A 72,089-nucleotide genomic window follows, 5' to 3' on the forward strand; every position below is an offset into this window, starting at 1 on the left:
GGGTTTGGGGGCTATATCTATGGGGTTTGGGGCTATATCTATGGGGTTTTGGGCCATATCTATGGGGTTTGGGGCTATATCTGTGGGGTTTTGGGCTATATCTATGGGGTTTGGGGCCATATCTATGGGGTTTGGGGCTATATCTGTGGGGTTTTGGGCTATATCTATGGGGTTTTGGGCCATATCTATGGGGTTTGGGGCTATATCTATGGGGTTTGGGGCTATATCTATGGGGTTTTGGGCTATATGGGGTTTTGGGTCACATCTATGGGGTTTTGGGGCTGTATCTATGGTTTTGGGGCTATATCTATGGGGTTTTGGGCCATATCTATGGGGTTTGGTGCCATATCTATGGGGTTTGGGGCTATATCTATGGGGTTTGGGGCTACATCTATGGGGTTTTGGGCTATATGGGGTTTTGGGTCACATCTATGGGGTTTTGGGGCTGTATCTATGGTTTTGGGGCTATATCTATGGTATTTGGTGCCATATCTATGGGGTTTGGGGCTATATCTATGGGGTTTGGGGCTATATCTATGGGGTTTGGGGCTACATCTATGGGGTTTTGGGCTATATGGGGTTTTGGTGCCATATCTATGGGGTTTGGGGCTATATCTATGGGGTTTGGGGCTATATCTATGGGGTTTGGGGCTATATCTATGGGGTTTTGGGCTATATGGGGTTTTGGGTCACATCTATGGGGGTTTGGGCTAGATCTATGGGGTCTTGGGTCACATCTATGGGGTTTTGGGGCTACATCTATGGGGTGTAGGACCATATCTATGGGTCTAGGTCACCATCTATGGGGTGTAGGACCACATCTATGGGTCTAGGTCACTATCTATGGGGTTTTGGGGCTGTATCTATGGTTTTTGGAGCTATATCTATGGGGTTTGGGGCTACATCTATGGGGTTTTGGGCTATATGGGGTCTTGGTGCCATATCTATGGGGTTTGGGGCTGTATCTATGAGGTTTGGGGCTATATCTATGGGGTTTTGGGCTATACGGGGTTTTGGGTCACATCTATGGGGTTTGGGGCTATATCTATATGGGGTTTGGGGCTCTATCTATGGGGTTTGGGGCTACATCTATATGGGGTTTGGGGCTATATCTATACGGGGTTTGGGGCTATATCTATGGGGTTTAGGGCTATATGGGGTTTTGGTGCCATATCTATGGGGTTTGGGGCTATATCTGTGGGGTTTGGGGCTATATCTATGGGGTTTTGGGCTATATGGGGTTTTGGTGCCATATCTATGGGGTTTTGGGCTATATCTATGGGGTTTGGGGCTATATCTGTGGGGTGTAGGACCACATCTATGGGTCTATGTGCCTATCTATGGCCTTTGCTGCCCCATCTCTGGCCTTTGCCGCCCCACCTCGGGTGTTTTCCCTGTCTCTCTGACCTTTGCGCCTCACCTATGGGTCCAGCCCCCCCCCACACTTATGGGTCTGCCCCCCACATCCCGCAGGCGGCTGCTGCGCTCGGCGGGCGGTTGGACGGCGCTGCTGCTGCTGGCGCTGGCCGTGGCCGCGCTGCCCCTCTGCCGCCCCACAGCGGGCGCCGTGGGCCGCGCGGCGGCGCGCTGGGCCGTGGGGGCCGCGCTGGGCACAGGCGCCCCCTGCTGGCTCGGCGACGCCTTGGACGCCGCGACGGGGCGGTGTTGGGCGCGGGGGGTCATCCATGGGGGGACCCTGCTCCTGCCCTACAGCGACCCCCAGAGCTGCCGCAGCCACGGGCACCGCTGGGAAGGGTTCGGGGTGTCCCCCCAAGCTTTCGCCTTGGTTCATTGCGGGTTGGGTTTGGCCGAAGAGGTGGGAGCTTTGGGGGTGCTGCTGTATGGGGCGGGGGGGAAAGGGAAGGGGAGGTGGGGGGGGAGGTGGGGCGGGGGGCGGGGGGAGCGGCAAGGGATGGGTTATGGCCGTGGGGAACGCTATGGGGTGGAGTGGAAGGGTGATGGAATGGGTTCTATCCATGGGGAACGCTATGGGGCAGAGTGGAAGGGTGATGGGATGGGTTATGGCCGTGGGGAACGCCATGGGGCAGAGTGGAAGGGTCATGGAATGGGTTCTATCCATGGGGAACGCTATGGGGCAGAGTGGAAGGGTGATGGGATGGGTTCTAGCCATGGGGAACATCAAGGGGTTGAGTGGAAGGGTCAATGGGAGCGTCAAGGGATGGGTTCTATCCATGGGGAACGCCATGGGGCAGAGTGGCAGGGTCATGGGGAACGTCAAGGGATGGGTTATGTCCATGGGGAACGCTATGGGGCTGAGTGGAAGGGTCATGGGATGGGTTCTAGCCATGGGGAACATCAAGGGGTTGAGTGGAAGGGTCAATGGGAGCGTCAAGGGATGGGTTCTATCCATGGGGAACGCCATGGGGCAGAGTGGCAGGGTCATGGGGAACGTCAAGGGATGGGTTATGTCCATGGGGAACGCTATGGGGCTGAGTGGAAGGGTGGTGGGATGGGTTATAGCCATGGGGAACATCAAGGGGTTGAGTGGAAGGGTCATGGGATGGGTTATATCCATGGGGAACATCAAGGGGTGGGTTATATCCATGGGGAAGGTCAACCTATGGGGTGGAGGGGCCGTGGGGAGCCCCATGGGGTGTGGGAGCCCCATGGGATGGGCTATGGAGGACCCCAAGGGCAGGGGGGCCCCAACGGGACCTGGAGCTTCTGGAGCTGGTTGCGGGCTCTGCCGTGGGTCGGCTGGGTCTTTGGGATGGGGGGCCCGTCCCCTATGGGGCCACCGTCACCTATAGGGCCACCACCATCATCTATGAGGTGCCCATCACCTATAGGGCCACCATTGTCATCTATGGGCCCACCATCCCCTATGAGGTCCCCATCGCCCATGAGGTCCCCATCCCCATCTATGAGGTCCCCATCCCCATCTATGAGGTCCCCATCCCCTAGGAGGTCCCCATCGCCCATAGCCCCATCACTTATGGGGCCCCCATCCCCTATGGCCCCCCCCCCTCCATCTATGGGGCCACCCTGGCAAGAAGAACCCATAGAAGAGCCCAAACGTCCCGGCACGGCCTTGTCCCTCCTCTTCCTCCTCAACGTGGCCTTGATCCCCCTCTGGCACTTCCTATTGGCCGTCACCTTGACCTACCGCCACGATTGGCCGAGGAACGCGGCCGGCGCCGCCATTGGCTGGGCCTCGTGGGCCATCACCTATCGCTGCTGGTACCGCTACCCGTGGTCACCCGGACCTCCTGGTTTGGGTCTTCCAGCACCTTAAAGGGTGGCCATTGAGGTCCAGGAGGTCCATAAGGACCTCCATGGGCCATAAGAACCTCCATTGCCCGTAAGAAAGGTCCAGAGGGAGCTCAAGTGTCCATAAGAACCTCCAGTGCCCATAAGAACCTCCAGTGCCCATAAGAACCTCATGTATCTTGAAGGACCTCAAGTCCTGAAGGTCCATAGGTCCATGATAGGGGTTAGAGAGATGAGTTATGGGGTCTTGGAGGTCCCAAAGGTCCATAACGTCCATAAGAACCTCAATGGTCCCTAAGAACCTCATGTATCTTGAGGGACCAAATGATCCTCAAGGTCCATAGGTCCATGATATGGGGTTCTGAAGGGGAATTATGGGCACTTGGAGGTCCTAAAGGTCCATAATGTCCATAAGAACCTCAATGGTCCCTAAGAACCTCATGTATCTTGAAGGACCTCAAGTGCTGAAGGTCCATAGGTCCGTGATGGGGGGTTATAGAGATGAGTTATGGGGTCTTGGAGGTCCATAGGTCCATGATATGGGGTTCTAGAGGGGACCTACGGGCACTTGGAGGTCCTATAGGTCCATAATGTCTATAAGAACCTCAATGGTCCTTAAGAACCTCATGTATCTTGAAGGACCCAATGGTCCTCAAGGTCCATAGGTCCATGATATGGGGCTCTAGAGGGGAATGACGGGGTTTGGGGGTGACCTTGAGGTCCATAAGAAGCCCCTTTAGATCCTTCATGTCCAAAATGACCCATTTTTGGGCCCAAATTGACCCAAACCGGGGCTTTTCCCACCCATTTGGGGGCCTTTCCTAAGGCAATTGAGGTCCTGACCAATCAGAGAGCGCCATGGAGGGAGGCTGAGCGGTGGCCAATCAGGTGCGAGGAGCAGACGATCCACCAGGGGGCAGCATCGCGCCCGTAATGGGGCGAAAAAGGGGGATTTTGGCTTAAAACCAGCCCCAAAATGGTGGTTTTTGGTAAAAAGAGGCGATTTTGGGGGGTTTTGACCCAAAAACGAGTGTTTTTTGGTGTCGAATGGGCGAAAATGGCGATTTTTGGCAGAAAAAGGGGTTTTTTTGGCCCTAAAATGAAGACTTTTGGGTGAAAAAGCGATGATTTGGGGGGCAGAAAAATGAGGGTTTTGGAAGCCGAAAATGAAGATTTTTTGGGAGGGTCTAAAAGTGAAGATTTTGGGGTCTGAAAGTGAAGATTTTTTGGGGTGAAACATGAAGATTTCTGGAGCCCCCAAAATGAAGGTTTTTGGAGCAGAGGAACGAAGATTTTCGGGTCAAAAAGTGAAGATTTTGGGGGGGGAGAAATGAAGGTTTTTGGAAGCCGAAAATGAAGCTTTTGGGGTTAAAAAGTGGCGATTTGGGGACAAAAAGCATCAAGATTTGTGCATTTTGGTCGGATTTCACCAAAAAAGGCAGGTTTGGGGTCATTTTGCGCCGAATTTCATGGTTTGGGGTTAAACCCCCCTCCCGATTCTCCCTTTTTTGGGGTGAAAAAGTGGTATTTGGGGTCAATTCAATGTAGAAATGATGGTTTTTTGCAGAAAGGGGCTGGTTTGGGAGGAAAAAGAGGGAGTTTGGGGGTTAAAATGGTGAAAAAATGGCTTTTTTCCCCTTAAAATATGTTGTTTTGGTGTAAAATGGAGGTTTTTTTGTCATAAAATGCCTGTTTTTGCTGTAAAATGTGTGGGTTTGCCCTAAAATGTGTGTTTTTTGCTCTAAAATGTGTATTTTTGCCCTAAAATGTGTATTTTTGCCGTAAAATGTGTGGTTTTGCTGTAAAACGTGGGGGGTTTTTCCCTAAAATGTCTAGTTTTGCCCTAAAATGTGTATTTTTGCCCTAAAATGTGTGGTTTTGCTGTAAAACGTGGGGGGTTTTGCCCTAAAATGTCTGGTTTTGCCCTGAAATGTGTATTTTTGCCCTGAATTGTGTGGTTTTGCCCTAAAATGTGTGGGTTTTGCTCAAAAATGTGTATTTCTGCTGCAAAACTTGTGGGTTTTGGTGATAAAATGTGTGGTTTGCCAATAAAACGCTGCTTTTTGCACCAAAAATGCTGGTTTTTGACATCAAATCCAGGGGAAGGGGGGTAAAATTGGGGGGTTTTGCCTTAAAATGAAGGGGTTTGCCTTAAAATGAGTCTTTTTCCCCTTAAAATGAGTCTTTTTCCTCAAACCAAGTGTTTTTACCTTAAAATGGGGGAGTTTTGCCTTAAAATTTGGTGAGTTTTATCTTAAAATTAGGGGGTTTGCCTCAAAATTGGGGTATTTTTGCCTTAAAATGAGGGGGGTTTGCCTTAAAATGAGCCTTTTTGGCTATAAAATTAGGGGGTTTTAGCCTTAAATGAGACTTTTTTAAGCTTTAAATGACTTTTTTCCCCTAAAATAAGGGGGGTGTGTGTGTGTTCTGCCCCAAAATGAGGTTTTTTGCCTTAAAATGAGGGGGGTTTGCCTTAAAATGAGGGGGTTTTGCCGTAAAATAAAGGGGGTTTTGCCTTAAAATGAGGTTTTTGGACCCAAATGGACGCATTTTTCTCCCTTTATTTTATTCCTAGAACCCAAAAGCTTTTTAATCATCAATTCTGGGTTATTTTACCTTAAAACGATGATTCCCCCCCCCCCCCCGAACCCGCCTTTTGGCCATGTCTATTCTTTGCCATCCGAAACGTTTCATTTCCTCTCAAAACAAGTTGTTTTTTACCACGAAATGGGTGTTTTTCCCCCAAAAGACGCCTCTTTTCCCATAGACTGCACTTTTTGGGGCCATAAAAGGGCTTTTGGGGCCAAAAAGGGGGGAAACGGTCAAAACTCGGCGGTCGAAAGCGAGACTCAGTCGTTACTGAGGGTGGAACGGGGCAGAAAAGGGGCTTTTGGGGGCTATTTTGGGCAGAGGCGGTTGCACAGATGCAAATAATGGTCAAATGTGGTGGTTTTGACCCAAATCTGCGGGGGGGGTTGGGGCAGAAAAGGGAGATTTCAACACTAGCCTTCCCCGCCTTCGCCTCTTGGGTAGACCTGGTGGCTGCCCTCTACCTGGGTAGACCTGATAGACCTCTCTACTAACGGCGTTTTATGGGTAGACCTGATGGCCATTATTGGTACTTACTATGGGTAGACCTGATAGCCGCTACTATGGATAATGGTCTATGGGTAGACCTGGTGTCCGCCCCCCCTTGGGTAGACCTGATGGCCATCCCCTACCCCTGCCTAGCTGCTAGTGGCCCCCCATCCGTATCTCCTCACCCCAAGGTGGACCTGGGAGGACACAGGGGTGGAGGACAGGGACAGGAACCACCTCCTTGAGCCTCCAGTTCCTCTCCATGGCCATGTCCACCCATGGGGTGTCCTCTCCGTGGCCATGTCCATCCATGGGGTGTCCTCTCCATGCTTATGTCCACCCATTGTCCATCCCTCCCCTCCCACCCACCCTATTGGGTCTCCTGGTGGCTTCAGCTCCAGCAGCCAATGGGAGACCTCCCCTTAGACCATGTGGTTCATGACGTTCTTGTAGTGGGGGACGGGGTTTGGCTTGAGGTGCAGGAGGGTGGCCAGGACCCACTTGACCTGTGGATGGGGAACAGCTCAGGGGGGTTCGGTCCCACCAGCAACCATCAACAACCGTCAACCAATGGCCACCCAATGACCCACCAATGACCAACCATCAGCCAATGGCCACCCAATGACCAACCAATGATCAACCAATGATCAACCAATGACCATCCTACCACCCAATGACCACCCAATGACCACCCAATGAACACCCAATGACCACCCAATGACCATCCAATGACCACTCAGTGACCACCCAATGAACACCCAATGACCACCCAATGACCACCCAATGACCACCCAATGAACACCCAGTGACCACCCAATGACCACCCAATGACCACCCAATGGCCACCCAATGACCACCCAATGACCACCCAGCCCCTCCAACCCCTCCCACCACCTATGGGTCCTATCTTCGCCCCCACCCATAGGACCTCTGTATCTCCTTCAATATCACCTATGGCACCTTCACCACCACCTATGGGTCCTCCAAACCTCCTCCACCACCCATAGCTCCTCCACCTCTCCCCCTTCCCCCCCACCCACGGGCCCCATAGGAAGCCCCATAGGAAGCCCCATAGGAAGCCCCATAGGCCACCCCACCTTGCAGAGGGTGACGGTGGCGCTGTAGCAGACGCTGAGGAGGAAGAGGGTGATGAAGACGGCGACGGTGTCCCAGGGCCCATTGGCCACGTCGGGGTCACCATGGCAAAGGTCCTCGGGGAGGAGCATGTCTGGAGGTGGGGACAGGGGGGGACAAGGGCTCCATGATGGTCCGTGATGGGCCATCAGCTCCATCCATCCACCTCCATCCATCTGCATCCACCTCCATCCATCTCCATCCATGACCATCTCCATCCACCTCCATCCATCACCATCTCCATCCATCTCCATCCATCTCCATCCACCTCCATCCATGACCATCTACATCCACCTCCATCCATCTCCATCCACCTCCATCCATCTCCATCCATTAACCATGCAAATTCCCCTAAATTTCCTCAATTTCCCCCATTTTTCCTCAAATTTCCTCAATTTTCTCCCAATTTTCCCAAATTACTCTCAAATTTCCTCAGTTTTTCCCCGATTTCCCCCAATTTTCCTAAATTTTCCTCAAATTTCCTCAATTTCCCCCATTTTTCCTCAAATTTCCTCAGTTTTTCCCTGATATTCCCCTATTTTCCCAAATTCCCCTCATATTTCCTGTTTTTCCTCGATTTCCCCCATTTTTCCTCAAATTTCCTCAATTTTCTCCCAGTTTTCCCAAATTCCCCTCAAATTTCCTCAGTTTCCCCCAATTTGCCCCAATTTTCCCACATTTGCCTCAAATTTCCCCACTTTTTCCTTTATTTCCCCAAATTTCCATCAAATTTCCTCGGTTTTCCCCAAATTTCCCCAAATTTGCCTCAAATTTCCTCAGTTTTTCCCCTGATCTCCCAAACTTGCCTCAAATTTCCTCCATTTCCCCAATTTTTCTCCATTCCCCCAAATTTCTTCTGTTTCCACCCAAATTTGCCTCAATTTGCCTCAAATTCCCTCAATTTCCCCCCGATTTCCCCAAATTTCACCCGTTTTCCCCCAAATTCCCTTCCTTCGCCCCTCGTTTCACCCGATTTTCCACGGTTTCCCCAAATTTCTTCTGTTTCCTCCCGATTTGCCCCATTTTTGCACCATTTCCCCCAGTTTTCTCCTGAATTCCCCAATTTCCCCCCAATTCCTTCCATTTCCCCCCCCAATTTCCCCAAGTTTTCCTCGATTTTCCTCAAATTTCCTCAATTTCCCCCCAATTTTCCCAATTTCCCCCCAAATTCTCCTGGTTTTGCCCCAGTTTTTGCAAATTTCCCCCAAATTTCCTCAGTTTCCCCCCAACTTCCCCCAAATTTCCTCATTTTCCCCCCAATTTTCCCCAAATTTCCATGATTTTTCCCTCATTTCCCCAAATTTGCTTGGAAAATCCACCATCCATCATCCATCTCCGTCCACCACCCATGTCCATCCATGTCCACCCATGTCCACCCATCTCCATCCATCTCCCACAGGTTCTTCTCCCACCTCTTGCCCCCATGGATGGGAGGAATGTCCAGTTCCTCTTGTCCATCCATCATCCACCATCATCCATCATCCATCTCCATCCATCTCCATCCATCACCATCTTCATCCATCCTTCCCCATCCATCTCCATCATCATCCATCCCTCTCCATCCATCTCCATCCATCATCATCCATCCATCATCTCCATCCATCTCCATCATCATCCATCCACCTCCATCCATCTCCATCCATCATCATCCATCCATCATCTCCATCTATCTCCATCATCATCCATCCCTCTCCATCCATCTCCATCCATCACCATCTTCATCCATCCTTCTCCATCCATCTCCATCATCATCCATCCATCTCCATCCATCTCCATCCATCATCATCCATCTTCATCCATCACCATCTCCATCCATCCATCATCTCCATCCATCTCCACCATCATCCGTCTATCTCCATCCATCTCCGCCATCATCCATCCATCTCCATCCATCACCATCATCATCCATCCATCTCCATCCATCTCCATCCATCATCATCCATCTTCATCCATCACCATCTCCATCCATCCATCATCTCCATCCATCTCCACCATCATCCGTCTATCTCCATCCATCATCATCATCCATTATCCATCTCCATCCAATCACCATCATCATCCATCCATCATCTCCGTCCATCTCCATCCATCATCATCATCCATTATCCATCTCCATCCAATCACCATCATCATCCATCCATCATCTCCATCCATCTCCATTCATCATCATCCATCTCCACCCATCACCATCCATCTCCATCCACCACCATCATCATCCGTCCATCATCTCCATCACCATCCATCCATCATCTCCATCCATCTCCATCATCATCCATCCATCTCCATCCATCTCCATCATCATCCATCTTCATCCATCACCATCATCATCCATCCATCATCTCCACCATCATCCATCCATCACCTCCACCCACCTCCACCCGCCATCCCCACCGTCCCCCCACAGAACCAGGCACCGCTTGAACCATCTTCTCCTTTATTCCCATCCCACCCCGGCGCCCGAGCGCGCGGGAACCCCACCGAGATGCCGCCACCTCTCACTTCCTTTTACCGGGGCTCTTATTGATGCTGCGCTGGATGAACCTCATGGGCAGCCCCTCGTGGACCACCATGCACACGTAGGTTGTCCCCTTGTTCCAGTCCTCCCTCTTCACCACCAGGCGGCTGTAGAGGAAGTAGGAGGCATCTCCCGCCTTCTCCTTCATGGGAGGGGTGGTCTCGTAGGCTGAGTCCTCCAACGAGTCCTGGTTCTTCTGCCACTCCACCGAGATGGACTCGGGGTAGAAGCCTCGCACCAAGCAGGTCAAGCTCAAGGTGGCATGGGACCCGCTCAGCTCCTCCGGTGGGGGTGGTAAGAGGTAGACGCTGGGGGTCAAGCGCTTGCCTATAGGGGACACCATGGGGGTGAAGCTTATGGAGATGCTACCACCCAAAACGCCCTGACGGCAGGTCAGAGACCCCAAAAGCACCGTGGAATGAAGCCCGTGGAGATGCCACCAGCCCATGAGCACCGCAAAGCAAACCCTGCAGAGATGCCGCCACCTCCAAAACCGGCAGGAACTGAAGCCTATGGAGATGCCACCACCCAAACTAACCCGCTCGGAGGTCAGAGACCCCCAAAACCACCGTGGAATGAAGCCCATGGAGATGCCACCAGCCCCATAGCAATGTGAATGAAGCTCATAATGATGCCACCAGGCCCATAGCAGTGATGGGTGAAGCCCCATGGAGGTGCCACCAGCACCAAAACCAACAGGACTTGAACCCCATGGAGATACCACCACCCAAACCAACCCTGTTTGAGGTCAGGGTCTCAAAACCGCTTGAATCGAGGCCATAGACCCCCATAACCACCATGAACGGAACCCCACTGAGATGCCACCACCACCCATATCAATGATAGGGGAACCCCATTGAGATGCCACCACCCAAACCAACCCCATTCGATGTCAGAGACCCCACAACCACCACGAATTGAACCCTCTGGAGATACCACCACCTCCAAACCCACCGTTATCTAAACCCCACTGAGATGCCACCACCCAAACCAACCCAATTCGATGTCAGAGACCCCACAACCACCACGAATTGAACCCTGTGGAGATACCACCACCTCCAGACCCACCGTTATCTAAACCCCACTGAGATGCCACCACCCAAACCAACCCAATTCGATGTCAGAGACCCCACAACCACCACGAATTGAACCCTGTGGAGATACCACCACCTCCAGACCCACCGTTATCTAAACCCCACTGAGATGCCACCACCCAAACCAACCCAATTCGATGTCAGAGACCCCATAACCACCACGAATTGAACCCTGTGGAGATGCCACCACCCTATAAACCCACCCTATAGGTCCCTACCTGGCTTCTTGGAGATGCTGCGGCTGATGGGAGAGGGCAGGTCTCTGTGGTAGACCCGGCAGGTGAAGGTCTCCCCATTGTCCCAATCGCGGGTGGACACCAGCACCTCTCTGGTGGCCGTGAAGGTGCCATTGAACTGGGCTTTGACTTGGAGGAGGTCGGGGCGAAGGGCCCCCCCTTGGCTCCGGCTCCAGCTGAGCTCCAGCCCATCGTCACTGGGCAAACTGGTGACCATGCAGCGGAGTTTGGGGTTCTGCGACACGTAAAGGTCCAATGGGGACGGGGGGAGGACGAAGACTTGGATGGAGCTGGAGTCCGGATGGACGCCTGTTGGGGGGGGGGCGGAGAACGGGAGAGGAACCTTATGGAGATGCCACCAGCCAAAGGGACTTCAATGGGACCCTATGGAGATGCCACCAGCCTCATATCGGTGAGAGGGGAACCCCATAGAGATGCCACCAGGAGTGAAGGGATGAGAGAGGAACCCCATGGAGATGCCACCAGCCAAAGGGACTTCAATGGGACCCTATGGAGATGCCACCACCCAATTCAATTCAATAAGAACCCCCTAGAGACCAAGACCCAAGCTCAATGGAACCCCATGGAGATGCCACCACCCAATTCAATGAGAGAACAACCCCCTAGAGACCAAAATCCAAGCTCAATGGAACCCTATGGAGATGCCACCACCCAACTCAACGAGACAACAACCCCATAGAGACCAAGAACCAAGCTCAATGGAACCCCATGGAGATGCCACCACCCAATTCAATTCAATAAGAACCCCCTAGAGACCAAGAACCAAGCTCAATGGAACCCCATGGAGATGCCACCACCCAACTCAACGAGAGAACAACCCCTTAGAGACCAAGACCCAAGCTCAATGGAACCCCACGGAGATGCCACCACCCAGCCCCATGCCCCAACTCACTGATGCACTTGTGGCCGGTGATCTCCACATCGGTACCCGAGGCTCGGTGGGTGACACCACACGCGAAGGTCTTCTCCTGCCACTCGGCCAAGGTGAGGTTGAGGCGGGCGCTGGCCATGAAGGTGCCCTTGGCGGTGGGGCCCTCGATGAGGACGTCGCTTGGGTCCAAGGGCTCGTTGTCCACCAGCCAGCGGAGGCTGAGGGCGCGCGGGGAGAAGCCGGTGGCCAAGCAGAGGAGGTGGATGGAGGACATGGAGCAGGAATGGAGGAGCTCGACGTGGGGCGGGTGGGAGCGCGCCGGGGCGGGCGCTGCGGCAGGGACCCGCGCGGGGACGCGGCAGGAGGGAGAGGTGGGAGAGGAAGAGAAGGGGGAGAGGGAGGAGGAGGAGATGGGGGAGAAGAAGGAGATGGAGGAGAAGATGGAGGAGAAGATGCAGGAGGAAGAACAGAAGAAGGAGAAGAGGAGGAGATAGAGATGGAGGAGGAGAAGGAGAAGAAGGAGATGGAGAAGAGAAGGAGATGGAGGAGAAAGAGAAGAGAAGGAGATGGAGGAGAAGGAGATGGAGGAGAAGGAGAAGAGAAGGAGATGGAGGAGAAGGAGATGGAGGAGAAGGAGATGGAGGAGAAGGAGAAGAGAAGGAGATGGAGGAGGAGATGGAGGAGAAGGAGAAGAGAAGGAGATGGAGGAGAAGGAGATGGAGGAGAAGGAGATGGAGGAGAAGGAGAAGAGAAGGAGATGGAGGAGAAGAAGATGGAGGAGAAGGAGATGGAGGAGAAGGAGATGGAGGAGAAGGAGAAGAGAAGGAGATGGAGGAGGAGATGGAGGAGAAGGAGAAGAGAAGGAGATGGAGGAGGAGATGGAGGAGAAGGAGAAGAGAAGGAGATGGAGGAGAAGGAGATGGAGGAGAAGGAGATGGAGGAGAAGGAGAAGAGAAGGAGATGGAGGAGAAGAAGATGGAGGAGAAGGAGATGGAGGAGAAGGAGATGGAGGAGAAGGAGATGGAGGAGAAGGAGAAGAGAAGGAGATGGAGGAGGAGATGGAGGAGAAGGAGAAGAGAAGGAGATGGAGGAGGAGATGGAGGAGAAGGAGAAGAGAAGGAGATGGAGGAGAAGGAGATGGAGGAGAAGGAGATGGAGGAGAAGGAGAAGAGAAGGAGATGGAGGAGAAGAAGATGGAGGAGAAGGAGATGGAGGAGAAGGAGATGGAGGAGAAGGAGATGGAGGAGAAGGAGAAGAGAAGGAGATGGAGGAGGAGATGGAGGAGAAGGAGAAGAGAAGGAGATGGAGGAGAAGGAGATGGAGGAGAAGGAGATGGAGGAGGAGAAGGAGAAGAGAAGGAGATGGAGGAGAAGATGCAGGAGAAGATGGAGGAGGAAGAAGAGAAGGAGGAGGAGATGGAGATGGAGGGGGACAAGGACAAGAAGGAAAAGGAGAAGATGATGGAGGAGAAGGAGAAGGAGAAGAGAAGGAGAAGATGGAGGAGAAGATGAAGGAGATGGAGAAGAGAAGGAGATGGAGATGGAGGAGGACAAGGACAAGAAGGAGAAGGAGAAGATGGAGAAGATGAAGGAGAAGATAAAGGAGGAAGAGAAGAAGGAGGAGAAGAGGAGGAGATGGAGATGGAGGAGGAGAAGGAGAAGGAGGTGGAGAAGGAGAAGAGAAGGAGATGAAGGAGGACAAGGACAAGAAGAAGAAGGAGGAGAAGATGGAGGAGAAGATGAAGGAGGAAGAAGAGATGGAGAAGGAGAAGGAGATGGAGGAGGACAAGGACAAGGACAAGGACAAGGACAAGAAGGAGGAGATGGAGGAGAAGGTAGAGGAGGAAGAAGAGTTTAAACCCGGTTTATCCCACTTTAAACCACTTTTCCCCCCTTTAACCCATCCCAACCCGTTCCCAATCCCAGTTTACCCCATTTAACACCCGTTTAACCCCAATTTACCCCATTTAAACCCAGTTTAACCCCCGTTTACCCCATTTAAACCCAGTTTAACCCATTTAAACCCAGTTTACCCCCATTTAAGCCCGTTTAAACCCAGTTTAACCCCAATTTACCCCATTTAACCCCATTTTAACCCCATTTAACTCCATTTAAATCCAGTTTAATCCCATTTAACCCCAGTTTTACCCCAATTTACCCCATTTAAACCCAATTTAACCTCCAATTTACCCCATTTAATCCCAGTTTAACCCCATTTAAACCCAGTTTAACCCCATTTAACCCCATTTAACCCCATTTAACCCCCATTTAACCCCAATTTTACCCCATTTAACCCCATTTAACCCCATTTAACCCCAATTTTACCCCATTCAACCCCATTCACCCCCAGTTTTACCCCCATTTAAACCCCATTTAAACCCCATTTAACCCCATTTAACCCCATTTAAACCCAATTTACCCCATTTAACCCCAGTTCTACCCCATTTACCCCCAGTTTTACCCCCATTTAACCCCATTTAACCCGTTTTACCCCATTTAACCCCATTTAAACCCCAATTTACCCCATTTAACCCCAGTTTTACCCCATTCACCCCCACTTTTACCCCCATTTACCCCCAGTTTTACCCCATTTAACCCCATTTAACCCCAGTTTAACCCCATTTAACCCCAATTTTACCCATTTAAACCCAATTTACCCCATTTAACCCAATTTACCCCATTCACCCCCAGTTTTACCCCATTTAACCCCAGTTTAACCCCATTTAACCCCAGTTTTATCCCATTTAAACCCCATTTAACCCCATCTAACCCCAATTTTACCCCATTTAACCCCATTTAAACCCCATTTACCCCCTTTAACCCCAATTTACCCCATCCACCCCCACTTTTACCCCCCATTTCCCCCCATTTCGCTCACCAGAGACTCTGACGCTGCGGCTGAAGCCGGTGGCCGGGTGCCGCACGGCGCAGGTGGCCTCCCGCAGCCCCGCGGGGAACCCTACGGCGCTGCCCAGCGTGAGGAGCCCCCTCCTGCCCCGGGCCGCGGGGTAGGTGCGGGGCGGGACGGACGGAGAGGACCCCCCCGTGGTCCACGACACGGAGACGGGCTCTGGGATGTACCCGGCCACCAGGCAGCCCGCCATGGCCGGCGTGCTGCAGGACGCCAGCGGGAACACCCTCGGGGAGGTGGCTGGGGCTGCAGGGGGAGACAAGGGGGAACCATCAGGGGACATAAGGGACCATGAGGGCATCGTAAGGGACCATGAGGGCATCATAAGGGACCATGAGGAACCAGAAGAACATCATAAGGGACCATGAGAACATCATAAGGGACCATGAGAACACCATAAGGGACCATAAGAACATCATAAGGGACCATGAGGGCATCATAAGGGACCATAAGGGCATCATAAGGGACCATGAGAACATCATAAGGGACCATAAGAACATCATAATGGACCATGAGGGCATCATAAGGGACCATGAGGGCATCATAAGGGACCATGAGGGCATCATAAGGGGCCATGAGGGACCATAGGAACATCATAAGGGACCATGAGGGACCATAAGGGCATCATAAGGGACCATGAGAACATCATAAGGGACCATGAGGGCATCATAAGGGACCATAAGGGCATCATAAGGGACCATGAGAACATCATAAGGGACCATGAGAACATCATAAGGGACCATAAGGGCATCATAAGGGACCATAAGGGCATCATAAGGGACCATAAGAACATCATAAGGGACCATAAGGGCATCATAAGGGACCATAAGAACATCATAAAGGACCATGAGGAACCAGAAGAACATCATAAGGGACCATGAGAACACCATAAGGGACCATAAGAACATCATAAGGGACCATGAGGGCATCATAAGGGACCATAAGGGCATCATAAGGGACCATAAGGGCATCATAAGGGACCATAAGAACATCATAAGGGACCATAAGGGCATCATAAGGGACCATAAGAACATCATAAAGGACCATGAGGAACCAGAAGAACATCATAAGGGACCATGAGAACACCATAAGGGACCATAAGACCATCATAAGGGACCATTGGGAACCAGAAGAACATCATAAGGGACCATAAGAACATCATAAGGGACCATGAGGGACCATAAGGACATCATAAGGGACCATGAGGAACCAGAAGAACATCATAAGGGACCATAAGGACATCATAAGGGACCATAAGGACATCATAAGGGACCATGAGGGACCAGAAGGGCATCATAAGGGACCATGAGAACATCATAAGGGACCATAAGAACATCATAAGGGACCATGAGGGACCATAAGGACATCATAAGGGACCATGAGGAACCAGAAGGGCATCATAAGGGACCATAAGAACATCATAAGGGACCATGAGAACATCATAAGGGACCATATGGGACCATAAGAGCACCATAAGGGGACCTCAAGGGGACCTTCAGGGGACCTCAGGGTCTTCATAGGCACCATAAAGGACCACAAGGAACCCTCAGAGGACCTTAAGAGCATCATAATGGGACCTCAAGGGCTCCATGGGCGCCTTAAGAGCACCCATAGGCACCCTAATGGGACCTCAGGGTCTCTGTGGGCACCTTAAGAGCACCCATAGGCACCCTAATGGGACCTCAAGGGCTCCATGGGCGCCTTAAGAGCACCCATAGGCACCCTAATGGGACCTCAAGGGCTCCATGGCCACCTTAAGAGCACCCATAGGCACCCTAATGGGACCTCAAGGGCTCCGTGGGCACCTTAAGAGCACCCATAGGCACCCCAAAGGGACTCAGAGGCACCCTAATGGCACCCATAGGGACCCTAATGGGACCTCAAGGGCTCCATAGGCACCTTAACAGCACCCATAGACACCCTAAGAGCACCCCGAGGGACGCCAAAGGGACCCATAGGCACCCTAAGAGCACCCCGAGGGACGCCAAAGGGACCCATAGGCACCCTAAGGGCACCCATGGGGACCCCAATGGGACCGATAGACACCCCAAAGGGACCCATAGGCACCCCAAAGGGACCCATAGACACCCTAAGAGCACCCATAGGCACCCCAAAGGGACCCATAGACACCCTAAGAGCACCCATAGGCACCCCAAAGGAACCCATAGACACCCTAAGAGCACCCATAGGGACCCCAAAAGGACCCATAGGCACCCTAAGGGCACCCATGGGCACCCTGAGGGGCCCCCCTGCCCCATAGGGACCCCCTGCTCTATAGGGACCCCATAGGACAGCTCAGCTGCCCCCCTGCCCTATAGAGACCCCTGCCCCATAGGGACCCCATACAGGAACCCCCATAGTGCAGCTCAGCTGGACCCAGCCCCATAGGGACCCCCTGCCCTATAGGGACCCCATAGGACAGCTCAGCTGCCCCCTATAGCCCTCCCCTGCCCCATAAGGCCCCCCTGTTCTATAGGTACCCCTGCCCCATAGGGACCCCATATAGGGACCCCAATAGCGCAGTTCAGCTGGACCCAGCCCCATAGAGACCCTGCCCTATAGGATCCTCTACCCCATAGGGACCCCCTGCTCCATAGGGACCCCACACTACAGCTCAGCTGCCCCACAGAATCCCCTGCCCTATAGGTCCCCCTGCCCCATAGGATCCCCTGCACTATAGGGACCCTAATAGTATAGCTCAGCTGGACCCAGCCCCATAGAATCCCCTGCCCTGTAGGTCCCCCTGCCCTATAGGTCCCCCTGCCCCATAGAATCCCCTGCCCCGTAGGTCCCCCTGCCCTATAGGTCCCCCTGCCCCATGGGAGCCCCTACACTATAGGGACACCAACAGTATAGCTCAGCTAGACCCAGCCCCATAGAATCCCCTGCCCCATAGAATCCCATGCCCCATAGGGACCCCTGCCCCATAGGATCCCCTACACTATAGGGACCCTAATAGTATAGCTCAGCTGGACCCAGCCCCATAGAATCCCCTGCCCTATAGGTCCCCCTGCCCTATAGGTCCCCCTGCCCCATAGGAGCCCCTGCACTATAGGGACCCTAACAGTATAGCTCAGCTGGACCCCGCCCCATAGAATCCCCTGCCCTATAGGTCCCCCTGTCCATAGAATCCCCTGCCCCATAGGTCCCCCTGCCCCATAGAATTCCCTGCCCCATAGGTCCTCCTGCCCCATAGGAGCCCCTGCACTATAGGGACCCTAACAGTATAGCTCAGCTGGACCCCGCCCCATAGAATCCCCTGCCCTATAGGTCCCCCTGCCCTATAGGTCCCCCTGCCCCATAGGAGCCCCTGCACTATAGGGACCCTAACAGTATAGCTCAGCTGGACCCCGCCCCATAGAATCCCCTGCCCTATAGGTCCCCCTGTCCATAGAATCCCCTGCCCTATAGGTCCCCCTGCCCCATAGGAGCCCCTGCACTATAGGGACCCTAATAGTACAGCTCAGCTGGACCCAGCCCCATAGAATCCCCCTGCCCCATAGGGACCCCTGCCCCATAGGAGCCCCTGCACTGTAGGGACCCCAACAGTATAGCTCAGCTGGACCCTGCCGCATAGAATCCCCTGCCCTATAGGTCCCCCTGCCCCATAGAATCCCCTGCCCCATAGGTCCCCCTGCACTATAGGGACCCTAATAGTATAGCTCAGCTGGACCCTGCCCCATAGAATCCCGTGCCCTATAGGTCACCCTGCCCCATAGGAGCCCCTACACTATAGGGACCCTAATAGTACAGCTCAGCTGGACCCAGCCCCATAGAATCCGCTGTCCCATAGAATCCCCTGCCCTATAGGTCCCCCTGCCCCATAGAATCCCCTACCCCATAGGGACCCCTGCCCCATAGGATCCCCTGCACTATAGGGACCCTAATAGTACAGCTCCGCTGGACCCAGCCCCATAGAATCCCCTGCCCCATAGGTCCCCCTGCCCCATAGGAGCCCCTGCACTATAGGGACCCTAATAGTACAGCTCAGCTGGACCCAGCCCCATAGAATCCCCTGCCCCATAGGAGCCCCTGCACTATAGGGACCCTAATAGTACAGCTCAGCTGGACCCAGCCCCATAGAATCCCCTGCCCTATAGGGACCCCTGCCCCATAGGTCCCCCTGCACTATAGGGACCCTAATAGTACAGCTCAGCTGGACCCAGCCCCATAGAATCCCCTACCCCATAGAATCCCCTGCCCTATAGGTCCCCCTGCCCCATAGAATCCCCTGCCCCGTAGGTCCCCCTGCCCTATAGGTCCCCCTACCCCATAGAATCCCCTGCCCCATGGGAACCCCTATACTATAGGGACCCCAATAGTATAGCTCAGCTGAACCCAGCCCCATAGAATCCCCTGCCCCATAGGCACCCATGCCCTATAGGTCCCCCTGCCCCATAGGAGCCCCTACACTATAGGGACCCCAATAGTATAGCTCAGCTGGACCCCGCCCCATAGAATCCCCTCCCCTATAGGTCCCCCCGCCCCATAGAATCCCGTGCCCCATAGGGACCCCCTGCCCTATAGGATCCCCTACCCCATAGGAACCCCACAGAGCAGCTCAGCTCCCCCTGCCCTATAGCGACCCTTGCCCCATAGGGACCCCTGCCCTATAGGAACACCATTCTACAGCTCAGCTGCCCCTGCCCCATAGCAACCCCCTGCCCCACAGAGACTCTCTGTCCCATAGAGACCCCATAGTCCACCTCCACTCCGTAGTCCCCCCAGCCCCATAGAGCCCCATAGAGACCCCACAGAGCCCCACAGAGCCCCACAGAGACACATACAGACACTTAGAACCCTATAGAGACCCATAGAGAACCCATAGAGCCCCATAGGGACCCCCAGCCCCATAGAGCCCATAGGGAAAGCCTTACCCGCATGGCGGCAGCTCTGCCCCACACACGCTGCAATGGGGCCCTTCCCCCACCCCCCCCACTTCCTGCTTCCTGCCTGGCACCTGCTGTGGGGCAGCCCCATAGCGCCCCATAGAGACCTCTAGGGACCCACAGAGACCACAACAGGGTCAATAATCAATGGGATTGGTAATTATTAGGACTAATAACTGAGGGAATCGATGATTAATAGGGCTAATAGCCATTAGAATCGATGATTAATAGGGCTAATAAGCATTAGAACCGATTATTAATAGGACCGATCATTAATATGGACAATAATCGATGGAATTGATAATTATTAGGACTAATAACTGATGGAATCGATGATTAATAGGGCTAATAACCAATAGAATGGATGATTAATAGGGCTAATAACCATTAGAATTTATAATCAATAGGACTGATAACCAATAAGATCAGTAATCCAGGGGATTGATCATCAATATGGTCAATAATCAATGGAACTGATAATTATTAGGACTAATAACTGACAGAAATGATTATTAATAGGGCTAATAACCAATGGAATTGATTGTTAATAGCACTAATAGCTATTAGAATCAATAATTAAAAGGACTGATCATCAATAGGATCAATTATCAATGGAATTGATGATTGTTAGGACTAATAACTGGCAGAATCAACGATTAATAGGGCTAATAACCAACAGAATCGATCATTAATAGCACTAATAACAACCAGATCAATGACTAATAGCACTAATAACCAATAGGATCTATGATTCATAACCAATAGGCTCAATAATCAATGGCCTTGATAGTTATTAGGACTAATAACTGACAGAATCAGCGATTAATAGGGCTAATAACTGATAGAATCGACCATTAATAGCACTAATAACCAATAGGGTCAATGATTCATAACCAATAGGCTCAAGAATCAATGTCCTTGATAGTTATTAGGACTAATAACTGACAGAATCAACAATTAATAAGGCTAATAACCCATAGAATCGACCATTAATAGCACTAATAACCAATCAGATCAATGACTAATAGCACTAATAACCAATAGAATCGATGATTCATAATCAATAGAGTCAATAATCAATGGCCTCGATAGTTATTAGGACTAATAACTGACAGAATCAGCGATTAATAGGGCTAATAACCCATAGAATCGACCATTAATAGCACTAATAACCAATCGGATCAATGACTAATAACCGATAGGGAGCAGGCCCAGTTTAAGCCCAATTCAAGCCCAGTTTAAGCCCAGTTTAACCCCAATTCAAACCCAGTTTAACCCCAATTCAACCCCAATTTAAGCCCAGTTTAACCCAAATTCAACCCCAATTCAAGCCCAGTTTAACCCCAATTCAACCCCAGTTTAAGCCCAGTTCAACCCCAATTCCAGCCCAGTTTTACCCCAATTCCAGCCCAGTTCAACCCCAATTCAAGCCCAGTTTAAGCCCAGTTCAACCCCAATTCAAGCCCAGTTCAACCCCAATTCAAGCCCAGTTTTACCCCAATTCAACCCCAATTCAACCCCAATTCCAGCCCAGTTCAACCCCAATTCAAGCCCAGTTTAAGCCCAGTTCAACCCCAATTCAAGCCCAGTTCAACCCCAATTCAAGCCCAGTTTAACCCCAATTCAACCCCAATTCAACCCCAATTCAACCCCAATTCCAGCCCAGTTCAACCCCAATTCAAGCCCAGTTTAAGCCCAGTTTAAGCCCAGTTAAACCCCAGTTTTAACCCAATTCAAGCCCAGTTTAACCCCAATTCAACCCCAATTCAATCCCAATTCAAACCCAATTTAAGCCCAATTCAAGCCCAGTTTAACCCCAGTTTAACCCCAATTCAAACCCAGTTTAACCCCAATTCAAGCCCAGTTTAAGCCCAGTTTAACCCCAATTCAAGCCCAGTTTAACCCCAATTCAAACCCAGTTTAAGCCCAGTTCAACCCCAATTCAACCCCAATTCAAGCCCAGTTTAAGCCCAATTCAACCCCAATTCAAGCCCAGTTTTACCCCAGTTTAACCCCAGTTTAAGCCCAGTTTAAGCCCAGTTTAAGCCCAATTCAACCCCAATTCAACCCCAGTTTAACCCCAGTTTAAGCCCAGTTTAAGCCCAGTTTAAGCCCAGTTTAAGCCCAATTCCACCCTCTCACCGTTGCACCTTCCACCTCCTGCCGCCACCACTTGTGGTGCCCCCATTGACCCCTCTGGGGGGACACCACCAAAGAGGAGGAGCTGATGGTGGGAACCAGCTCGAGGAGGAACTTCCCATCCCATTGACCTTCTCCTTTGGGTCATGGACCTTCTGGTTCCTCTTTGTGGCCACCTTCAAACCCACTTCTCCTTTAGGTCCTTCTGCTTCCTCCTCCATTGACCTTCTCCTTTAGGTCCTTCTGCTTCCTCCTCCATTGACCTTCTCCTTTAGGTCCTTCTGCTTCCTCCTCCATTGACCTTCTCCTTTAGGTCCTTCTGCTTCCTCCTCCATTGACCTTCTCCTTTAGGTCCTTCTGCTTCCTCCTCCATTGACCTTCTCCTTTAGGTCCTTCTGCTTCCATCCTCCATTGACCTTCCCCTTTAGGTCCTTCTGCTTCCTCCTCCATTGACCTTCCCCTTTAGGTCCTTCTGCTTCCTCCTCCATTGACCTTCTCCTTTAGGTCCTTCTGCTTCCATCCTCCATTGACCTTCTCCTTTAGGTCCTTCTGCTTCCACCCTCCATTGACCTTCTCCTTTAGGTCCTTCTGCTTCCATCCACCATTGACCTTCTCCTTTAGGTCCTTCTGCTTCCATCCACCATTGACCTTCTCCTTTAGGTCCTTCTGCTTCCACCCTCCATTGACCTTCCCCTTTAGGTCCTTCTGCTTCCTCCTCCATTGACCTTCTCCTTTAGGTCCTTCTGCTTCCTCCTCCATTGACCTTCTCCTTTAGGTCCTTCTGCTTCCTCCTCCATTGACCTTCTCCTTTAGGTCCTTCTGCTTCCTCCTCCATTGACCTTCTCCTTTAGGTCCTTCTGCTTCCACCCTCCATTGACCTTCTCCTTTAGGTCCTTCTGCTTCCATCCTCCATTGACCTTCCCCTTTAGGACCTGGGGTTCCTCAATGGTGTCTTCTCCTCCATTGCAGAATCAGCCGCCGCTCCCAATGTCTACCCATTGGTGCCCTGTGACTGCACGGAGCCCGTCTCCATTGGCTGCTTGGCCAAGGACTTCTTCCCAACGCCCATCTCCATCACTTGGGTCTCCGAAGTGGATGGAGACAACGAGACCTTCCCCATCCAACTGATCGGGAGCTCCTACAGCGTCAGCTCCCAGTTGACCATCTCGAGCAGCGTGAAGGGGGAGACCTTCCAGTGCCAGGTGGACCATAGCATCACCCAAAGCAGCACCACGGAGACCTTCGTAGGTGGGTTGGTGGCATCTAACATGGGTTGGTGGGCACCTAACATGGGTTGGTGGGCACCTAACATGGGTTGGTGGGCATCTAACATGGGTTGGTGGGCACCTAACATGGGTTGGTGGGCATCTACTATGGGTTGATGGACATCTAGATGGGTTCTCCTTGGCCTAAACCTTGGTTCCGGCCTCATACAATGGCTTGGTGGACATCTAGATGGGTTGGAGATGGTCTAAACCTTGCTCCAAGCCTTCCATGATGGGTTGATGGACATCTACTATGGGTTGATGGACACCAAGATGGGTTCTCCTTGGTCTAAGCCTTGGTCCCAGCCTTATACAATGGCTTGGTGGACATCTGGGTGGGTTGATGGACATCTGCTATGGGTTGATGGACACCCCCTATGGGTCAATGGACATCTTCTATGGGTTGATGGACATCTACTATGGGTTAATGGACACCATTATGGGTCGATGGACACCCCCTATAGGTTGATGGACATCTCCTATGGGTCGATGGACACCTACTATGGGTTGATGGATACCTACTATGGGTCAATGGACACCATTATGGGTTGATGGACATCTACTATGGGTTGATGGACACCATTATGGGTTGATGGACACCATTATGGGTTGATGGACACCTACTATGGGTCAATGGACACCCACTATGGGTTGATGGACACCTACTATGGGTCAATGGACACCTACTATGGGTCAATGGACACCATTATGGGTTGATGGACACCTACTATGGGTCAATGGACACCTACTATGGGTTGATGGACACCTACTATGGGTCAATGGACACCTACTATGGGTCAATGGACACCCACTATGGGTTGATGGACACCTACTATGGGTTGATGGACATCTCCTATGGGTCAATGAACACCCCCTATAGGTTGATGGACATCTCCTATGGGTTGATGGACACCCACTATAGGTTGATGGACACCTACTTTGGGTTGATGGACATCTCCTACGGGTCAATGAACACCCCCTATAGGTTGATGGACATCTCCTATGGGTCAATGAACACCCACTATAGGTCAATGGACACGTACTATGGGTCAATGGACACCCACTATGGCTTCTCCTCTCTCCAAGCCCCCCATAACCTCCTTGTCCCCCTTTAGGTGACGACCTCTGTTCCGCCTCCCAGTTGTCCATCAGGCTCTTCGCCGACCCCAACCAGAAGGGCTCGGAGAAGGAGGTCCTCTTGTTGTGCCTGGTGGAGGGCAAGGGGGCAGAAGAAGCCAAGGTGGAGTGGCTGGAGAGCCACGAGGCGCTGGAGGCGGAGCAGGAGGACGTCGCGTGCGAGCAGTGCGGCGGGGACGTGGCCACCAGCGTGAGGAGCACGGTCAATGTCAGCAGGGACAAGTGGGACGCGGGCACCGAGTTCTCCTGCCGAGTGTCCCACTCGTCGCTGGAGACCCCGGAGGTCCTCAACATCAGCACCTTCTGCTTGGGTAGGTGGGGGGGGGAGGAGATGGTGGAGATGATGGAGATGATGGAGGTGGATGGAGATGGATGATGGATGGAGATGGATGGAGATGGATGGAGGTGGATGGAGATGATGGAGGTGGATGGAGGTGGATGGGGATGGATGATGGATGGAGATGGATGGAGGTGGATGGAGATGGATGGAGATGATGGAGGTGGATGGAGGTGGATGGGGATGGATGATGGATGGAGATGATGGATGGTGGATGGAGATGATGGATGGAGATGATGGAGGTGGATGGAGATGGATGGGGATGATGGAGATGATGGAGGTGGATGATGGATGGAGATGGATGATGATGGATGGAGATGGATGGAGATGGATGATGATGGATGGAGATGGATGGAGATGGATGGAGATGGATGGAGATGGATGGAGATGGATGGAGGTGGATGGAGATGATGGAGGTGGATGGAGGTGGATGGGGATGGATGATGGATGGAGATGGATGGAGGTGGATGGAGGTGGATGATGGATGGAGATGATGGAGGTGGATGGAGGATGGAGATGGATGGAGGTGGATGGAGGTGGATGGAGATGGATGATAGATGGAGATGATGGAGATGATGGAGGTGGATGGAGGTGGATGAAGGTGGATGAAGGTGGATGGAGATGGATGGAAGTGGGTGATGGGGTGAAAAGGGGTGGAATTAGGGGCAAAGGAATGAGATTTGGGGGGAAATTGGTGGAATTCGGGGAAATGGGGGGAAAAAGGAAATTTGAGGCAAATTGAGGTAAATTTGGGGAAATTCGAGGGGAAATGAGGAAATCTGAGGCAAATTTGGGGAAAATCGGGGCAAATCTGAGGAAATTTGAGGAAAATCCATGGAATTTGAGGGAATTTGAGGCAAATCCGTGGAATTTGAGGGAGTTTGAGGCAAATTTGGGGAAATCGGGGGGAAACTGAGGAAATGTGAGGAAAATTTGTGGAAATTGGGTGGAAAGTGATGAAATTTGAGGCAGATTGAGAAAAATTTGGGGGAAAATGGGTGGAAACTGAGGAAATTTGAGGCAAATCTGTGGGAATTTGGGGAAATCTGATGAAATTCGAGGCAAATCTGCGGGAATTTGGGGAAATCTGATGAAATCCGAGGCAAATCCGTGGGAATCTGGGGAAATCTGATGAGATTCGAGGCAAATCCGTGGGGATTTGGGGAAATCTGATGAGATTGGAGGCAAATCCGTGGGGATTTGGGGAAATCTGATGAAATTTGAGGCAAATTTGGGGGAAATCTGATGAAATTCGAGGCAAATCTGTGGGAATTTGGGGAAATCTGATGAGATTCGAGGCAAATCCGTGGGGATTTGGGGAAATCTGATGAAATTCGAGGCAAATCCGTGGGAATCTGGGGAAATCTGATGAGATTGGAGGCAAATCCGTGGGGATTTGGGGAAATCTGATGAAATTTGAGGCAAATTTGGGGGAAATCTGATGAAATTCGAGGCAAATCCGTGGTAATTTGGGGGAAATCTGATGAGATTCGAGGGAAACTCGTGGAAATCGGGGGGAAATTTGACGGCATTCGGGTGGACGCGGGTGGACGGAGCCACCTCCACCCCTCCGTAACCCCATTGAGAAGCTCTTGGTGCCCCCTTTGGGCCTCGGCGCCCACCCTGAGCTCCTCCAAACCCCCTTTAGATGTGAAGCCCGAGGTGGAAGTCGTCATCTTGCCGCCAGCCCTTGAGGACCTGTACCTGAAGCAGAACTCCACCATCACGTGCGTGGTCCTCAACCTCAAATCCACCGAGGACGTGGCGTTCTCCTGGAGCAGGGACAAAGGGAGCCCATTGGACGTCACCACGGGGGAGGTGGAGAAGTTGCCCAATGGGCTCAATGGGCTCAGCAGCTCCTTGAAGATCTGCGCCGAGGAATGGAACTCGGGGGAGACGTTCTCCTGCAGCGTCAACGTCCCGGAGCTCCAGGAACCCATCACCAGGTCCATCAAGAAGGACACAGGTAGGACATGGAGCTCCGGAGCCACCCGCTATGGATGGGGATGGGTGGGGGGGGATGGTGGTGGCCACCAATGGGAGGTGGGTTGGGGCAGGGGGATGGCGGTGGTTGGACAAGGTGGGTCTATGGGAAGGGTCCAAGCCCATTGGAAGGGTCTAAACCCATTGGGACATCCAATGGGGAGGGTCTACTGGGAGATGATGGTCAACTGGTGGGGTCAAAATCCATTGGAGAGGTCTAAAGGCCATTGGAAAGGTCTAAGCCCATTGGAAGAGGTTGGTCTAATGGGAGATGATGGTCAACTGGAAGAGTCCAAGCCCATTGGAAGGGTCTAAACCCATTGGGACATCCAATGGGGTTGGTCTACTGGGAGATGATGGTCAACTGGAAGGGTCTAAGTCAATTGGAAGAGGTTGTTCTGGTGGAAGATGATGGTCAACTAAGCCCATAGGAAGGGTCTAAGTCAACTGGAAGGGTCTAAACCCATTGGGACATCCAATGGGGAGGGTCTACTGGGAGATGATGGTCAACTGGTGGGGTCTAAGTCCATTGGAGGGGTCTAAAGGCCATTGGAAAGGTCTAAGCCCATTGGAAGAGGTCGATCTAGAGGAAGATCTTGGTCTATGGGAAGGGTCTAAGTCAACTGGAAGGGTCTAAACCCATTGGGACACCCAATGGGGATGGTCTACTGGGAGATGATGGTCAACTGGTGGGGTCTAAGTCCATTGGAGGGGTCTAAAGGCCATTGGAAAGGTCTAAGCCCATTGGAAGAGGTTGATCTAGAGGAAGATCTTGGTCTATGGGAAGGGTCTAAGTCAACTGGAAGGGTCTAAGTCCATTGGAAGAGGTTGGTCTGGTGGAAGATGATGGTCAACTAAGCCCATAGGAAAGGTCTAAGCCCATTGCAAAGGTCTAAGCCCATTGGAAGAGGTCAATCCAGAGGAAGATCTTGGTCTATTGGAGGGGTCTAAGTCAACTGGAAGGGTCTAAACCCATTGGGACACCCAATGGGGATGGTCTACTGGGAGATGATGGTCAACTGGTGGGGTCTAAGTCCATTGCAAGGGTCTAAGTCCATTGGAAGAGGTTGTTCTGGTGGAAGATGATGGTCAACTAAGCCCATAGGAAGGGTCTAAGTCAACTGGAAGAGTCTAAACCCATTGAGACATCCAATGGGGATGGTCTACTGGGAGATGATGGTCAACTGGAAGGGTCTAAGTCCATTGGGAGGGCCTAAACCCCATTGGAAAGGTCCAAGCCCACCCCCATTGACCTTCTCTCCCCCTTCCTCCATAGACACCACAGCGAAGGCACCATCGGTCTATGTCCTCCCGCCGCCCGCCGATGAGCTGGTCCTCCAAGAGACGGCCACATTGACCTGCTTGGCCACAGGCTTCAGCCCAAAGGACATCTTGGTCACTTGGACCCAACAAGACCGCCCCGTGTCCTCCGAGAGCTTCTCCACCTTTGGTCCCAAAGCTGAAGGAGATGCCTTCACCGTCTATAGCATGTTGAAGGTCCCAGTGGATGAATGGCAACGAGGGGACACCTTCTCCTGCGTCGTTGGCCATGACGGGATCCCATTGACCTTCATCCAGAAGAACCTGGACAAGACCCTTGGTAAACCCACCATGGTCAACGTCTCCGTGGTCCTCAGCGACTCCGAAGTCACCTGCTACTAAGCTGGGCCCTGATTGGATGGGCCGGGGTGGTGGGATGGGGATGTGATGCTTGATTGGTTGTCATTCCGCATCCCAATAAAGACTGCTCCCAATGGAAGCCCGATGCCCCATTGGCCAACTCTTGGTTGAGGAAGACCTCCAATGGGGTCTGATGGTGGGGACCATCGGGGTCTATAGTGGTGGCTGGAGAAGAGAAGGGTGGTGGGGACGTGGTTATGGGCTTCCCATGCTCCGCTATGGGGTGGTGGCATCTCAATAGGGGTCGTTGGTGGTGATGGACGCAAAGGGAGGAGATCCAGAGGGAAACAGCCCCCAAAATGAGGTGGTTTCAGCCCCCAAAATGGGGTGGTTCCAGCCCGAAATGGACCTCAAAAGGGTCAAGAAGAAGGGATGGGGTTGGGATTGGGAATGAGGGGGGGTTTGGTGGTCACTTCGGTCGTAGGAAGGGTTTGGAGAAGGATGGGGTGGGAAAACGGGTGGGAAATGGGTTAAAATGGCCCCAAATGGTGGGTTTTGGGGGGGTCCACCAAAGATCTTCATGGTTCCTTTGGTCATAGGAGGGTTTGGGGCCAGAAATGGGTGAAAATGGTGGGGTTTGGGGGTGTCCGCCAAAGATCTTCATGGTCCCTTCAATTATAGGGGAGTTTTGGTCAAGAATTGGGTGGAAAATGGCCACGAATGGCCAAAAATGGGGGTTTTTTTGGTGCATCCACCAATGATCCTCGTGGTTCCTTTGCTTGTAGGACGGTTGTGGTCAAGAATTGGCTGGAAAATGGGGGGAAATGGGTTAAAATGGTCCAAAATGGTGGTTTTTTGCTGTGTCCACCAAAGAACCTCGTGTCCCCTTCACTCATCGGACATTTTTGGCCAAGAATTGGGTGGAAAATGGGTTAAAATGGCCCAAAATGGTGATTTTTTGGTGTGTCCCCAAAGAACCTCATGATCCCTTCGCTCATAGGACGTTTTTGCCCAAGAAGTGGGTGGAAAATGGCCCAAAATGGCCCAAACCAGTGGTTTCTTGGTGATGCACCAAAGAACCTCGTGGTCGCTTCGATCAGAGGTGGGGTTTGGGGCAAGAATTGGGTGGGAAAGGGGGGAAAATGGCCCCAAAAATGTGGGTTTTGGTTGTGTCCTCCCCATTGAAGTCTTCTTCTCCTGCCCCAGATCCCATCCTGGTGCTGGAGGGAGAGGAGACACAAGGGGAGGGAGAAGAAGACGCCAGCGACCTATGGACGGCCGTGACCTTCATCATCCTCTTCCTCCTCAGCCTCTGCTACAGCACCGGCGTCACCCTCTTCAAGGTGACCATAGCGGGGCCATGCAGGCTTATTAATCATTAATTATGGCTTATTAATGATTAATTAAGGCTGACTAATCGCTAGTTAAGGGTTATTAACCATAAATTAAGGCTTATTAATGATTAATTGAGGCCAATTAATCATTAACCAAGGCTGATCGATGGTTAATTAAAGCTGATTAAGCATTAATTCAGGCTAAGTAATGATTATTTAAGGCTTACTAATCATTAAGGCCAAATCATCATTAATTAAGGCCAAATAATCAGAAAGTAAGGCGAAATAATCATTAAGCAAGGCCAAGCGATCATTAACTAAAGATTATTATCCTTACATAAGGATTATTAATGATTAATAAAGGGAGATTAATCGTTAATTCAGACTGATTAATCATTAATTAAGGCCGATTAACGATTAATCAAGTCTGACTAATCGTCGATTAAGGATTATTAATCATTAATTAAAGCTTATTAACATCAATTAAGACTTATTAATGATTAAATAAGGCCGATTAATCATCAATTAAGGCTGATAAATAAGTAATTTAAGCTGGTTAATCATTAATTAAGGCTTATTCATGATTAATTAAGCCGGATTCATCGCTAATGAAGCCTCTTTGTGTCCTACAGGTGCTGTGAGGGCCACCAAAGGAGGAAGGACCCCACCGTTGGGTTGTCCACGCTCTTCCCACCGTGGTCGGGTGGATCTTCAGGTGCTTTCGGGGGATTCAAGGAATAAAATGGATCCGGCCCCATTCCGTTGGCTGGAAACCCCGGTTTTCCATTGGGATCGGCCTCTTTTCGTTGGTGTTTCAACCCGTTTCCCAGCACACCCCCCAAAATCACCATTTCCCCCCCACATTTACCCATTTTCTTGGTGTTTCACCCCAAAACTCTCACCAAACTCCCCCAATTGACCACTTTCCACCGAATTTTACCCATTTTCACGGTGTTTCACCCCAAAACTCCACTAAACTACCCCAAATCACCATTTTCCACCCTGATTTACCCATTTTACTGATGTTTCACCCCAAAACTCCACCAAACTACCCAAAATCACCATTTTCCACCCTGATTTACCCATTTTACTGATGTTTCACCCCAAAACCCCACCAAACTCCCAAAAAATCACCATTTTCCACCCAAATTTACCCATTTTCTGGGTGTTTCACCCCAAAACTCCATCAAATCCCCCCCCCAAAATCACCATTTTCCACCAAAATTTACCCATTTTCTCGGTATTTCACCCCAAAAGGTCTCATCAAACCACCAAAAATCACCATTTCCCCTCAAATTTACCCAGTTTACTGATGTTTCACCCCAAAACTCTCACCAAACTCCCCAAAAATCACCATTTTCCACCAAAATTTACCCAGTTTCTTGCTGTTTCACCCCAAAACTCCTCTCAAACACCCATAAACGCCCGTTTCCCCCCCAACCTTCACCCCATGGTGTGGACGTGCAGTAGAAGCCCCAAATCCCACGTTTCTGGCCCCCAAACCCCCTCCAGATGGTGTTTATCATCACCCAACGTTTCATTTCTCCTCTTTCTTCTCGGTTTCGGGTCATTTTGGGCGGGTTTGAGTCATTTTGGGCTCAAGGAGGCGCCGTTCCCACCACCGTGAACATCTGGATGGGGGGAAGAGGAACCAGATGGGCCCCATTGACGCACGTTGGGGTTCTCCTTCTGAGTCAGCACCAAGAAGGGGAAACCCAATGGAGGAGCCTTCAAAGGGGGTGGAGAACCCAACCCAAGCCAATGGTGGGCAACACAACCCAATGGTGGTCAACACAACCCAATGGTGGTCAACACAACCCAATGGTGGTCAACACAACCCAATGGTGGTCAACACAACCCAATGGTGGTCAACACAACCCAATGGTGGACAACACAACCCAATGGTGGTCAACACAACCCAGTGGTGGTCAACACAACCCAATGGTGGACAACACAACCCAGTGGTGGTCAACACAACCCAATGGTGGACAACCCAAGCCAATGGTGGACAACACAACCCAATGGTGGGCAACACAACCCAGTGGTGGTCAACACAACCCAATGGTGGACAACCCAAGCCAATGGTGGACAGCTCAACCCAATGGTGGTCAACACAACCCAGTGGTGGTCAACCCAACCCAATGGTGGACAACCCAAGCCAATGGTGGACAACTCAACCCAATAGTGGTCAACACAACCCAATGGTGGACAACTCAACCCAGTGGTGGACAACCCATCCCAATCCAACCCAATGGTTGTCAATCCAATGGTGGTCAATCCAATGGTGGACAACCCAATGGTGGTCAATCCAACCCAACCTGAGGCCAAGTGACCCCATATGGTCCTGGGCAACCCCATAAAGCCCCATAGGGCCACATAGAGCCCCATAGGGCCACCAAAACTGGTCCTAGGAGCAGGAATCCCATTGGAATACCCCTAAAACTGGTCCTAGGGGCAGGAATCCCATTGGAACCATCCCAAAACTGGTCCTAGGAGCAGGAATCCCACTGGAATACCCCTAAAACTGGTCCTAGGAGCAGGAATCCCATTGGAAACCCCATAAAACTGGTCCTAGGAGCAGGAATCCCATTGGAACCATCCCAAAACTGGTCCTAGGAGCAGGAATCCCATTGGAATACCCCTAAAACTGGTCCTAGGAGCAGGAATCCCATTGGAAACCCCATAAAACTGGTCCTAGGAGCAGGAATCCCATTGGAACCATCCCAAAACTGGTCCTAGGAGCAGGAATCCCATTGGAACCATCCCAAAACCGGTCCTAGGAGCAGGAATCCCATTGGAAAACACATGGAAAAGGGGGAAAACATGGAAAAATTTATTTCTTAGGAGAAGAATATTTACAACAGGGAGGGAAAGGACAGGAATCCCAGAGAATTCCATTGATATCCAGCGTTGGAGGGGATGAGAAGGTGGAATTCCATCGGGAATGGGGTCATTTCACCTGGGAAGGGGGGGAAATGGGAATTCTTTAGTTATTTGGGACCAATGGTGATTTTGGGGGAAATTTGTGGGAAATAATAGGGATTTTAAGGGAAATATTGGGGAAATAATAGGGATTTTAGGGAAAATTGGGGGGAAAATCAGGGATTTCAGGGATACATGGAGGGCAAATAGGGATTTTCTGGGAAGGAAGGGGAGGAAAAGAGGGGTTTTGGGGAAAATAGGGGGGAAATGGGGGGTTTAGCAAGGATTGGGGGGGAAATGGGGATATTTCGTAAGGATAAAGGGAAAAATCAGGATTCCTTGTAAGGATATGGGGGAAAACAGGGATTTTGGTGAGATTGCTGGGAATAAATAGTGATTCCTTGCAAGGATATGGGGAAAAAGAGGGATTTGGGGCAGAAATAGGGAAAACCAGGGGGGGTGGCAAGGATATAGGGGGAAAAATAGGGAGTTTGAGGCAAGAATTGGGTAGAAATAGGGAACTTTGGCAAGAATCAGGGAATACTATGGATTTATTGCAAGAAATATGGGAAAATAGGGATTTGGGGCAAGAATTGTAGAAAAATAGTGATTTTGGACAAGAATGATGGGAAAACCAGGGAATTTTGGCAAGAATTGGGGAAAAATAGGGTTTTTTGGCAAGAATTGTGGGAAAAATAGGGTTTTTTTGAGGAAATTAAGGGAAAAAGAGTGATTTTGGCAAATATTAGGGCGGAAACAGGAATTCTGGGCAAGTATTAAGTGAAAACCAGGGATTTGGGGAAAGAATTAGGGTAAATGTAGGAAATTTTGGCAAGAATTAGGGTAAAAATATGGATTTTTAGAGGAAATTAAGGGAAAAATAAGGATTTTGGCAAGAATTAGGGTAAAATCAGGAATTTGGGGCAAGAATTAGGGTAAAAACAGGGATTTTTGAGAAGAATTGGGGGGGGAAGGGATCTTTAGAGGAAATTAGGGTAAAACCAGGTATTTTTTGCAAGAACTGAGGTAAAACCACGGAATTTGGGGCAAGAATTGGGTAAAAATTGGGATTTTTGATGAAATTAGGGTAAACATAAGGGGTTTTTTTAGGAAATTTGGGGAAAACCGGGGATTTTTTGATGAAATCTGGGGAAAATCAGGGGTTTGGGGGAGAATGGTTGGAAAAATGGGCGGTTTTGGTGGGATTGGTGGGAAAACCAACAGATACATGGCAAAATGGGGTGGAAAAGGGGGGTTTTGGGCCCACCTTGATCAAGGTGACGGTGGCGCTGTAGAAGAGGCTGAGGATGAAGAGGACGATGAAGGTCGAGGCGGTGGCCCAGAGGTTCTCTAGATCTTCCTCCTCCTCCAGCAGCCCATCGGGGAGCTCTATGGGGGGAGAAAAGAGGATTTTTGGGGTGAATTAGGGGGGTTTTGGCTAGGGATGGGGTTAACAGTGGGGGGTTTGGGGTGTAAGGGGTGGGGCAATGGGGAGGGAGCCCGAAATACGGCGTTCGGAGCCCAAAATATGGGGGTTATACACCAAAATATGGGGGTTATACCCCAAAATATGGGGGTTATATACCAAATTTCAGGTTTGGACATCAAAATATGGGGGTTGTAGCCCAAAATATGGGGTTCATAGCCCAAAATATGGGTTTGGAGCCCAAAGTATGGGGGTTACACACCAAAATATGGGGGTTATGCACCAAAATATGGGTTTGGACATCAAAATATGGGGGTTGTAGCCCAAAATATGGGGTTTGGACCCCGAATTATGGGGGTTATGCACCAAAATATGGGTTTGGAGCCCAAAATATGGGGTTTATAGCCCAAAATATGGGTTTGGAGCCCAAAATATGGTGGTTATACCCCAAAATACAGGGTTTATAGCCCAAAATATGGTGGTTATATCCCAAAATACAGGGTTTATAGTCCAAAATATGGAGTAATACATGAAAATATGGGGGTTATGCCCCAAAACATGGGTTTGGACACTGAAATACGGGGGTTATAGGCCAAAATATGGGGTTGGAGCCCAAAACACAGAGTTAAGACACCAAAATATGGGGGTTATACCCCCAAATATGTGGCTGGAGCCCAAAATGTGGGGTTTATACCCCAAAATATACCCCTAAAACCACTTTTTCCACCCCAAAAACCCCCTTTTCCACCCCAAACCCCATTTTGGATCTCAAACCCCCCATTTTCAACCCCAAAACCCCCTTTTCCACCCCCAAACCCCCATTATCTATCCCTAAAACCCCCTTTTCGACCCTAAATCCCCCTTTTCCACCCCAAAACCCCCCTTTTACACTCCCCTAAATGCCTTTTCCACCCCTAAAGCCCCTTTTATAGCCCCAAACCCCCTTTTCCTCCCCCAAAACCCCTATTATAGCCCCGAAAACGCCTTTTCCACCCCAAACCCCCATTTTATAGCCCCCAAACCCCATTTTCCACCCCAAAACCGCCTTTTATAGCCCTTTTCCATCCCTAAACCCCCTTTTATAGCCCCTAAAACGACTTTTCCACCCCAGAAACCCCTTTTCCACCCCAAAACCCCCTTTTCCACCCCTAAAACCCCTTTTATGGCCCCCAAGCCCCCTTTTCCACCCCAAAACCCTTTCCCATCCCCTTTTCCACCCTATTTGCATTCCAAATCCCCCTTTTCCGTCCCCAAATCCCCATTTCCACTCCTAACACCCCCTTTTCAACCCCAAAACCTGCTTTTCTACCCCAAAACCCCCTTTTTCCACCCCAAAACCCCTTTTGCACCCCAAAATCCCCCATTTCCACCCCTAAAACCCCTTTTTCCACCCCAAACCCCCTTTTCCACCCCAAAATCCCCTTTTCCACCCATAAACCCTTATTTCCATCCCCAAAAAAAACCCTTTTCCACCCCAAAACCACCTTTTCTAGCCTTTTTCCATCCCAAATCCCCCTTTTCCCACCCAAAAGCCCCCTTTTCCACCCAAACCCCCATTTCCACCCCAAACCCCCCATTTCCACCCCTACACCCTCATTTCCACCACACACCCCCCGTTTTCCATCCCTAAAACCCCTTTTGCATCCCCAAAACCCCTTTTCCATCCCCAAAACGCCTTTTACACCCCCCAAAACCCCCTTTTCCACCCCAAAACCTTAATTTCCATTCCCAAAAACCCCCTTTTCCACCCCTAAAACCCCCTTTTCCACCCCAAAACCCCCCTTTTTCATCCAAACCCCCTTTTCGACCCCCAACTCCCCTTTTCCACCCCAAACTCCCCCATTTCCACCTCTAAACCCCCTTTTCCACCCCAAAAAAACCCTTTTCCACCCCAAAACCCCCATTTGCATTCCCAAAACCCCCTTTTCCACCCTTAAACTCCCTTTTATAGCCCCCAAATCGCCTTTCCCGCCCCAAAACCCCCTTTCCCACCCCTAAAACCCCATTTAGAGCCCCAAAAATGCCTTTTCCATCCCAAAACTGCTCTCTTCCACCCCAAAAAAAACCCTTTTCCACCCCAATTCCCCCATTTCCCACCCCAAAACCCCCAAATCCACCCCCAAAACTTCCTTTTCCACCACAAAACCCCCATTTCCCACTCCAAAACCCCCATTTCCACCCCAAAACCTGCATTTCCCACCCAAAACACCCCATTTCAACCCCCAAACCTGCCTTTTCCACCCCAAACCCCCCCATTTCTACCCAAAACCCCCATTTCCCACTCCAAAACCCCCATTTCCACCCCCAAACCTGCCTTTCCCACTCCAAAACCCCCATTTCCACCCCAAAACCCCATTTCCCACCCCAAACACCCCATTTCAACCCCCAAAACTGCCTTTTCCACCCCAAATCCCCCCATTTCCACCCCAAAACCCTCATTTCCATCCCCAAAACTGCCTTTTCCACCACAAAACCCCCATTTCCCACCCCAAAACTGCCTTTTCCACCCCAAAACCTGCATTTCCCACCCCAAACACCGCATTTCAACTCCCATAACTGCCTTTTCCACCCCAACCCCCCCCATTTCCCACCCCAAACCCCCCCATTTCCACCCCAAAACCCTCATTTCCACCCCCAAAACTGCCTTTTCCACCCCAAAACCCCCATTTCCCACTCCAAAAACCCCATTTCCACCCCAAAACCCCCATTTCCCACCCCAAACACCCCATTTCAACCCCCAAAACTGCCTTTTAAACCCCAAAACCCCCCATTTCCACCCCAAACACCCCATTTCCACCCCCAAAACTGCCTTTTCCACCCCCAAACCTGCCTTTTCCACCCCAACCCCCCCCATTTCCACCCCAAACCCCCCATTTCCCACCCCAATCACCCCATTTCCACCCCCAAACCTACCTTTTCCACCCCAAAACCCCCATTTCCACTCCAAAACCCCCATTTCCACCCCAAAACCCCCATTTCCCACTCCAAAAACCCCATTTCCACCCCAAAATCCCCATTTCCCACTCCAAACCCCCCATTTCAACCCCCAAACCTGCCTTTTCCACCCCAAAAACCCCCATTCCCATTTCCCACTCCAAAACCCCCATTTCCACCCCCAAACCTGCCTTTCCCACCCCAAAAACCCCCATTTCCACTCAAAATCCCCATTTCCCACCCCAAAAACCCCATTTCCACCCCAAAACCTCCATTTCCCACTCCAAAACCCCCATTTCCACCCCCAAACCTGCCTTTCCTACCCCAAAAACCCCATTTCCATCCCCAAATCTGCCTTTCCCACCCCAAAAACCCCCATTTCCACCCCAAAACCCCCATTTCCCACCCCAAAATCCCCATTTCCACCCCAAAATCCCCATTTCCACCCCAAAACCTGCCTTTTCCACCCCAAACCCCCCATTTCCCACCCCCAAACCTGCCTTTCTCACCCCAAAACCCCCCATTTCCCCCCCATCTCCCCTCGGAATCCCACCGGGAACGCCGCACCCCCACTCCCCCATCCCTTGGCTCTCATCATTCCATCAAAACACCGTTTTATTGCTCAGTTTCGGGGCCTTTTTTACCCCCTCTTCCCATTTCCCCCCCCTTCCCCTTTATATCCTATCCGCGTTTGGGGATGCGGGGGGGGGGGGGGAGAGAGATGCGGAATTCCCTAGGGAATTCAATAGCAGGAGCTGGCAACATCCGAGAGGACCAGGGATACGTTGACGGCGGTGGGTTTACCCGAGGCTTTATCCACGGATCTCTGCACCACTTGCATTGGGATCTTCTCATGTCCCACCAGGCACGTGAAGACATTCCCGCTGGACCAATCCTCTCCGGGGACCGTCAAGGCGCTGTAGGTGAAGTAGGAAGCGGGAAGACGGGATTTGGAAGCGGGAAGATGGGACTTGGAAGCGACGAGGTGGGATTCGGCCGCCGGCGGCAACGTCACGTAGTCGGAGGCGGGAATGGGATCCCCATTGCGGAGCCATTGGATGAAGAGATCCGGAGGGTTGAAGCCCTTCGCCAGGCACGTGATGGTGGCTGATTCCTGCATGGAAAGCTGCTCCGATGGAGGTGGGAAGACGAAGACGGAGGGAGCTTTGGCGCCGCTGACTGAGAAAGGAATAGGGGGGAACGGGTCAGTTTTCCATGGTTTTCCGAGGGAAATGGGGGGATTGGATCCGTTTCCTTCGGTTTTGCAACAGGAGGAGTGGAATTGGATCCATTACCATCGAGTTTTCCCAAAGAAACGGCGGGATTGGGTCATTTTGCCTCGATTTTCCAAAGGAAATGCTGGAATTGGGTCATTTTCCCAGTCTAAACCACTCCCAGACAAGTCTAAACCGGTATAGACCACTATAAACCGGTCTAAACTAGTCCCAAACTGGTCTAAACCAGTCTAAACCACTATTAACTATTATAAACCATTATAAACCATCATGAACCACTACAAACCACTCCCAGCACCAGTCTAGACCAGTCTAAACCACTATAAACCCACTATAAACCACTATAAACCCACTATAAACCACTATAAACCCACTATAAACCACTATAACCCACTATAAACCACTATAAACCAGTCTAAACCACTATAAACCCACTATAAACCAGTCTAAACCACTATAAACCCACTATAAACCACTATAAACCAATCTAAACCACTACAACCCACTATAAACCAGTCCCAAACCAGCTCCAAATCACTCCCAGCACCAGTCTAGACCAGTCTAGACCAGTCTAAACTGCTATAAACCCACTATAAACCACTATAAACCAGTCTAAACCACTATAAACCCACTATAAACCACTATAAACCAGTCTAAACCACTACAACCCACTATAAACCAGTCCCAAACCAGCTCCAAACCCCTCCCAGCACCACTAGAGGCCAGTCTAAACCACTAAAAACCCACTATAAACCCACTATAAACCACTATAAACCCACTATAAACCACTATAAACCACTATAAACCCACTATAAACCACTATAAACCACTATAAACCCACTATAAACCACTATAAACCAGTCTAAACCAGCCTAAACCACTATAAACCACTATAAACCCACTATAAACCACTATAAACCAGTCTAAACCACTACAACCCACTATAAACCAGTCCTAAACCAGCTCCAAATCACTCCCAGCACCAGTCAAGACCAGTCTAGACCAGTCTAAACCACTATAAACCCACTATAAACCACTATAAACCCACTATAAACCACTATAAACCACTATAAACCCACTATAAACCACTATAAACCCACTATAAACCACTATAAACCCACTATAAACCACTATAAACCCACTATAAACCCACTATAAACTCACTATAAACCACTATAAACCCGCTATAACCCACTATAAACCACTACAACCCACTATAAACCAGTCCCAAATCAGCTCCAAACCTCACACAGCACCACTAGAGGCCAGTCTAAACCACTATAAACCACTATAAACCACTATAAACCAGTCTAAACCACTCTAAACCCACTATAAACCACTATAAACCACTATAAACCCACTATAAACCACTATAAACCCACTATAAACCCACTATAAACCACTACAACCCACTATAAACCAGTCCCAAACCTCTCACAGCACCACTAGAGGCCAGTCTAAACCACTATAACCCACTATAAACCACTATAAACCCACTACAGACCAGTCTAAACCACTATAAACCCACTATAACCACTATAAAACAGTCTAAACCACTATAAACCCACTATAAACCCACTATAAACCCACTATAAACCCACTATGAACCATTATAAACCACTATAAACCCACTATAAACCCACTATAAACCCACTATAAACCCACTATAAACCATTATAAACCACTATAAACCCACTATAAACCCACTATAAACCACTATAAACCACTATAAACCACTATAAACCCACTATAACCCACCATAAACCACTATAAACCAGTCTAAACCACTATAAACCCACTACAGACCAGTCTAAACCACTATAAACCCACTATAAACCACTATAAACCCACTATAAACCACTATAAAGCACTATAAACCCACTATAAACCACTATAAACCCACTATAAACCACTATAAACCAGTCTAAACCACTATAAACAACTATAAACCAGTCTAAACCACTATAAACCAGTCCCAAACCACCTCCAAACCACTCATAGACCAGTCTAGACCACCACAGACCAGTCTCGACCACCATAGACCAGCGTAGACCACCCTAAACCAGCCTAGACCACCCTAAACCAGTCCAATCCAGCCCAACCCAGTATCCCCGGTGGCCACTCACCGGTTGCCTTCTGCAGGGTGGCCTGGGCAGGGAAGAGCATGTCGGGGTGGGTGACCCTGCAGGTGAACGTGTCCCCCTTGTCCCAGTCCGTGGTGCAGACGTTGGCCACGGCCACCACGCTGAAGAGCCCGTTGGCCTCGAGGACGTGAGGGGACCTGTTGGTGGGCAGCTCGGTGCCGTCGTCCTTCCACCAGGAGATGTCCAAGCCGTGGACGTTGGCCACGTTGAGCACTCGGCACGTCAGCTTGGCCGCCTTCTCCTTGAAGATGTCCATGAAGAGCGGGGGGGTGACCTTCACCGTGATGTCTTCACTGAGGGACTCGTCTGGAGAAGGAGATGGAGCCATCAAGTCATGTTGACCATGGCCACTGCCCCATAGAGACCTCACACTATGGTTTCCATAGGGAGATGGAGCCATCAAGCCATGTTGACCATGGCCACCGCCCCATAGAGACCCCACACTATGGTTTCCATAGGGAGATGGAGCCATTGACCATGGCCACCACCCCACAGAGACCCCACACTATGGTTTCCATAGGGAGATGGAGCCATTGACCATGGCCACCACCCCACAGAGACCCCACACTATGGTTTCCATAGGGAGATGGAGCCATTGACCATGGCCACCGCCCCATAGAGGGATAAGGGGACCTCTTGGTCTCCAATCTATGGCCACCAAAGGACACACTATGGACAATATGGACCTTCTATGGACTATATGGAGCTTCTCTTATGGCCAGTATGGACCTTCTCCTATGGACCATATGGAGCTTCTCCTACAGACAACATGGAGCTTCTCCTGTGGGCAACATGGAGCTTCTCCTGTGGGCAGTATGGACCTTCTATGGACAATATGGACCTTCTATGGACTATATGGACCTTCTATGGACTATATGGAGCTTCTCCTATGGGCAATATGGACCTTCTATGGACAATATGGACCTTCTATGGACTATATGGAGCTTCTCTTATGGACAATATGGACCTTCTATGGACTATATGGACCTTCTATGGACTATATGGAGCTTCTCCTATGGACAATGTAGACCTTCTATGGACAATATAGACCTTCTATGGACAATATGGAGCTTCTCCTATGGCCAATATGGTTGGTGGCATCTACCTGGCCTTCCACGATGGACCTATGGAAGTGCTGGATGGTGGCATCTTCTCAGACCTGAAGGTCTTCTCCAACCCACCTCCTCCATACCTGAACCCCAACGCCACCGAGACGCCTTCAGGCTGGTTGCCCCCCAAAGCCACGTCCCCACCATGGACTTACAGTTACATTCCTGAGCTTTGCTGATGTTCCTCATCTCCCCGTCCACTTGACACGTGTAGATGGCCCCCGAGTTCCACTCCGCTTCGGTGACCACCAGGCGGCTGTTGGTGACAGAGAGGCCCCCTTTGGCCAAGGTCTCGGTGATGGCAGCGTCTTGGAGGTCGAGGCCGTTCTTGAGCCATTGGATGGGAGGATTGGGAGGACCTTGGACGTGGCACAAGATGGTGGCGTTGCGGTAAGGACCTTGGAATTCCTCCCGGGATGGGGCGTACAGGGTGAGCGTGGGGAGCACGGGGGGAGCCGGGCGGCTGGAACCTGTGGGGTGAAGGAGAAGGGAGAAGGATGAAGGACAAGGGTGGAGCAGGAGGGGTGGAGCTGGAGAAGGATGAGGGTGAAGGGGAAAGATGGATGGAGAAGAAGGGTGGAGGACAAGGATGGAGAAGGATAAAGGACAAGGATGGAGAAGGAAGAAGAATGAAGGACCAGGATGGAGAAGGACCAGGATGGAGAAGGACCAAGATGAAGGACCAGGATGGAGAAGGAAGAAGGATGAAGGATGGAGAAGGAAGAAGAATGAAGGATGGAGAAGGAAGAAGGGTGAAGGACAAGGATGGAGAAGGAAGAAGGATGAAGGATGGAGAAGGGTGAAGGACAAGGATGGAGAAGGATGAAGGACCAAGATGGATAAGGAAGAAGGATGAAGGACAAGGATGGAGAAGGAGAATGATGAAGGACAAGGAAGGAGAAGGATGAAGGACCAGGATGGAGAAGGAAGAAGAACAAGGATGGAGAAGGAGGAAGGACCAGGATGGACAAGGAGGAAGGACCAGGATGGACAAGGAAGCAGGATGAAGGACCAGGATGGAGAAGGAAGAAGGACAAGGATGGAGAAGGAGAATGATGAAGGACCAGGATGGAGAAGGAAGAAGGACAAGGATGGAGAAGGAGAATGATGAAGGACCAGGATGGAGAAGGAAGAAGGATGAAGGACCAAGATGGAGAAGGAAGAAGGACCAGCAAGGAGAAAGATGAAGGACAAGGATGGAAAAGGACCAGGATGGAGAAGGAAGAAGGACCAGGATGGAGAAGGAAGAAGGACCAGGAAGCAGAAAGATGAAGGACAAGGATGGAAAAGGACCAAGATGCAGCAGGAAGAAGGCACCAGTCAACCCAAAACCAACAGAACCCCCCCTCCCCCCCCCCCCCCACCCCCCCCCCACAAACCCCCCCCTTTGCGCCCCCATCCGTCACCCACCGGGGTTCTCCAGGGCCACCACGATGTCCTTGACCCTGCAGTAGAAGGGCTGCAGGCTCTTCCCTTCCTCGGGGGGCAGCAGGAGGTGGCTGGCGGCCGCCCGCGCCGCGCCGGGGTAGGTGCGGGCGCCGTGGGGCGCGCTGTGGGGCAGGCTGCGGTTCAGGCGGTCGCTCCAGGAGAAGGGGGGCCCGGGGCGCAGGAAGCCCACGGCCAAGCAGGCCACCGAGTAGAAGCCGGAGCTGGAGGAGGAGCCGCACGGAGACAACGGGAACAGGACGGGGGGGACGCGGGAACCTGCGGGATAAGGGGGAAATGGGGGGTTTGGGGCGAGAAATGGGGGGTTTGGGGGGGGAAATGGGGGGTTTGGGGGGGGAAATAGGGGGTTTGGGGGGGAAATTGGGGGTTTGGGGGAAAACGAGGGTTTTGGGTGGAAAAAATGGGGTTTGGGGCAAGAAATGGGGGGTTTGGGAGAAAAACATTGTTTTGGGGGAAAAAAATGGAGGTTTGGGGCAAGAAATGGGGGTTTGGGAAAAAAAAAATTGTTTTTGGGGGAAAAAATGGAGGTTTGGGGCAAGAAATGGGGGTTTGGGAAAAAAATTGTTTTTGGGGGAAAAAATGGAGGTTTGGGGCAAGAAATGGGGGTTTGGGAAAAAAATTGTTTTTGGGGGAAAAAATGGAGGTTTGGGGCAAGAAATGGGGGTTTGGGGGGGGAAATGGGGGTTTGGGAGAAAAACATTGTTTTGGGGGGGGAAAAATGGAGGTTTGGGGCAAGAAATGGGAGGTTTGGGGGGGAAATGGGGGTTTGGGACGGGAAATGGGGAGTTTGGGGCAAGAAATGGGGGTTTGGGGGGGAAAAACGTCGTTTTGGGGTGGAAAAATGAGGGTTTTGGGCCAGAGATGGGGGGTTTGGGGCAAGAAATGGGGAGTTTGGGGCAAGAAATGGGGGAGATTGGGGGGGCAAAATGGGGGGTTTGGGGGGGGAAAATGGGGGGTTGGGGGGGAATGGGGGTTTGGGTTGAGAAACAGCATTTTGAGGTGAAAAACATGGATTTTTGGGGAAAAGCATCATTTTGGGGGGGGAAATGGGGAGGTTGGGGGGGGAAAATGGGGGGTTTGGGAGAAAAACATTGTTTTGGGGGGAAAAAATGGAGGTTTGGGGCAAGAAATGGGGGGTTTGGGGGGGGAAATGGGGGTTTGGGAGAAAAACATTGTTTTGGGGGGGAAAAATGGAGGTTTGGGGCAAGAAATGGGAGGTTTGGGGGGGAAATGGGGGGGATTGGGGCAAGAAATGGGGGGTTTGGGGGGGAATGGGGGTTTGGGGGGAGAAATGGGGGTTTGGGGCAAGAAATGGGGGGGATTGGGGTGGGAAATGGGGGTTTGGGACAAAACACAACGGTTTTGGGGAAACCCCACCATTTTGGGGGGGAAAACCACGGATTTTGGGGCAAACCCCACTGATTTGGGGTCAAACCCCCCCCCCAAATTCGGTGCATACCAGTATAGGACCAGTATGGGACCTGTACGGACCAATATGGGACCAGTATGGACCAGTACCGGCACCCCCCAGCTGCCCTATAGCTGCTTCTGCAGTACTGGGACCAGTATGGGACCAGTATGGGACCAGTACGGGACCAGTATGGGACCAGTATGGACCAGTATAGACCAGTATGGACCAGTATGGGACCAGTACCAGCACCCCCCAGCTGCCCTATAGCTGCTTCTGCAGTACTGGGACGAGTATGGGACCAGCATGGGACCAGTATAGACCAATATGGGACCAGTATGGACCAGTATGGACCAGTATGGGACCAGTACCGGCACTCCCCAGCTGCCCTATAGCTGCTTCTGCAGTACTGGGATCAGTATGGGACCAGTATGGAACCAGTATGGGACCAGTATGGGACCAGTACCAGCACCCCGCAGCCACCCTATAGCTGCTTCTGCAGTACTGGGACCAGTATGGACCAGTATGGACCAGTATAGACCACTATGGGACCAGTATGGGACCAGTATGGGACCAGCATGGACCGGTACCGGCACCCCCAGCTGCCCTATAGCTGCTTCTGCAGTAATGGGATCAGTATGGGACCAGCATAGATCAATATGGGACCAGTATGGACCAGTATGGGACCAGTACTGGCATCCCCCAGCTGCCCTATAGCTGCTTCTGCAGTACTGGAACCAGTATGGGACCAGTATAGACCACTGTGGGACCAGTATAGACCTGTACTGGACCAGCACCGGCACCCCCCAGCTGCCCTATAGCTGCTTCTGCAGTACTGGGACCAGTATGGGACCAGTATGGGACCAGTATAGACCAATATGGGACCAGTATGGAACCAGTATGGACCAGTACCGGCACCCCCCAGCTGCCCTATAGCTGCTTCTGCAGTACTGGGACCAGTATGGGACCAGTATGGACCAGTATGGGACCGGTACCGGCACCCCCCAGCTGCCCTATAGCTGCTTCTACAGTACTGGGACCAGTATGGACCAGTATGGACCAGTATGGACCAGTATGGGACCAGTATGGGACGAGTATGGACCAGTATGGACCAGTACTGGCACCCCCCAGCTGCCCTATGGCTGCTTCTGCAGTACTGGGATCAGTATGGGACCAGTATGGGACCAGTATGGACCAGTATGGACCAGTATGGGACCAGTACTGGCACCCCCAGCTGCCCTATAGCTGCTTCTGCAGTACTGGGACCAGTACGGGACCAGTATGGACCAGTATGGAGCAGTATGGGACCAGTATGGACCAGTATGGGACCGGTACCGGCACCCCCCAGCTGCCCTATAGCTGCTTCTACAGTACTGGGACCAGTATGGACGAGTATGGACCAGTATGGACCAGTATGGGACCAGTACCGGCACCCCCAGCTGCCCTATAGCTGCTTCTGCAGTACTGGGACCAGTATGGGACCAGTATGGGACCAGTACGGGACCAGTATGGGACCAGTATGGACCAGTATAGACCAGTATGGACCAGTATGGGACCAGTACCGGCACCCCCAGCTGCCCTATAGCTGCTTCTGCAGTACTGGGACCAGTATGGGACCAGTATGGGACCAGTACGGGACCAGTATGGGACCAGTATGGACCAGTATAGACCAGTATGGACCAGTATGGGACCAGTACCGGCACCCCCCAGCTGCCCTATAGCTGCTTCTGCAGTACTGGGATCAGTATGGGACCAGTATGGACCAGTATAGACCAATATGAGACCAGTATGGACCAGTATGGGACCAGTACCGGAACCCCCCAGCTGCCCTATAGCTGCTTCTACAGTACTGGGACCAGTATGGACCAGTATGGACCAGTATGGACCAGTACCGGCACCCCCAGCTGCCCTATAGCTGCTTCTACAGTACTGGGACCAGTATGGGACCAGTATGGGACCAGTACGGGACCAGTACGGGACCAGTATGGACCAGTATGGACCAGTATGGGACCAGTACCGGCACCCCCCAGCTGCCCTATAGCTGCTTCTACAGTACTGGGATCAGTATGGGACCAGTATGGACCAGTACGGGACCAGTATGGACCAATATGGGACCAGTATGGACCAGTATGGACCAGTACTGGCACCCCCCAGCCACCCTATAGCTGCTTCTGCAGTACAGGGATCAGTATGGACCAGTATGGACCAGTATGGACCGGTACCGGCACCCCCAGCTGCCCTATAGCTGCTTCTACAGTACTGGGATCAGTATGGGACCAGTATGGGACCAGTATAGACCAATATGGGACCAGTATGGACCTGTACTGGACCAGTACAGCCCAGTACCAAACCAGCACTGGCCTCTATAGACCAGTGTGGGACCAGTATGGCCCAGTACCAGACCAGTAACCCCATACGGGACCAGCACCAGCTGCCCCAGACCAGTATGGACCAGTATAGACCAGTACCACACCATTAGCCCCATATACCCTGCTCTATCGACATGACTCCCCTCGTATTAATACGTTAATACATCACTATTAATACTAATAATAGCTATAAATCGGTGTATTCCTATCAATAGAGCTAAATTAATTGCTATTAATCAATATATAAGCTATATTAATAATTAATACCTATTAATCAATATATCTATATATCTCCACCTATATTAATAACTAATAATCGATACATCTCTAAATCTCTACCTATATTAATATATTAATACCTATTAATCAATATATCTATATATCTCTACCTATATTAATAACTAATAATCGATACATCTCTAAATCTCTACCTATATTAATATATTAATATCTATTAATATATCTATATATCTCTACCTATATTGATATATTAATACCTATTAATCGATACATCTATATATCTCCAGCTATATTAATCTATTAGTACCCATTAATCAAGAACATTACTATATTAATAGCCGGATATTAGAGATATCAGCCCCCAAAAATCGATACTAATCGATAATCTGGAGATTAATATCGATCATAGATGTAAGGATTAATCTACATTATATTAATCGAGATTAATATTAGTCGATATTAATCTGTATTAATCAATATTAATCGATATTATGTTCATATGTTTGTGTTCTATTTATGAGCAATTCCATTTCAGATCGATTAATATCGAGATTAATAGGTAGGTATAATATATAATATAAAATATATATTATATAATATATAATATATAATTAATATATAATATATAATATATAATATAATGGATAAAATATAAAATATAATATAGAAAATATAATATGTAGTATATAATATATAATAGATAATAGATAATAGATAATATATGTTATTAATATATTAAATATAGATAATTATTAATTAATATAAATCATCTATTGATATAAAATAGGTGTCAATATGTCTATTAAATGCAATAAATCGTATATAAATAGATATTATTATCATAGATATCCATGAATCTATTAAATATATCTTATCTATAATACTTCTGATGGATTATAATCGAATATTTAATAGAGATCATCTATTAAATCACTTTTTATAGCGAGATAATAAAAATATCCATTAATAGAAGACCTATTCTGTCAGATATATACTATAAATATTCCATTTAATAGTCTATTTATTAATATAGAAACGGATATAAATGGATATTAAAGAGAAATATCTGTTAAAGATGTGGATCTATCTTAAAATCTCCCTATTAATGATAGGAAATAGATATTAGATATCAAAAATCGATCATAATTTGATATAACAGGTAAGTTTCCATAGAAAATATTGCCTATATTAAAGTGGAATACATCTATTAGCTCTAATAAATCAGATATTAGGTCTAATAATACCTTCTTATTCTATCTATCTATCTATCTATCTATCTAATATTTCTATCTACCTACCTCCCTATCTATCATTATATTAGCGATAATAATATCTAATAACACAGGGCAAAATCGGTATCAAAAGAGATCTTAAAAGACGCATTTGCCCCAAACCACTTGATTTCACCCCAAAACGTTGTTTTTCTCCTGAAATCTGCTTAAAAAGGGTCCGTTTTCCCCAAAACCACCTGATTTCCCCCCAAAAAAGGCTGTTTTTCACCCCCCAGCTGCTGTTTTTTCAGCCGTTTCGCTCCATTTGCTGCCATTTCAAGGGCTTTATGCAAAAGACCCCCCCAAAAAAAGAGGAATTTGCCCAAATCTCACTTCTCATTTTTTGCTGTTTTCGAAACTGAAACCAGGCAATTTTGGGGCCTTTTGGGCCAAAAACAACCCAAAGCTGCACCTGCAGGGCCCGAATCAGCCATTTTAGGTCCAAAACCTCCTTTTTAAAGGCAAAAAAAACAACTTTAAATCTTATTTCTTTATATTTTTGCACCTTCTTTTTGGCTTCTAAAAGGCCCCAAAGTGCAAAAATTCATCATTTTGGGGAAAAAAAGCCCAGTTTCGAAGTTTAATTCGAATTTAAAGCCCTGAAATTAAAACATGTTCATTTGTCATAGATGTTGTTAATATATTTCTAATTTTCACCTCGTTTTATCCAATTTTTAGCCATTTTCAAGCCTTTTTGTCCATTTCAACCTAAGTTTTACCTATTTTTCTATCAAAGTTTTATCTATTTTCTATTGTTTATCTATTTTTCTATCAAAATTTCAACCATTTTCTCTTTTACATCGATTTTTAGTCTATTTTCAATCTATTTTTACCTATTTTCTATCTCTTTCCCATCCGCTTTATGTCGATTTTGTTCTACCTCAATTTAATCTAATTTATATCACTTTTATATTGATTTTAATTCTGATTTCTAAATATTCTAATCTATTTTAATCAATTCTTCTATTTTCTATCAATTTTACATCCATTTTAATCTTTTTAATAGTTTTTAATAGTTTTAATATCTATTTTATATCCGTTTTATATCTATATTAATCTAGTTTTAATATCTATTTAATATCCACTTTTAAACCTATTTTATATGTTTTTCTACCTAATTTACAATCTATTTCTCCCATTTTCCTATTTTCCCTCAATTTTTAATCTATTTTACCTCTTTTCTACCTGATTTTCAATCTATTTCACCCATTTCTCTGTTTTCTTCTTATTTTTAATCTATTTTCATCTATTCTTCTCTTTTCATCGATTTCAACCTATTTTTCAACCTATTTTCCACCTATTTTAATGAACATTTTCTCTATTTTTCTCCATATTCTTTATCTACCCGATTTTCTATCAATTTTAATCTGATTTTACCTTTTCTGACCTAAATTTTGATCCCATTTTTATCACTCCATTTCAATCTATTTCATCTATATCTAAATATATACATTTTTATATATTATAAATATATATTATAGATATATATTTAGATATTCCCTAAATATTTCTCTGTCATTAAAAATAACATTAAACCCATCAAACTGCCCCAAAATCCCCCAAATTTGCCCCAAAACCCCTTAAATAACTTAATTTCACCCCAATTTTGTGCAAGAATTGGGGTTTTAGAGGAAAAAATCACCTTATTTTAGGAATTCCCCTTAAAAACTCACTTCGTTACTCCAAAACTCTCAATTGTCGATTAGAATCCATCAATAAATGCAATAAAATGATGGATAATTCATTAATAATCAGATTAATGGGGAGATTTGGATGAAAAGAGAGGAAAATAGGGATATAATTCACAATAATGGCCCCAAATCCTTCATTTTAAAGAAAATTGGGGCTAAAAACCTATAAAAATCCAGAAATTGGGACTTTAAACAGCAAATTTACCCCCCAAAATGGCTCAGAAATGGAGATATTGGCTCATTTCTGATTAAAAATTTATAGATAATACATAAAAATGTCCATTTTTATACATAATACTATACTTAGGGGAAACAAAAATCACTATTTCTACTTTACTCCAAATCCTTCCAATTTAACATCATTCCTTGGTGAAAAATGGCATTTTCCACCCCAAAACCCCCCAATCTCCTGCACAAACCCCCAAAATCTGCCTTTTGGACCCCAAAGTTCATCTTTTTTCTCCCAAAACACCAAAATTTGGGGGTTTGGTCATTTTTGCCAACAAATTGCCCTCAATTATATTTTTCCCCACTAAAAAGGACCCTAAAATTGTCATTTTTTGGCCCAAATCTGCCATTAAATCATCTCTGGATGAGTTTCCTCCCTAAAAAGAACCCCCAAAAATGGACTTTCTGGCCTACTTTTGACCATTGTCACCTCCAAACACACTTTTCTCCTAAAAAAGACCCTAAAAATGGACTTTTTGACCTATTTTTGACCATTAAATCACCTCAGATTGATTTTTCCCCCCTAAAAAGACCTTAAAAATGACATTTTTTTAGCCTAAATCTGCCATTAAATCACTTCCGGATCAATTTTCCATGAAAAAGACCCTAAAAATGGACTTTTTGACCTATTTTTGACCATTAAATCACCTCAGATTGACTTTTTCCCCTAAAAAGACCTTAAAAATGAACTTTTTAACCTATTTATGACGGTTAAATCACCTCCAGACTCATTTTTCTCCTAAAAAACACCCTAAAAATGACATTTTTTAGCCTAAATCTGCCATTAAATCACCTCCAGATCAATTTTCCATGAAAAAGACCCTAAAAATGGACTTTTGGGCCTAATTTTGACCATTACAACACCTCCAAACTGCCTTTTCTCTTAAAAAACACTCTAAAAATCAACTTTCTTTGCCTAAATCTGCCATTAAATCGCCTCCAGATTGATTTGCCCTTCTAAAAACACCCTAAAATGGACATTTTCAGCCCAAATCGGCTGCTAAATCACCTCAAAACGAATATTTCCCCGACAAAACCCCCTCGAAATGGACTTTTTGACCCATTTTTGCCCATAAAATCACCTCAAAATGGACATTTCCCCCCCTAAAATGCCCTAAATCTGCCATTCGATGGCCCCAACCACCAAAACGGGGTCTCCCGCCCTCAAGACCCTCCCCCCCCCCGGGTGAAATTTGGGGTGAAAATGGTCAAAATTGGTCAAAATGGGGTGGTGGGATGAGGACTTACCGGAGGAGACGGTGACGATGGTGCCGCTGCCCCACGCATCAGTACCACCAGGAAGACCACAGTGAGAAGAAACCAGCGTCCTCCTGTACAAAAACCCCTCCCCTGGCTAATTTTGGGGCTAAAAGCTGAATTTGAACCAATTTGGGCCGTTTTTCATGAAAAATGATATAAACTGACAAAATTTCGTGCGTTTCGAGCACCAAAATTGTAAATTTGGGTCAAAATTGTGAGAATTTCAAGGTAAATTTGAGGGTTTTCCTCCTCCGGCTCCAAAGAACCAAGATTTAGATGGTTCCCCTCCCAAAAATGGAGGGAAAAGGGAAAATCAGCCCCAAAACAGAAAAATTTCACTGGTTTAGGGGTAAAATTGATAAAAATAAGACAAAAAGTCGTATTTTTGATCATGAGGCATAAATCAAGGGGGAAAAAAGGCCAAAGTTTGGGGGGAAATGGGCAAAAAGGCAAAATCAAGTGGCTATTTGAGGGAAAATTGGCCAAAATGGGGAAAATAACCCAAAGATTGGGAGAGAAATGGATGCAAATAGCAAGAAAATGCCAATTTGGGGTTAAAAAGGGGGGTGGAAGTGAAACATCAACATTTTGGGGGTTAAAAGTGGATAAAAAGGGCAAAAAAGACACGGATTTTGTGTGGAATTAGATAGAAAGGGCAAAAAATGGGGTTAGATTGGGTCCAAAATGGCCAAAAAGAGGCAAAGAGGCTCCAAGTTCGGGTCAAAAGTGGCCAAAAAGGGACAAAACAGGCCCAGGTTTGGGTCAGAATGGCCAAAACAGGGCAAAATTGGGCTGGTTTGGGTCCAAAGTGGCCAAAATTGGCCAATTTAGGTGTAGATTTGAGGTAAATGTGGCCAAAAAGGGACAAAATTGGTCCAAGTTTGGGTCAAAAGTGGCCAAAATTAGCCAAAATAGGCTCAGATTTGGGTCTAAAGTGGCCAGAAAGGGCTAAAGAGGACCCAGAACTGGGTCAAAAGCGGCCCAAAAGCCCAAAGAGGAGCCTAATTTGGGTGAAAAGAGGCCAAAATAGGGCAAAACCACCCCAGATTTGCTCTGGAAGTGACACTAAAGGGGAGAAGATGCCCAAATTTGGGCCCCAAATGGTTTGTGGTCAGGAAGAGGAACCACAGGGTTCTTGTCACTGTCTGCACCACCGTGATAAGCAGTAGCACCCCAACCAGCACTAGCACCACTACCACCACCCACAGTGATACAGGAGGGGACAATATCCCCTTCGGACCAGCCCCATCCTCTGTTGGGTTGAGCTCATCCATCCTACACCTCATCAAACACCTCCAAAGGGTTCAAAGAACCCCAAATCGGTGCAAAACGGGGCTTTAAAGCCCCAAATTCCTCCTATTTTGGTCAAAATGAAGCTCTCCCATGTCAAGATGTTCCTATTTCTCCGTTAGAAGAGGCCACGAGGTGAAGAACATCCATGGATCGTCAGGAGAAGGCAGCATCAAGAGGAGAACATCCGTATCTTGAGGTGAAACGCAACTGGAAGGAGGAGAAGACACATGTTGAGGGTGGGAATGGGCTTAAATGGGATAAATTCCCTTAGGATTGGGGTTAAAGCAGGGATAAGGGGGGAAACGTTCCCAAATGGAGGGTGGGAATGGTGGTGGGGGGAAAAGGCTGGTTGATTTGAGGTCAAAAAGGACTCTGTTCACGTCTTGAGGAGCAGAAGATGCCTCAAAATGGGGTAGAACTTCATCTAAAGGGGGGAATAGCTGGGATTTAGGGCAAAAATGGTTGTTGAGGGCAGAAGAATTCCAATCTTGAGGAAAAAAGGGGCTGAAAAAGGCAAAATGAGCCCAAAGTTGTGGGAAAAATGGCAAAAAAGAGGGAAAGATCCCCCCAAAAAGTGGGAAATGGGCATAAAAGGTGGGAAAATGGCTATAAAAGGGGGAAAATGGCCATAAAATGTGGGAAAATGGTCATAAAAGGTGGGAAAATGGTCATAAAAGGTGGGAAATGGGCATAAAAAGTGGGGAAATGGGCATAAAAAGTGGAAAATGGTCATAAAAGGTGGGAAATTGGGCATAAAAGGCAGGAAATGGGCATAAAAAGTGGGAAAATGGCCATTAAAAGTGGAAAATGGGCATCAAAGGTGGGAATATGGGCATTAAAAGTGGGAAAATGGTCAGAAAAGGTGGAAAATGACCATAAAAGGTGGGAAATGGGCATAAAAGGCAGGAAATGGGCATAAAAAGTGGGAAATGGGCATAAAAGGCAGGAAATGGGCATTAAAAGTGGGAAAATGGCCATTAAAAGTGGAAAATGGGCATAAAAGGTGGGAAATGGGCATAAAAGGCAGGAAATGGGCATTAAAAGTGGGAAAATGGCCATTAAAAGTGGAAAATGGGCATAAAAGGTGGGAATATGGGCATTAAAAGTGGGAAAATGGTCAGAAAAGGTGGAAAATGACCATAGAAGGTGGGAAATGGGCATAAAAGGCAGGAAATGGGCATAAAAAGTGGGAAAATGGCCATTAAAAGTGGAAAATGGGCATAAAAGGTAGGAATATGGGCATTAAAAGTGGGAAAATGGTCATAAAAGGTGGGAAAATGGTCAGAAAAGGTGGGAAATGACCATAAAAGGTGGGAAATGGGCATAAAAGGTGGAAAATGGGCATAAAAGGTGGAAAATGGGCATAAAAGGCCAAAAAATGTCGGTATTTGGAGGAAAATGGGCAGAAATGGGAAAATATCCCATAAATTGTGGATTCTAGTGGTGGGAAGGGAAACATGGGATGAGATTTGGGGGGGAATGTGGCCAAAAAGGGGCAAAACAGGCCCAGGTTTGGGTCAAAAGTGGTCCAAAAGGTTAAACCAGATCCAAGCTTGGGTCAGAATGGGCAAAATAGGGCAAAATTGGGCCTGATTAGGGTCAAAAGTAGCTAAACTTGGTCAAAGTGGGCCATCTAAAGGGGGTTTTGGTGCTCCTCAAGGCCTTGTTCTCGTTGAAGACCCTTTGGCCACCCTACAAAGGATCTTACCCTCCATGGAATGGGTCTTGGGCACCATATAAAGGGCTTGGACTCCATAGAAAGGGTCTCATCCACCATCTAAAGGGGCTTTTGGTGCTCCTGAAGGCCTTGGGTCTCCATGCAAAGGGTCTCAGCCACCATCTAAAGGGGCTTTTGGTGCTCCTGAAGGCCTTGGGTCTCCATGCAAAGGGTCTCAGCCACCATCTAAAGGGGCTTTTGGTGCTCCTTAAGGCCTTGGGTCTCCATGCAAATGGTCTCAACCACCATCTAAAGGGGTTTGGGTGCTCCTCAAGGCCTTGGGTCTCCATGCAAAGGGTCTCCACCACCATCTAAAGGGGGTTTTGGTGCTCCTTAAGGCCTTGGGGCTCCATGCAAATGGTCTCAACCACCATCTAAAGGGGGTTTTGGTGCTCCTTAAGGCCTTGGACTCCATGCAAAGGGTCTCATCCTCCACCTAATGGGTCTCGGGCACCATATAAAGGGCTTGGACTCCATAGAAAGGGTCTCATCCTCCATCTAAAGAGGCTTTTGGTGCTCCTCAAGGCCTTGGACTCCATGCAAAGGGTCTCAACCTCCATCCAATGGCCCTTGGACACCATATAAAGCACTTGGGCTCCATGCAAAGGGTCTCATCCACCATCTAAAGGGGCTTTTGGTGCTCCTCAAGGCCTTGGGGCTCCATACAAAGGGTCTCAACCACCACCTAAAGGAGGTTTGGGTGCTCCTTAAGGCCTTGGACTCCATGCAAAGGGTCTCATCCTCCACCTAATGGGTCTTGGGCACCATATAAAGGGCTTGGACTCCATAGAAAGGGTCTCATCCTCCATCTAAAGGGGCTTTTGGTGCTCCTCAAGGCCTTGGGTTTCATACAGAGGGTCTCATCCACCATCTAAAGGGGCTTTTGGTGCTCCTCAAGGCCTTGGGTTTCATACAGAGGGTCTCATCCATCATCTAAAGGGGCTTTTGGTGCTCCTCAAGGCCTTGGGCTTCATACAGAGGGTCTCATCCACCATCTAAAGGGGCTTTTGGTGCTCCTCAAGGCCTTGGGCTTCATACAGAGGGTCTCATCCACCATCTAAAGGGGCTTTTGGTGCTCCTCAAGTCCTTGTGCTCCGTTCCAAGAGCCTCCTCACGCACGGAATGGCCTTTAGGCTCCATACCAAGTGTCTCCACCACCATCTAAGGAGGATTTCACGCTCCTCAACCCCACAACCCCACATCCTCCAGCCGCTCAACCACATCCGGAGAGGAAGCCCAGCTCCACCGCCTCAGCCCCATCCCATGGGACAAGCGAGGAGCACCACGACACCTTCTTGCCCGCCTTCCTCATGGCCTTGCTGTCACCGTGAGCAGCTTTCGCGCAGTAGTAGGTGGCCGTGTCGTCGGTCGTGAGGCTGCTCATCTGCAGCGTGACCGTGCTCTGGGAGTTGTCCTTGGAGATGGTGAAGCGACCCTTCACCGATGGCGCGTAGTAGGTGCTACCACCAGTGTTAATGCTTGCGACCCATTCGAGCCCCTGCCCTGGTGCTTGTCGCGCCCATCCCATGTTGTAGCTGCTGAGGGTGAAGCCCGAGGCCTTGCAGACGAGCGTCAGGGACCCACCAGGGCTCTGGAGGTCACCTCCGGTCTCCACCAGCGTCACGGCCGCCCGGAGACCTATGGATGGAGAAGAAGACCCCATTGAGTCAATGGGTTCCCGGGCACCGCCGTGGTCCTCACCCCACCAAGATGGGGCCAGGTCCTACCTGGGATGGCCGCGAGGAGGAGGAGGAGGGTGGAGAAGGCCATTGGGATGCCCATGGTGGTGGGATGGTGGCTCCATGGGGCAACCTCGGGGGTTATAAAGGCAATGGGGCGGGGGGGGATTTGCATATGGGGGGCATTAAGGCGGGAGGTCCCGCCCCCTTGGAGGCGACCGGGAGGAAATGATTAATGGGGATCGATTATTAATTAATTATTAGTTTTTAAGGGAATAAATTTGATTTATATAGCTTTTTTCCTAGAAATAAGTTTAATTTAATAAATAATTAATGATCGTGGTGTCAGTTATGGAATGAATTGATTAATCGTGTTATCGACGTGGAATTCATGGCAGATTAATTAATTAAGCAATTAATTGTGATATCGACGTGGAATTAATTGATTAATTGCGATGTCGACGTGGAATTAATTGATTAATAGCAATGTCGACGTGGAACTCATGGCAGATTAATTAATTGTGATACCGACGTGGAATTAATTGATTAATTGTGATGTCGACGTGGAATTAATTGATTAATTGTGATGTGGACGTGGAATTCATGGCAGATTAATTGCGATGTCGACGTGGAACTCATGGCTAATTGTGATATCGACGTGGAAATAATTGATTAACTGTGTTATCGGCATGGGATCACTTGCGGATTAATTAATTAATTAATTGTGTTATCGAGGAGGAACTAATGGCAGATTAATTAATTAACTAATTGCGATCTCGACGTGGAATCAATGAGTTAATTGCGTTATCGACGTGGAATTAATGGCAGATTAATTAATTAATTAATTGATCGTGATATCAGTGTGGGATTGATTGCAGAATTCATTAATTGATTCATTAATTACAGCTACTTAATCTATCGACACTTCTATCCAGCTATCTAACTAGCTATCCACTAATTATTATTTATTAATAATTTTTAATGGCTTAATGGAATTTAATATATTTTTAGTGAACATGTATTAATAAATTTGTACTTAATATATTTATTAGATCATTTTATGTTGATTGATTTGATATTAATATTTTGTATTACTATTTTATCTCATTTATTTTCTCCCATTTTACACATTTAATTTCCTCCCATGTTTATTTTTATTCTCTTAATTTATTTTTAATATCATTCCCAATTAATTCCTATTTATTAATTATTATTAACATAAACTTCATCTATTTGCTCTCAGTAGTTAATTTTATATTGATTTCTTTGATATTAATACTTTATAATACTATTTTTATCTCATTCATTTTATGCCATTTCCCATATTTAATTCAATCATATATTTAATTAATCATTCTATAGCCATGGAATTAATTAATTGATTGATTAATTATTATCAATTAATTCCTATTCGTCATTCACTATTAATTGCTTAATATCTATTTAATATATCTAGTGAACTCTAATTCATTAACTTTATATATATATTAATATATTTACTCTCATTAGTTAACAGGACATTAATTTATTTGCTATTAATACTTTATATAACTGATTTACTACCGTTTTACACATTCAATTGAATTGCACCTGTTGAATTTTACCATTTTAATCCCTTTTATTAGAACTAATTAATTAATTGATGTGTCTCCAGGGACTTAATCGCAGCTGCTCAATTAATTAATTAATTGGGAGGTTCCCCTGGGGATTAATGGGCAGGTGGACGGTCCATTAATAGACTAATAGGGAGGTCTCATGGGGCTCAGTGGCAGGTGGGCGCTGGGTTAGTGAATAACAAGGCTCGACTAGTTAATTAATTAATTAATAGGGGTCATTAATCGCAATCACTGCAGAGCCCTGATTAATTGGGGTGAATTAACTGATTAACTGCAATCGCTGCACTGCCCTTATCATTTATAGAGCCTGAATTAAGCCATTGCAATCACTGCAGAGCCCTGGTTCACCCCATACATGGAATTAATGAACTGCAATTAACTATTAATTATCATTAATCTCTTCATTGCCCTGATTTATTGACACTGGATTAATTAATTACAAGCTCTGATAGGTCCTTATCATTTATTGATAGTGAATCAATTAATTAATTGCAATCACTGCAGTACCCTTATCATTTAGAGACCCTGAATTAATGAATCACAATCTCTGCAATGTCCTGATTTATAGATAATTATTATTAATATTAACATTAATATCGATTAATTAATATTTCATTATAGTAATAGCATTAATTAATGAATCATAAATAATGGATTAATTCATTGCAATCACTTCCAGGCACTCCTTACTTCAATGCATCAATCGGGATGTGAGGAAGAGCTGCCCAAGCTTAGGATAAGGATTTGGGGTAAAATACTGGGATTTTGGGGAAGAAGTTGGAATTTTGGGGGAAAATGTTGGGATTTGGGGGAAAATACTGGGATTTTTGAGGAAAACGTTGGGATTTGAGGGGAAATACTGGGATTTTTGGAGCAAATAATCAAATTTGGGGGAAGATGATGAGAGTTTGGGGAAGAAGTTGGGATTTTGGGGAAAATATTGGGATTTGGGGGGAAATATTGTGATTTTAGAGGAAAACAGTGGTATTTTGGGGAAAATATTGGTGTTTTGGGGAAAATACTGGTATTTGGGGGAAAATATTTCAATTTGGTGGAAGAAGTTGGGACTTGGGGGGGAATATTGGGATTTAGGGGAAAATTTTAGGGGGTTTTTGAAAATATTTGAATTCGGGGGGAAATGTTGAGATTTTGGGGAAAAGATGGAGTTTTAGGCGATAATATTGGGATTTGGGGGAAAAGGTTGGTATTTAGGGGAAAATATTGGGATTCGGAAGGAAAATCTTGGGATTTGAGGGAAAATGTTGGGATTTTGGGGAAAAATATTGGGATCTGGGGGAGAATGTTGGGATTTGGGGGGAAATATTGCTGAAGGTGAAGCCGGACCCGGGCCCAAACCTCATCCATTGGCACCTTCAGTGACTACGCCATGGCATGGATGCGACAAGCACCAGGGCAGGGGCTCGAATGGGTCGCAAGCATTGACGATGATGGTGGTGGCACCTATTGACACCAGTGGTGGTAGCACCTTCTACACGCCATCGGTAGAGGGTCGCTTCACCATCTCCAGGGACAACTCCCAGAGCACGGTCACGCTGCAGATGAGCAGCCTCACGACCGAGGACACGGCCACCTACTACTGCGCGAAGGTTGCTGGTAGTGGTTATTATGGTGCTTATGGCGGCACCAAGGCCATCGCCATGAGCCAACCCCTTGTGCTGTGTCACTAAATCCCCCCCAGAAACCTTCACCCAGCCCAGAGCCTTGAGCCAAACCTCACCCATTGGCCCCAAACCTCGGCCCTTGGCCCCAAATGGCCACAATTCACCTCAGGGCTTGGCTCTTTGGCCTGAATCTCAACCATTTTGGACCCAAATTGCAACTATTTGCTCCGAATTCCAACTATTTGCTCCAAATCTCAACTATTTACCTCAAACTTTGGCCATTGGCACCAAATATCTTCAGGTTGACTCCAAACTCAATAGGTTTTACCTCAGAACTCTTGTCCATTGGCACCAAATACCCTCAGTTTGACCCCAAACTCAACAGGTTTTACCTCAGAACTGTTCTCCATTGGCACCAAACATTCACCATTGCCCTCAAACCTCAACCACTGGCCTCAAACCTCAACCATTGACCCCAAGTTTCAACTCTTTGCCTGAAATCTTGACCATTTGGGCTCAATTCTCAACTGGTTTTGCTCCAAACCTCATCCTTCTCCACTGAATTTCAACCACTCACAACAAACTCACCCATTTTTGCCCCAAACTTCAATGGTTTGCCTCAAATCTAAATGGTTTCCCTTAAATGTAGACACTTGGAGGCCAAATCTCAACCATTTACCTCAAATCTTGATTGTTAGACCCAAAAATCAAAAGGTTTGCCCCAAAACTCACCCATTTGCACTGAATATCAACCATTTACCACAACCCTCAACCACTTTTGCACCAAACATCAAATCTTTGACCTAAAATTGGACCATTTCCACTAAATCTCAACAATTTGCCCCAAATCCTGACCCTTTATGCCCAAATCTCAACAATATGCCCCAAATCTTGGCCCTTTATGCCCAAGTCTCAACAATTCACCCCAAATCTTGACCCTTTATGCCCAAATCTCAACAATTTGCACCAAATCTTGACCCTTTGCCCCTAATTTCACCATTTCTAAACCAAATCTTGACCATTGGCCACAAATCTCCACAGGTTTCACCCCAAACCTCTCCCATTGGGTTCCTGGGGGCCCTTTCCCATAGACACGGTGCCACCATCACCCCCCAGGTAGGACCTGGCCCCATCCTGCTGGGGTGAGGACCACGGCGCTGCCCAGGAACCCATTGACTCAATGGGGTCTTCTTCTCCATCCATAGGTCTCCGGGCGGCCGTGACGCTGGTGGAGACCGGAGGTGACCTCCAGAGCCCTGGTGGGTCCCTGACGCTCGTCTGCAAGGCCTCGGGCTTCACCCTCAGCGACTACTACATGGGATGGATGTGACAAGCACCAGGGCAGGGGCTCGAGTACGTCGCACAAATTGACAGTGATGGTGGTGGCACCTAATGACACCAGTGGTGGTACCACCAGATACGCGGCATCGGTGCAGGGTCGCTTCACCATCTCCAGGGACAACTCCCAGAGCACGGTCACGCTGCAGATGAGCAGCCTCACGACCGAGGACACGGCCACCTACTACTGTGCGAAGGATGCTTATGGTGGTAGTGCTGGTAGTGCTGGTGCTTATGGTGGCACCAAGGCCATCGCCATGAGCCAACCCCTTGTGCTGTGTCACTAAATCCCCCCCAGAAACCTTCACCCAGCCCAGAGACTTGAGCCAAACCTCACCCATTGGCCCCAAACCTCGGCCCTTGGCCCCAAATGGCCACAATTCACCTCAGGGCTTGGCTCTTTGACCTGAATCTCAACCATTTTGGACCCCAATCGCAACTATGTGCCCCAAATCTCAACTATTTGCCTCAAACCTTGGCCATTGGCACCAAATATCTTCAGTTTGACCCCAAACTCAACAGGTTTTACCTCAGAACTCTTGTCCATTGGCACCCTATCTCAACCATTGGCACCAAACCTCAATCGCTGACCACAAGTTTCAACTCTTTGCCTTAAATCTTGACCATTTGGGCTCAATTCTCAACTGGTTTTGCTCCAAACCTCGTCCTTCTCCACTGAATTTCAACCATTCACCCCAAACTCACCCATTTTTGCCCCAAACCTCAATGGTTTGCCTCAAATCTCAATGGTTTGCTATAAATGTGGACCCTTGGAGGCCAAATCTCAACCATTTACCTCAAATCTTGATCTTTGGACCCTAAAATCAAAAGGTTTGCACCAAACTCACCCATTTGCACTAAATATCAACCCTTTACTGTAATGCTCAGCCGCTTTTGCTCCGAACATCAAATCTTTGATCTAAAATTGGTCCATTTCCACTAAATCTCAACAATTTGTCTCAAATCCTGACCCTTTATGCCCAAATCTCAACAATTTGCACCAAATCCTGACCCTTTGCCCCTAATTTGACTGTTTCTGACCCAAATCTTGACCATTGGCCCCAAATCTCCACAGGTTTCACCCCAAACCTCTCCCATTGGGTTCCTGTGGCCCCTTTCCCATAGACACGGTGCCACCATCACCCCCCAGGTAGGACCTGGCCCCATCCTGCTGGGGTGAGGACCACGGCACTGCCCAGGAACCCATTGACTCAATGGGGTCTTCTTCTCCATCCATAGGTCTCCGGGCGGCCGTGACGCTGGTGGAGACCGGAGGTGACCTCCAGAGCCCTGGTGGGTCCCTGACGCTCGTCTGCAAGGCCTCGGGCTTCACCCTCAGCAGCTACGACATGGGATGGATGCGACAAGCACCAGGGCAGGGGCTCGAGTTCGTCGCAGGCATTAGCAGTGGTGGTGGTGGCACCTAATGACACCAGTGGTGCTACCACCAGATACGCGCCATCGGTGCAGGGTCGCTTCACCATCTCCAGGGACAACTCCCAGAGCACGGTCACGCTGCAGATGAGCAGCCTCACGACCGAGGACACGGCCACCTACTACTGCGCGAAGGCTTATGGTAGTGGTAGTGCTGGTGCTGCTTATGGTGGCACCAAGGCCATCGCCATGAGCCAACCCCTTGTGCTGTGTCACTAAATCCCCCCCAGAAACCTTCACCCAGCCCAGAGCCTTGAGCCAAACCTCACCCATTGGCCCCAAACCTCGCCCCTTGGCGCCAAATGGCCACAATTCACCTCAGGGCTTGGCTCTTTGGCCCGAATCTCAACTATTTTGGGCACAAATCGCAACTATTTGCTCCAAATCTCAAATATTTGCCTCAAACTTTGGTCTTTTGCACCAAATCTTGACTGTTTGACCCCAAACTGAACAGGTTTTACGTCGAGGCGAGAATCACGCCAAAGAGCCAAGCCCTGAGGTGAATTGTGGCCATTTGGGGCTAATAGCCAAGGTTTGGGGCCAATGGCCAAGGTTTGAGGCCAATAGCCGAGGTTTGGGGCAAAACCAGTTGATCCTTGAGACAAAAGCAGTCAAGGTTTTGGGCAACCTCTTGTGACGTTGGTGCCACTATAAGCAGCACTATAACCACCACGAGCTCTCTTCGTGCAGTAGTAGGTGGCCGTGTCCTCGGTCGTGAGGCTGCTCATCTGCAGCGTGACCGTGCTCTGGGAGGTGTCCCTGGAGATGGTGAAGCGACCCTGCACCGATGGCGCGTACTTGGTGTAACCATCACTGTCAATGGTTGCGACCCATTCGAGCCCCTGCCCTGGTGCTTGTCGCACCCATTCCATTGCGTAGCTGCTGAAGGTGAAGCCCGAGGCCTTGCAGAGGAGCCTCATGGACTCACCAGTGCTGAAGGGTCACGATTTGGAGCAGAAATGGTCAAACTTGGGGCAAAGAGTTGAAAAAGTCCCATTTTGGGGTTGAACCACTTGAGATCTTGGTCAAAGAGCCGAGACCTGAGGTCAGTTGTGGCCGTTTGGGGCCAATGGGTGAGGTTTGGGGCCAATGGGTGAGGTTTGGGTCAGGATCCGGCTTCACCTTCAGTGACAGGGCTTGACTCTCTGACCCAAATCTCCCCTGGTTTCACCCCACACCTCATCCATTCCCACTGGATTTCAAGCAGTTTTGCCCTAAACATCAACTGTTTGCCTCAAATGCCACCGATTTGGCCCCAGTCTTGACCCTGGTGCAGAAATCTCAACAATTGACCTCAAATCTTGATCTTTGGACCTCAAAATCAACTCTTTTGCCCCAAAAATCACCCATTTGCACTAAATACCAACCCTTCACCACAAAACTAAACCTTTTGTTTGCCCCAAATCTCAAATATTTGCCATGAAAATTCGACATTTTCACTAAATCTCAACAATTTGCACCAAATCTTGAGTCTTCGCCCCAAATTTGACTGTTTCTGCTCCAAATTCTGACTATATTCACTAAATCTCCACAGCTTTCACCCCAAACCTCTCCCATTGGGTTCCTGTGGGCCCTTTCCCATAGACACGGTGCCACCATCACCCCCCAGGTAGGACCTGGCCCCATCCTGCTGGGGTGAGGACCACGGCGCTGCCCAGGAACCCATTGACTCAATGGGGTCTTCTTCTCCATCCATAGGTCTCTGGGCGGCCGTGACGCTGGTGGAGACCGGAGGTGACCTCCAGAGCCCTGGTGGGTCCCTGACGCTCGTCTGCAAGGCCTCGGGCTTCACCCTCAGCAGCTACAACATGGAATGGGTGCGACAAGCACCAGGGCAGGGGCTCGAGTTCGTCGCAGAAATTACCAGTAGTGGTGGTAGCACCTATTGACACCAGTGGTGGTTACACCGAGTACGCGCCATCGGTGCAGGGTCGCTTCACCATCTCCAGGGACACCTCCCAGAGCACGGTCACGCTGCAGATGAGCAGCCTCACGACCGAGGACACGGCCACCTACTACTGCGCGAAGAGTGCTTATGGTGGTAGTGCTGGTACTTATGGTGGCCCCAAGGGCATCGCCATGAGCCGACCCCTTGTGCTGTGTCACTAAATCCCCCCCAGAAACCTTCACCCAGCCCAGAGCCTTGAGCCAAACCTCACCCATTGGCCCCAAACCTCGGCCCTTGGCCCCAAATGGCCACAATTCACCTCAGGGCTTGGCTCTTTGACCCGAATCTCAACTGTTTTGGACCCAAATCGCAACTATTTGCTCCGAATTCCACCTATTTGCCCCAAATCACAACCCTTTGCCTCAAACCTCGGCCATTGGCACCAAATATCTTCAGGTTGACCCCAAACTCAACAGGTTTTACCTCAGAACTCTTGTCCATTGGCATCAAACCTTCACCATTGCCCCCAAACCTCAACCGCTGGCCTCAAGTTTCAACTCTTTGCCCTGAAACTTGACCATTTTCAATCAATTCTGAACTGGTTTTGCTCCAAACCTCATCCTTCTCCACTGAATTTCAACCATTCACCCCAAACTCACCCATTTGTGCCCCAAACCTCAATGGTTTGCCTCAAATCTCAATGGTTCGCCTTAAATGTGGACACTTGGAGGCCAAATCTCAACCATTTACCTCAAATCTTGATCCTTTGACCTCAAAATCAAAAGGTTTGCCCCAAAACTCACCCATTTGCACTAAATATCAACCCTTTACCACAACCCTCAACCACTTTTGCTCCAAACATCAAATCTTTGACCTAAAATTGGACCATTTCCACTAAATCTCAAAAATTTGCTTCAAATCCTTAGCCTTTATGCCCAAATCTCAACAATTCACCCCAAATCTTGACCCTTTATGCCCAAATCTCAACAATATGCACCAAATCTTGACTCTTTGCCTCAAATTCCACCGTTTCTGACCCAAATCTTCACCATTGGCCCCAAATCTCCACAGGTTTCACCCCAAACCTCTCCCTTTGGGTTCCTGTGGGGCCTTTCCCATAGACACGGCACCACCATCACCCCCCAGGTAGGACCTGGCCCCATCCTGCTGGGGTGAGGACCACGGCGCTGCCCAGGAACCCATTGACTCAATGGGATCTTGGCCGCAAGTTTCAATTGTTCGCCCTAAAACTTGACCATTTTGGATCAATTCTCAACTGCTTTTGCCCCAAACCTCGTCCTTCTCCACTGAATTTCAACCATTCACCCCAAACTCACCCATTATTGCCACAAACCTCAACAATTTGCCCCAAATCTAAATGGTTCACCTTAAATGTGAACCCTTGGAGGCCAAATCTCAACCATTTACCTCAAATCCTGACCCTTTATGCCCAAAATCAACATTTTTGCCTCAAAACTTGACTGTTCACACTGAATATCAACCCTTTACCACAAACCTCAACCACTTTTGCTCCAAACATCAAATCTTTGACCTAAAATTGGACCATTTCCACTAAATCTCAACAATTTGCCTCAAAACTTGACCCTTTATGCCCAAATCTCAACAATTTGCACCAAATCTTGACCCTTTGCCCCAAATTTCACTGTTTCTGACCCAAATCTTCACCATTGGCCCCAAATCTCCACAGCTTTCACCCCAAACCTCTCCCATTGGTCACTATGGGCCCTTTCCCATAGACACGGTGCCACCATCACCCCCCAGGTAGGACCTGGCCCCATCCTGCTGGGGTGAGGACCACGGCGCTGCCCAGGAACCCATTGACTCAATGGGGTCTTCTTCTCCATCCATAGGTCTCCGGGCGGCCGTGACGCTGGTGGAGACCGGAGGTGACCTCCAGAGCCCTGGTGGGTCCCTGACGCTCGTCTGCAAGGCCTCGGGCTTCACCCTCAGCAGCTACAGCATGGAATGGGTGCGACAAGCACCAGGGCAGGGGCTCGAGTTCGTCGCAGAAATTACCAGTAGTGGTGGTAGCACCTAATGACACCAGTGGTGCTACCACCTACTACGCGCCATCGGTGCAGGGTCGCTTCACCATCTCCAGGGACACCTCCCAGAGCACGGTCACGCTGCAGATGAGCAGCCTCACGACCGAGGACACGGCCACCTACTACTGCGTGAAGAGAGCTGGTGGTGGTTATTATGGTGCTGGTGCTGGTGCTTATGGTGGCACCAACGTCACAAGAGGTTGCCCAAAACCTGGACTGCTTTTGTCTCAAGGATCAACTGGTTTTGCCCCAAACCTCGGCCATTGGCCCCAAACCTCACCCATTGGCCCCAAATCTCGGCCATTGGCCCCACATGGCCACAATTCACCTCAGGGCTTGGCTCTTTGACCTGATTCTCAACCATTTTGGACCCAAATCTCAACTATTTGCTCCAAACCTGGGCCATTGGCAACAAATATCTCCAGTTTGACCCCAACTCAACAGGTTTCACCTCAGAACTGTTGTCCATTGGCACCCAACCTCCGCCATTTGCCCAAAGCCCCAAGGGTTCGCCCCAAGTATCGACCAGTGTTGTCCCAAATCTCACCCGGTTTCACCCCAAATCTCAACCATTCGCCTCAAATCTTGTCCCTCGGTGCCCAAATCTCAACAATTCACCTCATATCTTGAGCCTTTGCCCTGAACTTCGACCATTTCTGCCCCAAATCTGGGTAGAAATGGTTGAGGTTTGGGGTGACCCTTCACCGATGGCACGTACCTGGTGTAAGCACCATTGTAGCTAATGCCTGCGACGAACTCGAGCCCCTGCCCTGGTGCTTGTCGTGCCCATTCCATGCCGTAGCTGCTGAGGGTGAAGCCCGAGGCCTTGCAGACGAGCGTCAGGGACCCACCAGGGCTCTGGAGGTCACCTCCGGTCTCCACCAGCGTCACGGCCGCCCGGAGACCTATGGATGGAGAAGAAGACCCCATTGAGTCAATGGGTTCCTGGGCAGCGCCGTGGTCCTCACCCCAGCAGGATGGGGCCAGGTCCTACCTGGGGGGTGATGGTGGCACCGTGTCTATGGGAAAGGGCCCACAGGAACCCAATGGGAGAGGTTTGGGGTGAAAGCTGTGGAGATTTGGGGCCAATGGTGAAGATTTGGGTCAGAAACACTCAAATTAGGGGCAAAGGGTCCAAACTTGTGAATATTGTTGAGATTTGGGCATAAAGGGTCAAGTTTTGAGGCAAATTGTTGAGATTTAGTGGAAATGGTCCAATTTTAGGTCAAAGATTTGATGTTTGGAGCAAAAGTGGTTGAGGGTTGTGGTAAAGGGTTGATATTCAGTGCAAACGGTCAAGATTTGAGGCAAAAATGTTGATTTTGGGGCATAAAGGGTCAGGATTTGAGGTAAATGGTTGAGATTTGGCCTCCAAGTATCCACATTTATGGCAAACCATTGAGATTTGGAGCAAATTGTTGAGGTTTCAGGCAAAAATGGGTGAGTTTGGGGTGAATGGTTGAAATTCAGTGGAGAAGGACGAGGTTTGGGGCAAAAGCAGTTGAGAATTGATCCAAAATGGTCAAGTTATAGGGCAAACAATTGAAACTTGTGGCCAATGGTTGAGGTTTGAGGCCAGTGGTTGAGGTTTAAGGGCAATGGTGAAGGTTTGGTGCCAATGGACAAGAGTTCTGAGGTAAAACCTGTTGAGTTTGGGGTGAACCTGAAGATATTTGGCGCCAATGGCCAAGGTTTGAGGCAAAGGGTTGAGATTTGGGCCAAATAGTTGAGACTTGGAGCCAATAGTTGCGATTTGGGTCCAAAATGGTTGAGATTCAGGCCAAAGAGCCAAGCCCTGAGGTGAATTGTGGCCATTTGGGGCCAAGGGCCGAGGTTTGGGGCCAATGGGTGAGGTTTGGCTCAAGGCTCTGGGCTGGGTGAAGGTTTCTGGGGGGGATTTAGTGACACAGCACAAGGGGTTGGCTCATGGCGATGGCCTTGGTGCCACCATAAGCAGCACCACCAGCACCACCACTACCAGCATCCTTCGCGCAGTAGTAGGTGGCCGTGTCGTCAGTCGTGAGGCTGCTCATCTGCAGCGTGACCGTGCTCTGGGAGTTGTCCCTGGAGATGGTGAAGCGACCCTGCACCGATGCCGCGTATCCGGTGGTACCAGCATTGACATTAATAGGTGCCACCACCACTGTAAATGCTTGCGACGAACTCGAGCCCCTGCCCTGGTGCTTGTCGCGCCCATCCCATGCCGTAGCTGCTGAGGGTGAAGCCCGAGGCCTTGCAGACGAGCGTCAGGGACCCACCAGGGCTCTGGAGGTCACCTCCGGTCTCCACCAGCGTCACGGCCGCCCGGAGACCTATGGATGGAGAAGAAGACCCCATTGAGTCAATGGGTTCCTGGGCAGCGCCGTGGTCCTCACCCCAGCAGGATGGGGCCAGGTCCTACCTGGGGGGTGATGGTGGCACCGTGTCTATGGGAAAGGGCCCACAGGAACCCAATGGGAGAGGTTTGGGGTAAAACCTCTGGAGATTTAGTGAATATAGTCAGAATTTGGAGCAGAAACAGTCAAATTTGGGGCAAAGACTCAAGATTTGGTGCAAATTGTTGAGATTTAGTGAAAATGTCGAATTTTCATGGCAAATATTTGAGATTTGGGGCAAACAAAAGGTTTAGTTTTGTGGTAAAGGGTTGGTATTTAGTGCAAATGGGTGATTTTTGGGGCAAAACAGTTGATTTTGAGGTCCAAAGATCAAGATTTGAGGTCAATTGTTGAGATTTCTGCACCAGGGTCAAGACTGGGGCCAAATCGGTGACATTTGAGGCAAACAGTTGATGTTTAGGGCAAAACTGCTTGAAATCCAGTGGGAATGGATGAGGTGTGGGGTGAAACCAGGGGAGATTTGGGTCAGAGAGTCAAGCCCTGTCACTGAAGGTGAATCCGGATCCTGACCCAAACCTCACCCATTGGCCCCAAACCTCACCCATTGGCCCCAAACGGCCACAACTGACCTCAGGTCTCGGCTCTTTGACCAAGATCTCAAGTGGTTCAACCCCAAAATGGGACTTTTTCAACTCTTTGCCCCAAGTTTGACCATTTCTGCTCCAAATCGTGACCCTTCAGCACTGGTGAGTCCATGAGGCTCCTCTGCAAGGCCTCGGGCTTCACCTTCAGCAGCTACGCAATGCTATGGGTGCGACAAGCACCAGGGCAGGGGCTCGAATGGGTCGCAACCATTGACAATGATGGTGACACCTACTACGCGCCATCGGTGCAGGGTCGCTTCACCATCTCCAGGGACACCTCCCAGAGCACGGTCACGCTGCAGATGAGCAGCCTCACGACCGACGACACGGCCACCTACTACTGCACGAAGAGAGCTCGTGGTGGTTATAGTGCTGCTTGTGGTGGCACCAACGTCACAAGAGGTTGCCCAAAACCTTGACTGCTTTTGTCTCAAGGATCAACTGGTTTTGCCCCAAACCTCGGCCATTGGCCAAAACCTCACCCAGTGGCCCGAAACCTTGGCCATTGGCCCCAAATGGCCACAATTCACCTCAGGGCTTGGCTCTTTGACCTGATTCTCGCCTCGAGGTAAAACCTGTTCAGTTTGGGGTCAAACAGTCAAGATTTGGTGCAAAAGGCCAAGGTTTGAGGCAAATAGTTGTGATTTGGGTCCAAAACAGTTGAGATTCGGGTCAAAGAGCCAAGCCCTGAGGTGAATTGTGGCCATTTGGCGCCAAGGGCCGAGGTTTGGGGCCAATGGGTGAGGTTTGGCTCAAGGCTCTGGGCTGGGTGAAGGTTTCTGGGGGGGATTTAGTGACACAGCACAAGGGGTTGGCTCATGGCGATGGCCTTGGTGCCACCATAAGCAGCACCATAACCACTACCATAACTCTTCGCGCAGTAGTAGGTGGCCGTGTCGTCGGTCGTGAGGCTGCTCATCTGCAGCGTTACCGTGCTCTGGGAGTCGTCCTTGGAGATGGTGAAGCGACCCTCCACCGATGGTGCGTATCTGGTGGTACCACCACTGGTGTCAATAGGTGCTACCATCACCACTGTTAATGTGTGCGATGTACTCGAGCCCCTGCCCTGGTGCTTGTCGCACCCATTCCATGCTGTAGCTGCTGAGGGTGAAGCCCGAGGCCTTGCAGACGAGCGTCAGGGACCCACCAGGGCTCTGGAGGTCACCTCCGGTCTCCACCAGCGTCACGGCCGCCCAGAGACCTATGGATGGAGAAGAAGACCCCATTGAGTCAATGGGTTCCTGGGCAGCGCCGTGGTCCTCACCCCAGCAGGATGGGGCCAGGTCCTACCTGGGGGGTGATGGTGGCGCCGTGTCTATGGGAAAGGGCCCATAGTGACCAATGGGAGAGGTTTGCGGTGAAACCTATTGAGATTTGAGGCCAATGGTGAATATTTGGGTCAGAAATGGTGAAATTTGGGGCAAAGGGTCAAGATTTGGGGCAAATTGTTGAGATTTGGGCATAAAGGGTCTAGATTTGGGGCAAATTGTTGAGATTTGGGCATAAAGGGTCTAGATTTGGGGCAAATTGTTGAGATTTGGGCATAAAGTGTCAAGTTTTGAGGCAAATTGTTGAGATTTAGTGGAAATGGTCCAATTTTAGGTCAAAGATTTGATGTTTGGAGCAAAAGTGGTTGAGGTTTGTGCTGAAGGGTTGATATTTAGTGCGAACGGTCAGGTTTTGAGGCAAACCTTTTGATTTTGGGCATAAAGGGTCAAGATTTGAGGTAAATGGTTGAGATTTGGCCTCCAAGGGTCCGCACTTAAGGCGAACCATTTAGATTTGGGGCAAATTATTGAGGTTTCGGGCAAAAATGGGTGATTTGGGGTGATTGGTTGAATTTTAGTGGATAAGGACAAGGTCTGGGGCAAAACCAGTTGAGAATTGAGCCCAAATGGTCAAGTTTCAGGGCAAAGAGTTGAAACTTGAGGCCAGTGGTTGAGGTTTGGGGGCAATGGTGAAGGTTTGGTGCCAATGGAGAACAGTTCTGAGGTAAAACCTGTTGAGTTTGGGGTCAAACTGAAGATATTTGTTGCCAATGGCCAAGGTTTGAGGTAAATAGTTGAGATTTGGGGCAAATAGTTGGAATTCGGAGCAAATAGTTGCAATTTGGGTCCGAAATGTTTGAGATTTGGGTCAAAGAGACAAGCCCTGAGGTGAATTGTGGCCATTTGGGGCCAAGGGCCGAGGTTTGGGGCCAATGGGTGAGGTTTGGCTCAAGGCTCTGGGCTGGGTGAAGGTTTCTGGGGGGGATTTAGTGACACAGCACAAGGGGTTGGCTCATGGCGATGGCCTTGGTGTCACCATAAGCAGCACCAGCACCACCACTACCAGCTTCCTTCGCGCAGTAGTAGGTGGCCGTGTCGTCAGTCGTGAGGCTGCTCATCTGCAGCGTGACCGTGCTCTGGGAGGTGTCCCTGGAGATGGTGAAGCGACCCTGCACCGATGGCGCGTATCTGGTGGTACCACCACTACTGCTAATGCGTGCGACAAACTCGAGCCCCTGCCCTGGTGCTTGTCGCATCCATCCCAAGCTGTAGTCACTGAAGGTGTAGCCGGATTCTGACCCAAACCTCACCCATTGGCCCCAAACCTCACCCATTGGCCCCAAACGGCCACAATTCACCTCAGGTCTCAGCTCTTTGACCAAGATGTCAAGTGGTTCAACCCCAAAATGGGACTTTTTCAGCTCTTTGCCCCAAGTTTGACCATTTCTGCTCCAAATCGTGACCCTTCAGCACTGGTGGGTCCATGAGGCTCCTCTGCAAGGCCTCGGGCTTCACCTTCAGCAGCTACGCAATGGGATGGGTGCGACAAGCACCAGGGCAGGGGCTCGAATGGGTCGCAACCATTGACAGTGATGGTCACACCAAGTACGCGGCATCGGTGGAGGGTCGCTTCACCATCTCCAGGGACACCTCCCAGAGCACGGTCACGCTGCAGATGAGCAGCCTCACGACCGAGGACACGGCCACCTAC

The 72,089-nt window shown here is 49.2% G+C and overlaps 12 gene segments (V, D, J or C); 7 read left to right on the top strand and 5 right to left on the bottom strand.

Annotated features, from left to right (window-relative positions):
* Positions 1-9,938: 9,938 nt before the first annotated feature.
* LOC115603289 lies at positions 9,939-15,283 on the bottom strand. The segment is given in 4 exon segments: positions 9,939-10,285; positions 11,271-11,597; positions 12,202-12,510; positions 15,058-15,283. Coding segments are annotated over 4 exon segments (1,209 nt in total).
* LOC115603290 lies at positions 15,282-30,460 on the top strand. The segment is given in 7 exon segments: positions 15,282-15,392; positions 23,048-23,366; positions 24,499-24,831; positions 26,506-26,823; positions 28,117-28,469; positions 29,687-29,803; positions 30,427-30,460. Coding segments are annotated over 7 exon segments (1,560 nt in total).
* Positions 30,461-32,661: 2,201 nt separating this feature from the next.
* Positions 32,662-56,269, bottom strand: LOC115603291. The segment is given in 9 exon segments: positions 32,662-32,753; positions 33,984-34,082; positions 37,861-38,255; positions 40,438-40,761; positions 41,720-42,034; positions 42,975-43,268; positions 51,466-51,552; positions 55,823-56,125; positions 56,215-56,269. Coding segments are annotated over 9 exon segments (1,881 nt in total).
* Positions 56,270-60,584: 4,315 nt separating this feature from the next.
* On the top strand, positions 60,585-61,029 carry LOC115603292. The segment is given in 1 exon segment: positions 60,585-61,029. A coding segment is annotated over 1 exon segment (445 nt).
* A 927-nt stretch (positions 61,030-61,956) lies between these two features.
* Positions 61,957-62,395, top strand: LOC115603293. The segment is given in 1 exon segment: positions 61,957-62,395. A coding segment is annotated over 1 exon segment (439 nt).
* A 392-nt stretch (positions 62,396-62,787) lies between these two features.
* LOC115603294 lies at positions 62,788-63,096 on the bottom strand. The segment is given in 1 exon segment: positions 62,788-63,096. A coding segment is annotated over 1 exon segment (309 nt).
* A 169-nt stretch (positions 63,097-63,265) lies between these two features.
* Positions 63,266-64,285, top strand: LOC115603295. The segment is given in 2 exon segments: positions 63,266-63,269; positions 63,875-64,285. Coding segments are annotated over 2 exon segments (415 nt in total).
* A 1,625-nt stretch (positions 64,286-65,910) lies between these two features.
* Positions 65,911-66,478, top strand: LOC115603296. The segment is given in 1 exon segment: positions 65,911-66,478. A coding segment is annotated over 1 exon segment (568 nt).
* Positions 66,479-66,736: 258 nt separating this feature from the next.
* On the bottom strand, positions 66,737-68,467 carry LOC115603297. The segment is given in 2 exon segments: positions 66,737-67,035; positions 68,109-68,467. Coding segments are annotated over 2 exon segments (658 nt in total).
* Positions 68,468-69,220: 753 nt separating this feature from the next.
* Positions 69,221-69,529, top strand: LOC115603298. The segment is given in 1 exon segment: positions 69,221-69,529. A coding segment is annotated over 1 exon segment (309 nt).
* A 371-nt stretch (positions 69,530-69,900) lies between these two features.
* LOC115603299 lies at positions 69,901-71,712 on the bottom strand. The segment is given in 2 exon segments: positions 69,901-70,311; positions 71,442-71,712. Coding segments are annotated over 2 exon segments (682 nt in total).
* A 149-nt stretch (positions 71,713-71,861) lies between these two features.
* Positions 71,862-72,089, top strand: part of LOC115603300 — a 309-nt gene continuing 81 nt past the window's right edge. Inside the window, 1 exon segment of the V gene segment in view lies at positions 71,862-72,089. This exon segment is cut by the window's right edge and continues 81 nt beyond it. Within this exon segment, the coding sequence occupies positions 71,862-72,089 (228 nt within the window).

Source organism: Strigops habroptila, unplaced genomic scaffold, assembly GCF_004027225.2.
Source record: "Strigops habroptila isolate Jane unplaced genomic scaffold, bStrHab1.2.pri NW_022045629.1_ctg1, whole genome shotgun sequence".
In the NCBI taxonomy this organism is placed as follows: Eukaryota; Metazoa; Chordata; class Aves; order Psittaciformes; family Psittacidae; genus Strigops; species Strigops habroptila.